Genomic DNA, 69,754 nt, shown 5'->3' with positions numbered 1-69,754 from the left:
CCACAGTTTCTTCGCATCAATCTGATGGGCCTTCAATGCCACCGCGATTGACAAGTATGATTTGTGCCACTCTTTGGCACCTAGACTAGCTTGGTGTTCGCTGAATTTTCCAAATATGAATGCTACTTCGTCGGTTTTGTGCAACTGTTGGTGACCTCTGAAGATTAATAGTTCTGCCCCCCAAGTCTACACATCATCTTCACAGAGTGTTTCTCTCAGGCATTTCAACAAACACCTGGTATGCATATCTCAAAATTTTCAAACTTTTGATGAGAGTTCAACAGAATAGCCTCCAGACAACCAATTTATCAGTAAAGATAGTACAATCAAGAACTTTTTGGGGATTGAGCTCGATTCCTCGTAGCAGCAGTGAGGGACAATTCAGGATTGGGTATGGAACCTTCTGCAATTCGATTTTGCCCCGACTCCGTTTTGGTGTCGAACTCCTTCCACGATGCTATACGTCGATGCCTGCCACTGTGGTTGGCAGAAGATTGTCCATTAAGGTCCAGTTGCTGGCCTTTAGATCGACTTCGTCTCAGTTGAATCTTGTTGGCGAGGCGACGAGTGGGTGAAGTGTATACTCAGCAAATTGGAAGACCTTGGCGAAGCGTGGTCATCTCTTGCCAGAAAAACGCTCGCGCAAAATGTTCCTCGCGAACATTCGCGGTCATGCGGCCTCGCTGACGCTAACTAATTTCTGGCATCCTTCGCGGCCTCTCGCTCGTGGCCCTTGCCTTCACGGCCGTTAGGAGCCTTGCGGGTGTATGGCCTCGCGGCTATTTTTATTTGTCCGCGCTTACTCTCTGCCTCATGAAGTCTTCAAACTGCTCGCGAGTCGCGACCCTTCGCGGTGATGAGAATGGGCTTCGGCTATGAACGCTCGCGAACTTCCTGCTATAATTAATTGTCCCTCCTGGACTCTTCGCGGTGCCCAAACTCTTCTTGCTTTAAATCGCTGCATATTGAGGGGCCACGTGCTCCTTGTTGCTTTATATAAATATATATATATATATATATATATACCATTAGCCTAATCAATAAAGCCTACCTTGGCCTTGTTGATAAGAAGTTAAGAACGTGCTCACACCATTAATATAAGCCACCATGTAGCTATATATTTAATATATATATATAGTGTCAGAACGTACCATTTCTTCATTGCTGCACATGCAAATTCATGCAATCTCCAATATAGGATGGTGACCATGTATCATGATCATTGATCAAGTATCAACTAGAGCCACCTGTTGGCTTAGCTATTAAAATAACTTCCAAAAGTATGTCGGCCATAAGTGCAAATCATAGTGCGACGCAAATGATTATTGTGGAGAAGCAATAAGAACTCTTCTTATTTTTTAACTCGCGAGCTCTTCAATAACTCTCATGTAGGTCACTGGACTTCGCGACCAAACAGAAGTCTCCAAAAAGAGCTTCTTCTTCTTTATTTTGCGGCCGCGAAACTCTAATAACTTCATGCGCATAAGCCTTCAGTATTCCTTCGCGAGTCGTTTCTTCTCAATGTCATGTGTAACTAAAGTCACTTCGTTGCGAACAATTCGCAACCCTCATTTTTCGCCACAATTGTTGGCAAAAATATTGATTTGACTTGTTCCATTGCTGATACCATATTAGGCATATTAAATGCCTCTTGTATATGTGCCCAGGCCAAAACCAATGGCCTCTAAGTATATCAGGAAGTTCAAACCACTGTTAGGCAAGAACACAATTTTTTGCATCCTCCGCGATGCACAAATTTGAAACTCTTTTTTTTTCTTTTTTTTTTTTTTTTACTAACTAAAAGAAACATGCAAACTGAAAATTAAAAGCAAAGAAAGAAGCTAGCAGCAGTGCGTTTGGCTAACCTCTAGAAGGCCACGGGGGAGGCCACCTATGCTTCACTCCAAGCTCCGATGCATCAAAATTTATAGCATGAAAACCTCTCTTGTGAGAGCTTGTAGGAAAATAACAAAGATACTTCGCATCGAAAACTTGGAAGAAATTTGGCTCGTAGAAGGAGTAATATTGCCCCCCAAGCATCTTTGTTGGTTGACGAAGCGTGATCTTCAATTGCAAGTTTGGAGATAATAATGTCCTAAGATCGGCTTTGTCGCCAACTACCATATCATAGAACATGGTGTCTTCAGAATTAGCCACTGCAGGTTGGCTTTTGTATTTGATCACTTGTTGGTCTAAATTCTCCATATCAAGAGCTTCAAAAAACTTGAACTCCTGCATATGGTTTTTTGAACCGATAATTAAATTATAATTATCATCGTATTCATCATATATTGGCTCCGCATCGAGATCATATTTAGAATCACCGAAATTTGATGAATTGATTTCCTCTGCAAAAATAGGCATATCAGACATTTGTTTGCCTCTGTTTTCTGTCCAGGCATCATATTGAGACGCCTCTATGGACTGTTTAGTATCATCATAGGCAAATTCTTTTTGCAAGAAATTTGAATAACTGTAAACAAGAGTTAACTTGTATTGGTGATACTCGAATTTACAGTCACAAAGAACAAATTGGCCACTAGAATAATTATTCTGGCCATTCTTGCAAGGTGGGATGTAGATGTGTCCTCCACATATATCAAGGCCACCGCTTGGCATTGAAGCACTGATGAAGAAATTGAAGTAGAATTGATTAATTAAGCCACAGATTGGCTTTTCAAGACCACAACTTAATTGATAATTAAGTTGGCCATGATTATGATCACTCTTACCATGACGTCCAGTAGCATGGCCAAGGCTTAATTGGTGATAGCAAGGTGGGCCATGCTTCAATTGATCCCCTACATGGTCATAATTGAGTGGGTCATGTTCTTGATTACCACCTTGGTTATGATGACGTCCAGTAGCATAACCATAATTAAATTGATTATGCAACTATTTCTGGCTATCAAGGGGGTGAACCTGGGCTTCATCTTGCCCCCCATGCATCTGATCAATAGCCACGTATTTGGCTTGATCAGTGGAAAAATCATATATTTGTTCTGAGACAATTATATTGTCAGAGGAACAATCTTGTTGACCATCTTCTCCATGCAAAGCCTCTATGTAAGGCCGTGACTCATCAATAAGGCATTTAGGTTTATTGCCACCTGTAGGCAATTCAACCTCAGAAACAACCTCTTCGCGCGAAGATTTTTGGCTTTCCAATTCGCCTTGCTGTGAACCGACTTGAGTAGTCAAGCTGGGACCTTCCTTGCGCAAGGTCGCGAACTCCGATGAGGTATGCTTGTTTTGGTTCGCGATGGCCTCCATGACTTGCTTTTGTCGCTTGGTATCCTCAGTCCGTTGGGCGATACGCTCATTCAGTTCGCGTGTGAGCCGATTCGCCTTCGCGGTTTCCCTGGCAAAATCAGCGTCCATCTTCTTGCGATGGTTTTCGACATTCTCCATGATGATCGCGAGTTTTTCCTCGACGGTTGCTCCCTCTGGAATAGGCTTCTCAATGAAAGCCTCTCTTGTCGTAGTGTCGTCATTGGTGGCAACATTGGCCATCTTTTCACTTTAAGAATCTCCTTCGGTAAAGATTTTCCCCTGGCATCCCAATGATGGTGAACACAAAAGACTCTAGCTTGGTCCCACTGGGCGTGCCAAAATGTTTGGCTCCAAAACCAGTTGGTGTGCAAACTGTCTCTTTTGAGCGAGTGATTGCGCAGGCGTGCCAGCACCGAGAGGTGCAGTCGTTGGGGTAGTCCCTTGACCTGACTTCTTCTTCAAGCGCTGTGGACGAGGAGAGCACCAACCTCGTCACAGAGTTCTTCTCTAGCCTTTCGGAAAAGGACTTCTGCCTTACGGATAAGGACTTCGGTTGTGATCTCTTTGGTCACCAAAATCGATACTCAACGTTGAAGGTTGAGCAGAGCAATCACTGGGAAGTTGGAGAAAGCACGGGTTTTGCTAAAGCGTGACTTTAGCTTCGCTGGGTTGCGAGGGCGTTACCCTTGCTTCGCTGGTTGTGTCGGTGGCAGTAGTACTGGCAGTCGGCTCGCGAGGAGACTAGGACTGGAAGCACGGTCGCCGGGTTGTTCTGGTGATGCTGACAGTCGGCTCGCGAGGAGACTAGGACTGGCGGGCGGTCACCGGGTTTCAACGAGGTTGAAGGTTTGCTCCGAGGAGACTTTGTAATCGCTGGGATCGATTGATTGGAGAGCTCCCTTGATTTCGCCACTTAGCCCTGTATTTATACCCTAGGGTTTCGACTGTTCCTTGCCTCAGAAGGACTCTTAATTGAAGTTTCTTGTCTAGTCTCTACTACTCGATTTCAATAAGGTTTCGTCTCCTTATGAAACACGGAATGGGCGAAGCTATAACCCAAACCCGAGTGGTTTTATTTTTGGGCCGCAGGTATCGGCCCGCTAGTTCGAATCCACTAAAGGATTTTGCCTAAAATTGCTTTTGGGCTCAAACACCATCTACTGGAGAGAAACTAGTGGGAATTACTAAAACAATCTAGTCATCAGTGGATGAGACCTAACCAAAGCCATGTTTTCCAGTGATCATTTCACACTTTATTATTGCTGAAAAATCTGGAGCAGGTAGTTTGCGGAAGAATCCAGTTGATGGGTTCCAAATAGACAAGTCATAATGATCAGTACCTAGAAGCACCAGCCCATTGCATGATGCCATTAAATTGGTTATATTCATCTGGGATGGGATGGTCAGATTTCTAACCAAAGAATTTTCTCCAAATGAATTTGCTGAGGACTGTATAGCCATTACATTCGTTATATTCTCCTCGGATGGCATGGTCAGACATCTGACCAAAGAATTACCTCTAAATGAGTTTTCTGAGGACTGTAGCCTCGGACTTTGTTTGGGGGTGTTAATTGCATAAAGTGTAGAGCGTTTGAGCAGGAGTCTCCTAGTGATGGTTCTCAGCTCAGATGCTACTTTGAGGTGAGCTTTTCCAAATTGTGGGTCAAAAAATATTATAGTATGCCAGCGTTTCGAGACACAACTGAATCGAATCAAAGACTTGACTGGCAACCTACACAGAATCTTCAGAATAACATCTTCAGGTAGGTCAAAGCTCAGCTCCTCCTTCATCATTGGAAACATCTCCCTAAACAAGATCAACGCAAGGATCTATCATATGGAAAGGCTTATAATGCTGACACTCATCATTACTTGGCCTTCTCCCTATGTTTCAACTTTGATTGCAGGGAACTATAAACCAAATATGGTTCTCCAGAAGATGAAACAACAAAATATATGCAGCACTAAAAACAGATGACAAAAGTTGAGACAAAAGAACTTACCATGATCGGAGTTTAGAGCTTTGGTGTGGCGATGGTAACGAGGCCGGTGGCCAACAACAAGTAGAAGGAGAGCTGAAACGTACTGAGCGCGGGAGAAGAAATTGAGGGGAGCTGAATCACCACTCACATTTCACAAGGTAATGTTTTAGGACATTACGATCCAGTGTGGTATTGTAGTCTTTCGAACCTAGAACATATCGACACGCGGGTATAAGAAACATGGGCTGCTCTGCTTTGCTTTCAGCTTGCGGTGGTGGGCAACCCCTATTTTGGCGCCCAGACTTCCAAGTACACCCATCAATCGCAACACTCGAAAAGGATATGAGGCTCAAGGCTTTTTTCTGTTTTCTTTTTTCTTTTTTTAAACAGGAGCCAACTTCTTTGACTCATTTTGTCATCCTCTTTTATAGTTCATTTGGAAATGGACATTTGGAAAGTTCAACATGCAACCTGAAACCCGTCATCACATTCCCTCCCATAAAAACCGAGAACATTTCTGTAATTTCCAAACTCAATTTTATATAAATTGCATTCAAAGTTTCTAAATTATGTGGGAATCCAAGTGTATGGACATCCATAGTCAAATTGTCTAATAAGTAATTGGTAAATGCAATACCATATTTGGTAGAGTTAAATGTTGGAACTACAAAATCACATACTGAAAGATAAATATGATAATCACGATATCCACTTCCAAAAATTGCTTATCAATATATCAAAGTACATTAGCCCATAGTCAAATACAGTATGCAAAAAGATAAAAAGGATAGCCACCCTGGAACCTAGCGTAAACACTACGAAAAATAGGAACTCTGTATACAATAGTTACAAAGATGCAAATCTCCGCAAAGTTAAAAGTTCCACCAAAAGCAGCAACAATGACCGATTGATACAAGATCAAAGGAAGGATGTTATTTTGCAGGGCATTGTGTTTCAACGGGTAAAACTATTCAGCACCCTTTTTAACGCAGGTAATTAAGGTAAGAAATATAACTAAAGTTTCAAAAACAAAAAACAGCTGAATTATATATATATATATATATATATATGTCAGAGAAAGACTTTTGCTCTCAAGTCAACTAATGCCCCAACACTCATGCAAATTAAACTTGGGACAGTTAATATGATAGCAACCTAAAAAGCCTGAGACAGAAAGTAAAACTACAAACAAAATCCACATCAATTCCCTGATACTTCTGAAACTAAAACTAAAAGAAATTATATACCATAATTTCAGACCAGCCTACTCCTACGTGTTTTCCAAAACCTGGGTAGTGATCACTGATGTAAACACCACATGCCCTATTAAACAGATAATAAAAACATTTGAGAAACTATCTTAGATCACACTAAGTAGATTGCAATCAACACCATAATACGATACTATAGTCTACAAGATACTAAGTTCAAATAAAACTACAAGATGTCCATAGCAGACACCATGTCCTTCAATCTACAAAGTTGTTCTAAACCATAAAAATAGAGAATGTGTCTATTAAAACTCTTGTGACCACCAAAAGCTCCCCATCGCAATCACAGAAAATCTCTAGTAGCTGCAAGAAAGTGCCTAACCGAGTGCGAGACAGAAATCTAACGCAACCTGTGTCAAACTTCTATGGCAAGGCTTAAGCAACAGCATTGAAAGGCCTTCTTACTATCTTGGATAGGGATGATACTGACTACCTCCCTCTATTTCTATCTTGAATATGGATGGTACCGACTACTGCTACTATAGCCCCCCCTTCCATACGCTCCACCTGCTCCACCATAAGTACCACCGGTGCCAGATTCATATCCACCACCATAATTTGAACTTCCATAACTTCCACTTCCATAGCCTTCACCACCACCTCGACCATAGCCACCTAAACCACTTGCACCATAACCACCACCAAAACCACCACCATAGGGGCCCAGGCGACTAGTGTAACCAAGGGAAGATTCACCCCTATAGCCACCTAAGCTACTGCTGCCAAAACTTCCATACCCAGTGCCAAATTCACCACTATCGCTACCATAACCATATCCATAACCACCGCCATATCTACCGCCACCAAGACCACCTGGTGTCCTATAGGGGCCAGGGCCAAATCCTCCATCAAAACCACCATAAGAACTGCCATATGGACCATAGCCATCATTGAAAGAACGAGCCCTAGAATTGCTACCATATGCAGAAGCAGGTGGGGGATTTGAGGATTTCTTTGGTTCAGCTTTCTTGATCTCCACCTACAACAAAGCAACTTAGTTAACCTAGGTTATTTCAAAATGGAGCTACTGCGATCACCCTTTCCTCAGAAGATCTATACCTGTAACAACCTCCACCTAGAATTAGTGACAAATCACTAAAGTGAATTATGTGAAAACTAAGTGATAAAGAAAAAAAAAACAACCATTTAATGCATCTATCTAACAAAACTGGGGAATGCAAGAATCCATGTTCCATGACAAACAGGAATTTGTATACATGCTGGTAACCCGGAGACCATTTAAATAAGCTCACCTGGGTACCCTCCATATCTATCATGTTTCCTTTAGATAACAATTCATCTACAACTTCCTCACTGTCAAAAATTACAAATCCAAAGCCTCGAGAACGGTTGGTTTCATGATCCCGTATGATCTGGTGTTCCACAACCTCTCCATACTTCGAGAAGAAAATTTTCAACTCTTCTGCACAATTCAGCAAGTCAAGGAAAACTCATAAACTTTCAGTCCAAAACAAACAAAAAATCAAAAACCTTCCGAGTTGTTAAAACAGAAAAAAGAGGAAGATATAAAACCATACCCTCGGGAACTGCAGATGGAATTCCACCAACAAATATCTTCTTAGTCCTAAAGTCCTTTGATTGCCCTTGGCCTTTAGGAATGGTCCTCTTGATCTCAACCTGCCCAAATTTCACTGCGTTAATGACACTGCTCAAGAAATCCAACATTCAATTTGATACAACAACATCATTAATCCCCCGAGAACTCCCAAGGATTTACAATTACGTAAGTTAACTCATAAAAAAACCACCAAAACAAACACAACTTTACCTGCTTTCCATTGATCACATGAGTGTCCTCGATAACTTTGTCAACAACGGAAGGATCAGCATAGGTAATAAACCCAAAGCCCCTTGGAGTTCCGGTGAACCGATCTTTCATTATCACAGAGTCCACTATTTCTCCATATTTCCCAAAATGCTTTGTAAATGTAGCTATCCAGCAAGAAACAATACAACATATCATCAACCAAAACCAAAACCACACAACCAAAATCCAATAAATCCCAAAAAAAGCTACACAATTCAATAGTAGAACTTCAATTTAGACTTCATGTCATTCAGATGTGAATTAGATGATTACATTTATATAAAGAACAAAAAAAAAGCAGTGATTTTTTTTTTTTTTGAACAAAAAGAAGCACTTACCATATGTGGTGTCTTTTGCCAATCCACCAATGAAGATCTTTCTGCATAATCACAAACAATTGTTCAGAAATCTAGAAAAGATCCAATCTTCACTTTGATTCTCTCCTGTAGATCCAATTTTCGCGGGAATCAGAACAAAAAAGAACAAAAAGATAGAGATAAAGGGGGAAGGTGACGAACCCAGGGCTAGCGCCGTCGCCGGAGTGAGGATGACCGCTGTGCGATTTCGAACCCATCGCGGCGATTTGAGGTCGGAATTTGGGTCAGAGATAATTCGAGGAAGAAAAAAAAGCTATGAGCTTGAGAGCTGAGAGAGAGAGAGAGAATCCAGATTAGGGTTTTTGGGTGGTGAATATTATACCATTTTATCATATTAAAGGGCTGCGTATTTATGAAATGTCGGATTTACCACTCCCCCACAGCGACGTGCCCACGTTTCTGTCAACTATCTTACCCTTTTGTTTGATTTTTTATTTTTTCCAAATATCGAATCTGTGCGCTATATATTTGGGTTATTATCCGGTCGATTCGAATCAATTATAAGTATAACTTTCGGTTTTAAAACTGAGTTATCGATTACTAACTAAAATTTTCAGTTTTTAATCATATCTACTCAATTCGGGTATTTCGATTTTCAGTATTATCAGCTTTAGAACAACTAATTCTTTGTAATATAAATTAGAATAACAATACTATGTTTTTTGATTTTATAGTCATAAACTTTGTATTTGTCTACTTATTATACCTTCGTGACATCAAGTTTTTGCCATTTTCAATAAAACTAAGTTATTTAACCATCTTTAACCAGATTACTTAAAATATATGTATTATTAATGTAGTATATGTAGTAATGTTCATGCTATTATGAAAATTCTTATGTTTATTTATTAATATACATGTATGTGTATTGAAAATTATAGTATGTAAAGTTAATATTTAGATGTAGATTCGGTATTTACTAAAACCAAACTAATTTTTTAAGTAATTTTTAATTTCTGTTTTATTGGTCTCGATTACCAAAAGTTTGGTTTACCAAACCTAAAATATCGGTTGGTATTCGATCAATTTGGTAATTACCAAAACAAGTGGCAGCCCTAGCATATATAGATTACTAGATGAGTGTAATTTGAACACCAGAAAAGAAAAAAAGTAGGTTATGAATTCTCCTCCTCCTCGAGTAAGATGCAGCCATTTTCAATTTGGTAAATAAAGAAAATGACTCTCTTTAATGTGAAATTTTCAGTTGCGTGCTTGTTAGGTTATGTACGTAGAAAGTTAAATGTCGTCTTTTGATGTATAGACAAAAGCCTGAGTTGCACATTTCGCAAAACTGACAAATAAGTGAGAAATTATGGCAATAAAAGTATGTGAAATTTTCATATTAAGGTTTCCAACATTCAACTCCATGCATATATGTGTCAATCCAAACATGTGTCTATATCTTTATTTCCAAATTTACGTGAAAAGCTGAATGTTGTCTTTTGAAGTTTTGATACATGGACAGAAGTTAGCGTTATACGTTTCGCAAAACTGACAAATTATGACGATAAAAGCTTTTGGAATATTTCCATCAAGGTTTCCGACATTCAATTTTATACAAATATGTGTCACTTGTCATTTTGAATCTGTTAACGTTTGGATCCGTTGGGGATCTCTAGTTAGCTTAAGAGAGAGAGAGAGAGAAATTGACACAAAATGTATAGTGGTTCATCTCCCGCCTTAGCGAGAGACTACGTCCACTTGAAAGCTTATACTAGTGTGTCGAGCCTTGCGGCCCAACAAGATTACAAGAGATGTAATGGAGTTATGTTGAATCGTGTTTAAGTGGGAGGAGGCATTCCTTTTATAGGTGAAGGAATGCTTCTCCTTTATATTGTTTTCGATGTGGGACAAGCAAAGATAAATATTCTAGTGTAGAAAGCCTATTTGTGAGGGCATGTTGACAAGGCCGGAAAGGTGGCTTCCCGGCGACGGATTTGTGACTTCCGGATACCGTAGCGTAGCTTGAACATAGGGCTACACGATGGATGTCGCGGTTGGGCCTCACCATGGCTTGTGGGTGTCCCAAAGAGGGTGTTACTTATGCTTGGTGAGATAGCAAATACTCCATATTGTTGGAGGTATGTACAAGTCCCCGAAGTCCCCAAGTAAGAGGAGCTTCTTGGTTGGGGAGTTATACACATGATGTCACCAAGGATAAGTAACCGGGCGGTACGGAGCCCCTACAAGTCCCCGAACTCCGTAAGCAAGAAGGGACTCGTTAACCTGCACAACAAAGACAAAAAACAGGCATGTGTAGAATGCTCGTTGCATTGGGCAACAAATGTGAGTTGCATTGATATGCGTTGGCATATACGAATGTATGAGGTGCGTGATACATGGTCGTGTGAGCATATGGATTGCATATGATAAATGTGTTACGCGCGCAAGGAGACGAACGAGGTTGAGTTTGACGGGGTTACGCTTGTGAGATGTAAGTTGCATGAGTGCCGCGAATGTATGCATTTGTAACTCATGAACGATGACCGTGCGTACGGTTGTGTCTGTTTGGTTTTCGGTCGTATTAATGGAACGCGAAAAGAATTTGATTTGTCACGGTCGGTAAACGACAAATGGTAGAAATTTCAATGTTCCATTAACGTGTGGTGTGTCGAGTAGACATGAGCGTAAAGCTCGAGGATTGTCGGGAAGGCATGAGCGTAAAGCTCGAGGATTGCCGGGAAGGCATGTGCGGAAAGCTCGTGGGTTGCCGGGAAGGCACGAGCGGAAGCTCAGGGGTTGCCGGGAAGGCACGAGCGGGGAGCTCAGGGGTTGCCGGGAAGGCAGGAGCGGGGAGCTCAGGGGTTGCCGGGAAGGCATGAGCGGGGAGCTCAGGGGTTGCCGGGAAGGCATGAGCGGAAGCTCGGGGTGCCTGGAAGGCATGAGCGGGAAGCTCGTGGGTTGCCGGGAAGGCGTGAGCGGTGAGCTCGTGAGCGGAAGCTCAAGGGTGCCGTGAAGGCATGAGCGGGGGCTCGTGGGTGCCGCGAAGGCATGAGCGGTAAGCTCGTGGGTTGCCGGGAAGGCGTGAGCGGTGAGCTCGTGAGCAGAAGCTCAAGGGTGCCGTGAAGGCGTGAGCGGGGGCTCGTGGGTGCCGCGAAGGCATGAGCGGTAAGCTCGTGGTGCTGGGAATGCACGAGGGTGAAAGTAGGCGGTGCCGCTGAGGAACGAGCGCGAAAAGTTCGGCGGTGCCGTTGAGGCATGAGCGCGAAAAGGTCGACGGGGCCGCTGAGGCACAAGCGCGAAAGCTCGGCGGTGCGGAAGCTCGTCGGTTGCCGCTGAGGCGAGAGCGTGAAAGCGCGGCAGTGCCGCTGAGGCACGAGCGCGAAAAGTTCGGCGGTGCATTAACGGGTAGCTCGAGGTGATGCCCTGAGGCATGAGCGTGACCGTTGCTAATTATGCTGGGCTGTATGTACAAGTCCCCGAAGTCCCCAGTCAAGGAGGGTGTTCTTGCGGGTTGACACCAAAGCGTAGCTTTGTGCCGTATATCAAGCATAATTAGTGCGAGTGCGTCGTCCATCTAGAATTGGTTGGAGCGAACGCTTTTGCCCTTTCGGGTGGGCCCCTGCTAGGCCCTGCGAGGAGTCCCCCACTCCTGGCTATAGACCTCCGGATGGTCGGAAAATTGTTTGATGAGGGGAGCTGCGCGGAGCAGAGGGTGTTGGGTAGCGAGCCCAATCTTAGATACCCAAGCGTCGGGGTTAACTGCCGGATCAATGGCTGCCGTGGGCTGTGTTAACTAGTCCCTAGCTGTTTTCTCGAAGGAGAAACTTGACTGCAATGCCGCGTAGCAGTCATTGTCATTATGAGGCATTGCCTTACCGCTTGGCGGTTGAATGAAAAAAAGATGATAAACACATAGAGCAAGTAATAAAATTTTGTTTGAGTGTCCCATACTTATTTAATTTTGCAATTAAAATAGAAGCATGGCATATGTGTATAGCATGTACTTGTAATGTGGATGGTAATATCATTTTTGCATTTTTGTAGACATGCTAATGGATCATTGAGATCGGTATGTGAAGCATGGCATATCTAGTACGTGAGATCTAGAAAGTGTTGCCAAATCTACGAAATGTTGTTGGCATGCTTAAAAGTTATGGAAGCATGTAAAGATATATCAAGTGTGATATTCTATAAGCATGCTTAGAAGTAGTAAAAGCATGGTATTGGCATGACGGTAGCTCAAATTGAAAGAGCGTAAAAAATAAGATATAATGACTTATCTTGTGTCGATTTGGAGGCTAGCAGAATTATCCGAGAGTGACACTCCATTGTTCCGACAAAGTACCTTAGTCGAAAGGTGATGACTTCGCTAATTGGAAATATGATCGGTGATTATATCTCCTTGAAACAAAATAGGTGATTAGTACATGAGTACGTAAAATCAACACAAATAATTTGCATATGTACTTTGATAAGATATTAAGCAAAGTAAGCGAGCAATGTAGTAGTTGACGACTAATCCACTAATTATACACATCTATTTTTTCTTTCAAAGTGCCCGGGGGACAATACCAAATTTTATTATCATGGATAATAGAAATTGACACGTGCATGGCGGCTATGCCATGGGTATAGACAATAAGATGCATCCACTGTATGATATGGCATATTTGAGTGTAGACAAGAGCATGGGTATATAGCACATACTTATTAAATGTGTGATTGTCTAACTGCTAGCTTATAAATCAAGAAGCCGCGCATGTGCATAGGCTTAATTTCAATGCTTTGAACAAGCAAATAAATGAGGTGCATGCTGACAAGCTGGTTTCTGTGTGATAAAGTGCATTAACAAGCATGCGGTGAATTAGTAATGCTTGGGCAGAAAAGCTACATGTGAGTGGTCATAGGGAAAAATTAAGCCCAAGTCCAATTTGAACGTGCCCAATAATATATATAGTAAATATGGTACCCTGTGGCCAGTGAAGAAGTCCCAAAAGTGAGATATAATCATGCATAACAAAGTTACAAAGCTAGCATGCATAAAGCAGTAAATGAGCTTAACGTGGTAGTTAAGAGACTTTGTTTGTACGTGTATGTATGTACATATAAACAAAGTACAACATGCTGTCATGCTGTGGCGGTGGACAACGAGTTTATACATGGATAGACTATTATTGTTGACTTGTGCGAAGCCATGGGTATGTGGTATCCATATAAAGCTCAATAAATAGATAACGAAAGAAGGAAGAGAAACTCAGCTTTGTTGGTTGCTCTGTCACCGTAGAAACCCAACAACTTAATTCATAGTTGCAGGTAGGTGCCTGGGTCTATTATTTGAGCAGTGCTTCGACAAGGATCGGTGAGAATGGTTTGGGAGACTTCACCTGGTGATGACTGGTTGTGATCAGATCTCCAAATCACCAGAATGATCGAGCAGATGGGTGGCCGAGGGTGGTGGCCACGGCGAACAGATGATCTCCATGGGTGCTCAGATCAGGTGGAGGCTGCTCAGCGGTGAAGCCCAGCCTGGGGACTTGGGAGGCTTTTCATCGATGAAGTCCAGTGGTGAATCTTTCCGGTGGTGAAATTCGGCGGAGCGGGTTTAGCAGTTGGTGCTCATGAGCGAAGCTTTGGCAAGCGATATTCTTAGTCAGCGGCAATTTGAGTCGGCGGTGGTGGCCAGCGGTGCTTGGGCCAGCGGAGCCGCTCAATGGAGCTTGGCGAGCGGTGATGCTTGGCGGTGACCTAGAGCTCAGCGGAGATTGGGCAGATGAGATCTTGCCGGCGGAGCTATGCTAGCGGGGTGTGGCTAGCAGTCAGATAGCCGCTGACAGTTGGCGGAGGAGGCCGGTTGGTTGCAGCTAGCGGTGATGTTGGTTGTCCTTGTTGGCGGGTGCTGGCCGCTGGGCTGGCGGATGCGGGGTGTCGAGGACGTGCATCAACTCGTAGTGGAGGTGGAATGATTGAAGGAATTGATTTTCCGTGCATGCAGTAGGTATACCGCCCAGAGAATGCAGCGGAGGAGGTGCATCTTGTAGCTTTGACTGTGGTTCTGCAATGTTGACCATGCACCCAAGCATTGACTTGGAGTGGATTGTTGACTTGGGAGCTTAGTTCGTAGCGTCGGTGCCCAGCGGCGTTTCCCATGGGAGGACCGAAGCTAGGAGGGCGGAGCTGCAGTTGGAGGGTTCCCAGCGGTGCAGCCAAGCGAGCAGCAGTCTAGCAGTGGCGGAGCGGAGCTGTGCAGTGGAACTGCAGCAGAGCCATGCAGATTGTGCAGCGGAGGAGGAGTTGGGCGGAGGATAGCCGGCGGAGATGGAGCTTTGCCGCTGGTGGTGCTTAGCGGAGGACGGCTGACACGAGCGGTGTCGCGGTCCGAAAGTTTGCAGAGCGGAGTGGAGAAAACCAGTGGAGGATGCCGGCGGGGGTCCCCTGGCGGACGACTTTCCGGCGGAGGACCTGGAGCTGCAACCTGGCGGAGGAGTAGGCCAGCGGAGCACGAAGCTAGTTGAAGCTGGTGGAGTCGGCGGAGCACCAGTTCGGCGGGGAACCGGTTCGGCGGAGAACCAGTTCGGCGGAGCGGAGGTTGTCCGGCTAGTGGTGGAGGTTTTGGTCAGCGGTGATTCAGCGGAGTCGTATAGTTAAGCGGTGCCGCTGACCAAGTTCGGCGGAAGTGATGTCCGGAGCGGATGAATGCAGAGGGAGCGAAGATGGCTAGCGGAGGGGGCTGCATTCGGGTCCGGCGGAGCTGCAAAACAGAGCGGAGGTTCCGAGCTCGGGTTCAGCGGAGCGGAGTCCGAGATTGAGTCCGGCGGAGATGGAAGTTGGGCGGTGCAGCACTGGGCGGAGCAAGGCGCTGGGGATGCTGAGAAGGAGGGTTGGGCAGTCTGTCCGCTGATAAAGTACAGCGGAACAAGTCCGGCGGAGCTTTGCGGAGCGGAGGCTCGAGCTCGCTAGTGGAGACCGGATGCATGGACGCTGACCCAGCAGGTGGATGAAGCAACTTGGCCATGGCTGCTGGCATATCGAAGAAGGAGGAGCTCAGCGGAGTTTGGAGGCTCAGCGGGGGATCTGCAGCGGTGAAGGCTGCAGAGGAGAAGTGCAGCGAAGATGGTTCCCAGTGGCTGGGTGCCCGGAGCAAATCTCTGGGTGTCCAGAGTAGTGAGCGGCAAAATTTTTTTTTTTTTTTTTTTTGAAGTTCAGCGTTGACTAACCATGGTCAGCGTTGACCAAGCTAGCCCGGCGTTGACCGACTCCGTCGGGCGTTGACCAGCCATGTTGGGCGTTGACTTGCCCCTCCGGGCGTTGACCAGCCCCAATTTGATGTTGAATGAGCGTCGACTCGACATTTTCGGGTCAAAGTTCGTGGTAGGTGACGAAGCCTTTGTGTTGGCTTCCCACAGACGGCGCCAATGTTAACGTTTGGATCCGTTGGGGATCTCTAGTTAGCTTAAGAGAAAGAGAGAGAGAAATTGACACAAAATGTATAGTGGTTCATCTCCCGCCTTAGCGAGAGACTACGTCCACTTGAAAGCTTATACTAGTGTGTCGAGCCTTGCGGCCCAACAAGATTACAAGAGATGTAATGGAGTTATGTTGAATCGTGTTTAAGTGGGAGGAGGCATTCCTTTTATAGGTGAAGGAATGCTTCTCCTTTACATTGTTTTCGATGTGGGACAAGCAAAGATAACTATTCTAGTGTAGAAAGCCTATTTGTGAGGGCATGTTGACAAGGCCGGAAAGGTGGCTTCCCGGCGACGGATTTGTGACTTCCGGATACCGTAGCGTAGCTTGAACATAGGGCTACACGATGGATGTCGCGGTTGGGCCTCACCATGGCTTGTGGGTGTCCCAAAGAGGGTGTTACTTATGCTTGGTGAGATAGCAAATACTCCATATTGTTGGAGGTATGTACAGAATCCAAACATGCGTCTCTCTCTTTAATTTCAAAATTTTCTAGCACCAAGTGAGATCTCCCCAAAATGAATAATGACTGCTTCTACCAAATAAGTCATAAGAGCAACTTCAGCAACTTCCCTAAATTTTACTTTTTCTATACTTTAGGGAGAAATGAGCATATTTTGCTTTAACAGATTTCCTATAACTATCCCCATTTTAGGGATAGTGAGGAAAGAGAAACCAAATTGCTTAAATTTACAGCAATCTTTGAAAAATTTAAGAAAGAATTATGGAAATTTTAGAGATTGTTGTAAAATAGGGAATCTGTTAGAGTTGGAGAAGAAAAAAATGCTAAAATTTTGACTTTTGCTTTATTATAATACAAAAATTATAGAGAAACTATTAGAGTTGTATGATGGTGCTCCCTTGAATAGCCATAGGCTTGTTCGCCGTACAATTTACTTCTCTCAGACAAGAATGTCATTCTCCATCTTCCTTCTCAAATGCATCAAATGGACAACAATCTTCGTATGATACTTTGATACGTGTGCTGCTTATTTTTGCCATCAAATATTGTATTTATGGTGCGGTTTTTAATAATTAATTTGGTTACTGACTTTCTAGGGTCAATCAATGACTACTTGGATCTCATCAAGGTGCTCTAGCACCTTGTTGTTCATAAATTGCTCGGAATATTTCAAGTAACTTCATGTGTAAATTTAGGGGCGGAACTAGGATCGAAAGTTTGGGGGGTTCAAAATGTAATTTTTCTTAAACGCAAGTACTAAATATTCAAAATAATCAAAAAAGCTAATTAGCCAAGAAGTAATTAATAGTTTTATACCATAATTTATGTTTGAACAAAAATTTTAGTAAGAAAGAAGCTTAAATATTTTATAAGGGTTTAATAGCTTCCAAAAGAAAACACAAGTTAAATCTAAAGTCATACCAAGTATTAATTATTCTGGGTTGTGATCGGTTAATATATTAATTTGGTGAGATAAGTATGGTATATATTAATATTCTATGAATAAAATATCTAAATAAGGAAGATACCCGTGTGTAATTGCTTCGGAGATTGCAAGATGGCTTTTGTGTTTGGCAAACTAATGTCCTTAAGAGTTAATTTGTCCGTATATACCAAACAGCAACTTATCTTAATCACTAATCAACCTACATTGTTGAAACTTTCCTCATAATTTCATATAATTAAATCAAATTTCGTGCATGAACCTTTAAGGTCAATAAGAACTTTACGTTATCAAAATGTGTTTAATAATCCTTAACCCAAGCCGCCACACCATTAGGGCCAATAAGCTAGTTCAACATTGTATTAATTTTAGTTATTCCTTTAATGGTGCCAGGAGGTGTGGTGTTGTGTTGTGATTGGAACTTGGAAATCACAGTAGCTAAGCATAGAGGAAAAAAAGGAACGTTACAGTGTTCTATTTTGTTGAAAGATTAGGTAACATACTAATAGAAGAAACAGTAATGTTCACCTGGTTAGTTGTTGACCAAATAATTTATGCTCAATAACTCTTAGATTTACATCCAATGGTGGAAAACAAAACACCTCAACTTAGAATTATTATTCTCTGCCATTGGATTTACAATGTAAGGTTGAGCATTATTTTCTTGGTCAATAACTGACCAGGTGAACATTTTCGATAGAAGAAATAGTTTCTTTTATTGGGGTGGAAAAATATTATTACTCTTTATGGTATTCTTGAAATAGGTCATAAGAGGTTAACGTGACTCATCTAATAACTCCCGTCGGACAAATTTACTATTCAACAATTGTGGTTTTCGAGGGTTGTTTTCCCTCTTTGAAAAAAGTGGTCAAGTTTTCACTAAAGAAATGCTCAATGGTGAAGTCTAGGGTTATTGCTTGGTGTATTTTGGTGCTGACTTTTCCTTTAGCACAAATTCATTTGGGCTTTGACTTATTTGTATTGAGCTCAGTGGTCTTGTGTAGAGCATTCACATGCTTGCAGCATTTTTGACACAGAAGTTTACTCTCAACAAAGAAAAGAACTCTAAGCTTTCATGAGAAATATACTTGGAAAAGTAGTTTGAGTACTGTGCTGGTAAAAAAGCAAGCCAACACATGCTATCACATATTGATTCTCTTTTGAGCCTACACATACTTCTGCACAACTTAAAAGACTTTGATGATTCATATACATACTTCTACACAACTTAAAGGACTTTGATGATTCAGTAAAAAAAAGGACTTTGATGATTGATGATTGATGATTGATTGGAGCTTAAAAATCAACAGATTTATTTTTTGATTTTGTTTATCCTTGGAACACAGACAGTAAAAATATAAAGAGAAACATATGAAAAAAATTGTTACACATATTTATCTTTAAATATATTCGTACCTATTCACAAATATATCATAATTTTGAAATTAAAACACTTGTAAATGAAATAATTTTATTAAGTTATTATTTTTTAATTAAAAATTAAATTAATCTAATCGTTACACAATCTCAACAATGAGTTGCATCTACAACCATTCATTGTAAAAATCGTATCAATCTACGGTCAAGAATCACAATGCACGTCCGTTGCGTGTGAACATAGTTAGTCAAACAAAATCCATATCTATTAATTATCGGTTAATATCACTCATGGAAATTCAAAAAAATGCACAAAAATCTAATTTAAAAGTAGATTTTGTTAAGATTTCTATCTCAAAAAACAAAAGAAAAAAAAAGAGTATTTTCTTTCAACATTCCATATGTAAAACGTCACCCAAGTTTGAAAGCAAGCCAAACATGCTATCACATATTTATTCTCTTTTGAGCCTACACATACTTCTACACAACTTAAAAGACTTTGATGATTCAGTCAAAAAAAAGACTTTGATGATTGATGATTGATTGGAGCTTAAAAATCAATAAATAAGGAAATAATGGTCTTGATTTTGTTTATCCTTGGAACACAGACGGTAAAAATATAAAGAGAAACATATGAAAGAAAATTCTTACACATATTTGTCCTTAATTATATTTGTACCTATTCACGATTATATCATAATTTTGAAATTAGAACACTTGTAAATGAAATCATTATTCATTAAATAAAAAATTAAATTAATATAATCGTTACACAATCTCAACAATGAGTTGCATCTACAACCATTCATTGTAAAAATCGTATCAATCTACAGTCAAGAATCACAACACACGTCCGTGGCGTGTGAACATAGTTAGTCAAACAAAATCCATACCTATTAATTATCGGTTAATATTACATATGGAAATCACATAAAAATCAAATTTAAGAGTAGATTTTGTTAAGATTTCTATCTTAAAAAGAGTATTTCCTTTCAACGTTCACACGTAAAACGTGACCCAAGTTTGAATCCAATATTAAAACTTTATCCAACCGATTAAATGCCAGAATTAATCTGTTACATGATAAGTCTACCACGTATCCCTCGTATAAGATGATTTCCTAAATTCTGTTAATTCATCCGAACAACATCACGACGAACCAGAGTGAAATTTTGGTTGTAAAACTCGAAAAACCCAAAAGAAAAATCTCATTTCTAGTTCAAATCTCTAGTCATCCACCACCCCTATTTGGTTGCACAACATCCAAGTCATCCACCTCCCCATTTCTCAAACAAAAAGATAAAACCCATCCCTCTCAACGCCGTCACTGTTTCACCTTTTTCCTCTTACCCTTTTTGCCCCTCTGTCCCAACAGCCAAATCAAAATCATGATCCTCAAGGTTTTCCATGTAGGCAGCCCTTGAATTTCACCCCAAGAAAAATATGGATTAATATAAATAGAGAGGGTCCATTTATTATTCTCAGCTGCCTCTTTAAAGTCTCTCTCTCTCTAAAACAACACATAAAAAACACTGCCTCTCTCTCTCTCTCTCCCTTCTTCTCTTCTCTCTCTTTCTTTGTGTCTGTAAACATAACATGAGCGGCGGTGGGGAGACTAGGGTTTCAATCCCAGACAATGTACACAGCACGATCCAAAACATCAGAGAGATCACTAAGAAGCTTCACAGCGACGATGAAATCTATGCTGTGCTCAAGGAGTGCTCTATGGATCCCAACGAGACCGCCCAGAAGCTCTTGTATTTAGGTACTCTCTTGCAGTCTCTAATCTTGGGTTTTGTATCTGTTTTGGATTAGGGGTAGGGTTGATGTGTGTTTGTGGGTTTGTGTTTTTGGGTGATGGGTTTTGTTGGGTTTGCTTCATTGTGGCTCTGTGATCGGTGGGTTTTTTTTTCTGGGTTTTGGTTTTTCTTTGATGGGTTTTGGAGACGTGAAGTGAAAGATGAAAGCTTTATTGATGAATTTGTGTAAAGGAGGAAGCTTTGGTTGTTTTTGTTTGTTTGGTGAGGAAGTGTGTGGTATAGGGTTTAGAGTTTGGGTTTTTTTTTATGCTAGTTTGGATACTGAGAGTTTAACCTAAGATGTATAGGTGATAAAGTTTAATTCTTTACTCTATCAATGGGGCAAAGTAGTTTGTTATTCTCTCCTCATTATCAAATGAGGAAGCTTTATGGTTTGTAAGACTTCAAAGCTTACCTGGCTTAAGCTAAATTGTTGTTCTTATTGCAAGAAGCTTTTCTTTTTGTTTGAGGCATTTGAAAGGTTACCTAGCCTAAGCCTTAGATGTTGATTCTGTGATAAAAAATTGGTTAAGTGGTCATAGATATCTTTATTTTCGGGTTCTCTGTTACCATCAATGCTCTGTGAGTTAATTTTCTCCTCACTGACAAACCACAGTATAATCAGGATTTCTTATGCCATTTGTCTTCTTGTGGAGCTGTGAATATCTTTGGCTGCATATAAGCTTGAAGGAATTTGATCTACGTGTCTGAGTTATATTGCTCCTTGAGTTGTCTAATGATTATGGATCTTGTTATATATATTTTTTTGTCTCGCTAGTTTCCTTCCGCATGGCATATTATTTATGCTGCATTTAAGAAATGCACATCATATGACGAATACCTGAGAAAATGAGTATCACATGGGTTCACATTATGTCTGCTTTTAAAGGAGTCATATTTCTCATCTAGTTGTTCACCGAATAGGGATTTGTTATCTTGTCCATCTCTTCTTTGTGTCCTTCCTCATCTTTGTTTTGTATTATTCATGCATCTTCTCCATGCTACAGTTAGTAACTACATATCATATCATGTAATTACTGGAAATAATGAGCACATCCTTTGACTTGGCAGATACATTTCATGAGGTCAAAAAGAGACGTGATCGGAGAAAGGAGGTAATACTTTGCACTCTTATATAAATTGCACAAGGATTTGACGTCTTTATGGTGCAAGTGATGTTACATAATTGAATATACTTATGCTGGGTTAAAAATGTTGAACTTGGTATTATAAGCTTGGTGGAGCTGAGTATATATCATTATTTCTTCTCCATGCCAAGTGCTTTATGCTATGAAATACTTCTCAATTGAGGGTATGGGAATATTCTGGCCAGTGAATTGCCAGGGTATTATATGGAGATAGACTGCACTCTTAATTATGAAATAACCTAAGCAGCAATTTGATTTCATTCTTCATAATGCAGAAACTATTTGGAAAACACTGTTGTATATCATAAAAAAGCTATAACTTGGGTTAACCTAGTCTATCAATTTAAAATTACTAAAATAAATTCATAATAGTACACAGTTTTTAATTTGATCAAATGATATCAGGAGTCCTGTTTGATGATTATTTTGGTGTTTAACTTCTTTTTATTTGTTTGTCTGTCTTAAGTGAAACTTGCTTAGTTAGTGTATAATTCAATGCTGTTACTTTTGCAGAACCTGAAAGGCAGGGCATCTGAAGATTTGAGGACAGCACCAGGTGCGCACAGGCGAATGGTCAGGGGTGGTGGCCAAGGGAATTATTCTTCTGGTACTGTTCTTTTCAACTATCTTTGTCTTTCTACATATGCGTGTATATTTATATAGGGTTTTCTTCTATGCTCTTTGCATATGTGTTTTGGTTAAATATTAATTAGCCTCTGATTTTACATATGAACTTTCTAGATGCTGGTGGTGGGAGGAATTCTTCTGCTCGGAGGGAAAATGGAGCCAGTCATGTTGCAGATGGAGGTTCTCTGTCCACTTTTATGCCAGGTCAGCAGAAAACTAAGAACAATGCTGCGGCTCCAATCGCAAAGTAAGCCAAATTTTATTCATGGGTTTGAATCTATGAAAAAACACTTTATGTTTCACTCTTTTAATTTGTAATTTATATTCCTGCATTCAGAGCTTCAATTGGCATTCCAAATGGGATTAAAAACCTGTCAAATGGGACTTCTAGTCATGTTTCTGCTCCAAAATCCTCTGCCGGTGTAGATGCAAACAAGTTGGGAGCTACAGCACCTCGTTATGCTGTCGTTGTGGCATCTACACCTGTTGTTGGCTTAAAGGATCAACGCAAGGCCCCAACAACTACATCTGATCATCTTCCAAATTCTGCCACTTCTGCATCTGATTCTGGTGTTTACTCATCTGCTTCAGATCCTTCCTTATCAACTCATATACCAGAAAACAAAGATGTTTCTGGTGAATCTGTACTCATAGAGTTGTCAAAGAGTGAAAATGTTGCCTCCAAATCTGATAATCACGTGATCAAAGAAAAGACTCAAAGTGACAATGCTAAGGCAATTGGAAAGAATCGGCATACTAAGTTGTCAGAACCCCTTCCTCAACTCATGATGGTTCTCAGGCCATTCTGCCTTCTAATTCTGATGGAGAATCACAGATAGAGTCGACTGATGCTTTGAAAGGTATTGTAACATGTATCAGTCTAAGTGTTGCTTTCAACCCTTATGCTAAAATATGAAGTGTATGCATTGATGTGTTAATCTGCCATATATGTTGAGGACCCCAAAACGTTCTTCATTGTGTCTTTGATCCATGCAACTGTAAGCCAAGATTGTTTGTCCTGATTAGGTCTAATTTTGGGACTTTTGTGTTCTTTTCTTATGAATTATGTTGGCGAATAACAATTTTGTCCTTGTGCCAGTGTCTGATTTACTTTGATTTTGTGGCATTTAGTATAACGTGTCATTGTCTATTACTGTTTGTGCCTGGAATCTTTCACCAGTTTTATTAGTACATGTTTTCATTTTGCTGATGTTTCTGAAACAGTGGCCAAACTGGAGGTTGAAACCGTTGCTGTTAAACCTTCTTCTCAGTTGCCACCTGACTTGAGTCTCTCAGATACCAAACTCGTTACTTTTCCAAATCATATCAAGGTCCCTGAATCTTTAAGAAATGTTTTGACTTTTGGAAGTATTAATTCTACTTTTGGAACGAGTGTTGACTGCGTTAACGGTACTGGTGGTAATGGTTCTACGGGCGGTGTAGAATCTTCTCAGGATACTGATGAAACTGCTAAAGAGCCTTCTCCTAGGTTGGTGATTTTTTTTTTTTTTTTTTTTTTTTGTGGTTATCTGGTTTGGTATATGAATTCTGTCCTTCTGTGAGTTGCCTGCTGAACAAAGAAAGCATGAGTGAGAATAAGATATTCATCTTAGCTGTCTATTATCAATAGCATACTTTATAATTTTGCTCATTTATCATGTTATTTGTTTTTCTCTTTTGGGTGCAGCAATAACAGTGTAGCCTCATCTGTTCAAGGAGATTTTTCAGAGAATCCACTGCCTTCACCAGATGTTCTTGAAAAGTTACAAACACCTGAGGGTAATGTCTCTTCAGAGAGTAATGTCCCTTCAGCCCCAGACTCAGACTCCAAACGTGAACTGTTGAAGCAGGATTTGCAGTTGCCTCCTGAAGTTCCACATAACCTCGCTGCTCTAAATGGCCCCAGCTATAGTCTTGGTTTTTTGCCACCGATGCTAGGAGGCCAGGTTTTACAAGTGGAAGGACATGATAATCAGGCACCTGAAGCACCTCGGGTTTCGAACTTTGTAAGCTTGCTAACTAAGTCTTTAAAGTTATTTTTCTTGTACTGCTATCACTTTGTTTTATTTGGAGTATCAATCCTCCAATCAGTTCTTGATTTTATGTGAGTTTGATCTTATTGCTGGCTTTCTCCGTGGTGAAAGCTTCTAATCTCTTCTATTATAGTATTGGTATATTCAGCTTTTGTATAATGCACCATGTTTGCACCGTATTGTTAAAAAAGTGCATTGACTTTTCTATTTCATTTCTCGTCTACTGATATTTTATGGAGTTTCTACCAAAAAAGAAATAAAAAAAAATTCTTGTGCTATGAGTGGAAGGTATAATTATCGAACAATATCCAATACTGATAATGTACTCTGTCTGAAATTTTAGTTCAGGCTGAAATTAAATTTGTAGATGCCATGCAATTTCTTTTAGCATTTTAAATTAGTTGTTTTGTAATATTCTTGAGCTTGAGGAGAATGCTCCTGTTGATGTTGCATGCTTATGATCTCTACATTTCATATTGTAGGGTGGAAATTCTGTTGGTGTTCCCAGCCCAAATACAACCCCACCCCTGCCAAGCTCCATAGCTGCTTCTCCACAGATTCCTGTTTTCAGGCATGCATATCCCGCTAATTATTTCCCATATGGCTATCTCCCGCCGTATTATCTGCCACCAATGCACCAGTTTTTAAGCCCCAATGGCTTTCCTCCACAGCCTTCAGCATATCTACCACCAACAGCACCAGCTGCTGCTGGGATTAAATATCCTCCTCCGCAGTTCAAGGCAGGGAGCAATGCTGGAAATCCACCCCAGTATAACATTCAATCCGGTGGTTCATTCATAACCACCCCTGCTGGTTATGCTCCTGGTTCAGCAGTTACATCTGGAAGCTCAGTTGGTAACACTGAAGATCTTGGAGCATCTCAATCGAAAGAAAGTCATATCTACACTACAGGACAGCTGGTAGGTCTTGATTCGTTATCTATAATCTAATTTTTAATTACCTTGATCTTTTAAGGGAGTTGCTGTATATCAAATTGGAATATGCTTCATCACATCTGCTGTTCTCCTGCATCCTACCACGTTTCTGTTGTGCTATAGTGGCGACACTTATAAATAGTTACTTTCTGCTTATGTTTTTGCAGACTGAGGGTTCAACTGTTTGGATTCATACTCCTGGACAAGATATCAGTTCTCTGTACAACCTTCCTCAGGGGCAACGCTTCGCGTTCTCGCCTGTCCATGCTGGTCATGGTGCCATGACTGGACTTTATCCACCAGGGCAAACGATGGCTTCTCCAACATATCTGCAACAGTCCCAGGCTGCGGCTGGAGCTGCTGAGACCATAGGACCCCCACCTGCTGCTTATCAGCAGCCTCAACATGCACAGATGAATTGGAACAGTAGTTTTTGATTTACAAAAACTTACCTATGAGGAATGAACGCAAAATCACATCTTTTGGAGGCTCAAGATAAACTGGAAATCTGATATCTGGCTTGTTCTGAGTGTAAATATGAAATGCTGGCCAGAAATTTTTGGAATGTCATCCTTTTGTGGTAGGGAATTGGCAGTGCTGACCATCTGAAGTTGGAAGAAGATAGGTTTGGGTTTTCCATTATTGTCTAGTGTTTTTCCTCATTTGTGTTTTGAGAAATTAAGTCTTGGTGGGAAATGAGTTTTTAGCTTTTGAAACTAGTGATTTCTTAAGATGTCATAGGAAAACTAAGAGAGGATCATAGAGTAGGTGGGATTTTACCAATTTTTCCTTTCTGATATCTCACCTGTATATTATGATATTATCATAGCAAACATGATGGATCATACGGTTGTAATTGGTATAATATGAGAATTGACATTTTGTGTCGTTTTCATTTCCTTAGCTGATCTGTTTCATTTTCAAGCTTTATGTATGTATTCATGATGAAATAGGTATAAACCAACTCATGAGTAGTGTTATAAAAAAGGTCTGGTTGCACCGATCTGCCATCTAACAGAATTCAATAGAGTTATCCCTATGTGCTGCATTGCATTCATGTTACATGTATTGAGACTTGGCTGCCACTGGATTAGTTCACTGTGTAGAGCACACTGCATGCTCCAGAGGACAATAGTACTTTTGATATTCAACTCATTTATAATCACCATTCGGCAATCAGGCTTTTACCGAAGAAAGTCGCATGCTGTATGTAAACCTTTGCAACTGAGATGAAATGCCAGTGTGCTTTAGCAACCAAGTAAAGTAATGTATAAAAGACGTGTTTTAGCAACTAGGTGTACACAAAATTTGTAGGCTTACAAATTCTGTTGCTTGGTTCAAACAACAGTTGGGTTATCCTTGGCTTCTGACTCTACTACATTTTCTTGGTCAATGGTTTTGGGTTTTAATGTCGGTAAGGTTTGCTTGGTCGCATTGTCTTGTGGCTTTTTCAGGTTTAGTGATGTGTAAACAGACATTCCACAGAGGGCTGCAACAGCCCCACAAAGGCTCACGAACCCTGGATCTGATTTGAAAAGGAAATAGCCCCCTAGTAATATCACACAAGTTTTGAACTGTCCAAGAACAACATGGCTAGTTGCTGAGGTTGCCCTGCATAGAAGAGAACAGGATGTCAATACTACTGCAACTAGAAATAAGTTTTACGTGCTGACATTGTGTTTGTACTAGGCGACGCCATTTTGAGGCTTTGAAATTTTGTATTTGATCTTGATAATGGAGAGACAATTACTGAGAACTTTGTTTTAGACACTAGTATCATAACAGCACAGCTCCGAACTCCTCTAAAGCATGACAACATATAAACTCACCCAAGTGCCAATGCTCCGGACCATTGGAGGAGAAAACCAAGGATTGCTGATACAAGAATGGCGCTTGAGTTATTGATATCCCACTGGAATAGTAGAACTCCTGGTGGATCCAACCATGGCATCAGAGCTAATAAGAAGAATATAGTGACTGGGGTAGTCTTCCACATCAGCCTACACTCAGAAATTAAATGTCATTTCATAGCTTATATTTGACAGATTAATGCTTAACCCTTAACCATCTTCAAGGAGCTAGGAGGAAAATAGAGAATCAAGTCTTACGCAAGGGCGGTCCAATTGCCTTGCTGTTGCAGATTAGACCATAGGATTTTGTTTACAGCACTTGGGACTATCCACGCGATTGCAATCATAGCGCCAAACAAATTGAACTCTAGATCTGTTACTGTTGCTACTGCCACACCTGCTGAGACCACAGCTAGAGCTAAAACCTGCACAAGCAAGACTACTTACAATAATTCACATGAAGGAGAAACAAAAGAAATGGGAAAAAATCATTTGAGCTCGCCTTGTTACAAGAAATGGTTTTTCTGAAGAGAATGAACTCCGCGAGAACAATGGTAGGAGTGACAGCAATTTTAGCCATCTGGTAGAAACCAACACTGCAATTAATGAGCAGAATGGTGAGGAAAGTAGGCAACAACATATTGAGTTTGTAACAATTTTGTACATCATATATAAAAGACAAGAGACCTAAGTAGAACCTGTTGTGTTTTAGGCTTGTATTGGCAAGACCAGAAGCAAAAGCCATGACAGCACCTAAAGAGAAGAGAGAAGTAAAAGGAGTAGTTCTAGCCGGAGGAGAAACCGGAAGAATTGAGAGTGTCTTAAAAATGGCTAGAAGCAACCATGCTGTCACATAATGAATCAATGTGAGAAAGATTGGAAACTTAAATCCAACTCTCCCCATTACCTGGATTAAGCAGAAACGCAATTAGGCATAAGATTACTAAACAAAATGATTATGAAAATCTATAGAGCTGAGCCTGCAAAATGCTAAAGCATTTTCTAACTACAGAAAGGCAAGAAGGGAAGGACAAGGCATGTACAAGTTTATTTGCCAGAATGATCCCCACAGACACCATGAAATTGAAGGTCATCGCCACCACCGGGCCACAAAATCGTTGCTGTTGGCGCTTGGCGCCTTCTGAAGTTCTAAGCTCATTGTAGAGAGAACCTCTGAGTTCTTCAAGTGCTTTACCTGATAATTTGGAGAATAAGGATTACAAGTAGAAAGATGTAAATATTATTTTGTGAGTAAAAAAGCTGCTATGATTTCTCTGAAGGTTGGACACCGAGAATTTGTCTTACTTTTATCCTTTTTAACTAATTTGCTTAAAGGAATTGACCAAAGAACATCAAGTAAATCACATATTGGTTGTTGACGAAAATGAGAGTAATGCAGATTATTACATAATTCACATTGTAAAGCAAAGCTCTTGAAACTATCACAAATAGGTACTCCACAAATAGAATGAAATAAGTTGAGTACGTATGGACATCTACACCATGAAAATATTCCAGCAGTAATGAAAGTATATATTAAAAAGGAAAAGAATTGTTCAGGCATACAATAATATAAACCCAGATACCCATATCAAAATTATCACTCACACAAAAAGAAAGAACAATTAAATAGAAACAATCATAGGATCATAATGGTGATGTCACCCAGAAATGCATTATGTTCAAACCTGCTTCTCCTGCATCACTGTCTTTCCTTTTCACAAATCTCTTGGCTTCATTCCCCAACAATGAATCAAGCAAAGCCATTCCAATCTGACAATGGCAGAGGCATATATATGGGATCATGTAGCCATCAGAAACAGCTTTTTCATCACAATGATGAAAAGGTTTCTGTATGAATGTGAAGGATGGGAAAATTTAGCTGCACTAGAGTCCTTTAATCATATAAAGTCTGTTCTATGTTTCTTCTCCTTGAATAAATGAATTGAAAAGTGTAAAACTAAAGGAACAATGAAATGAATAAAGAAAAAGGAGAGTTTCTTATGCTTTAGGATACAATTTTTGTTAGGATCCCAAAGTGACAGGTGGGTGACAATAACAGTCATTGATTGATGTAAAACTCTCCAAATAATGAAGGTTTCCGGGGAAGTTAAGGAAACATTGGCATTTCTAATTTTCTATAACCAAGAAACAGTCAAGATGCAAACACATGTGCTAAAGTGACCGCCAAGTGCTCATTACTCATTGATGATAATCTCCTATATTGTTCTTCAAGATTTGGTGACACATCACCATAATTATCAAACTATTACCATCTTTCATATAAAAAGGTGTAATCCTTCCTAATCATGTTGGAATTAACTATTAAAAGTTGCTTATGCCCATGAATTAATTATAAGGGGTCTTGACGATGAAAAGAACCTCCATAGCTTTTGAATAGATATTTACTTGACTCAATTTGGTGGAAAATGGAAAATTATTAAACTGAGGGACGGTGCATGTAAAAGTAAGAATAAATTTGACGCAGGAGGATTGATAACTAGATTTACCAGCAATAAATCTAACAAAAGGGTTCTGGAGTCCACAAGAGATAAAAGAGAAAATTCTCTATTTTGTTGATTAAAAGTTGAAAGATAGGTTCTGCAGTTAAATAAGAGAAAAGTAACCCTAGGGCGACTAACAATGAAACCCTAAAGCCCATGGGTAAAAACGAAAACGTACAACCCAAAAAAAATTAGGAAAACCAAAACTTCAAAAAATAGAAAAATGCAGTTTTGAGGCCTTAAACGACCCTGAAAGCCCGAAAAAGACCACAGTATGCCATGAGTCTTGTTTCCGGCGCGATTCGCTTTCCGGAAAGGTAAGGCACGTCCCAATCAGACAGACACCGAGCTGTTTCGTGTCTACTAGTACCTTTTCGTTTTCCTCCTTTAGCACGATCTAACTATTCTTCGAATTTGGGCTGCCATCTGTTCTGCATCAAAATTTTACATCAATCAACAGTTATCAGTAACGTATAAGTCATATGAGTAAGTAATTGATGCTAGCAAAATAAGGAGAACATGTGATAATTATATGATGCTAACAAATTGATCACAATTTCTACAAGTTACATTTGGTGAATAACTACGGGACATTATCTAATATGATAACTGCGTGACATCCCACAAGTTCATATATTACATGGTTGGAGCCAAACGAGAAGAAGAATGAAAGAGAGATATTGTCCTCCTAAAAATTGAAATCCCAACAGAAGAGTACGTTTGTATGTCCCTGCTTCTTCAGCTTATCCAACCACCCGAGCTTACGGGGTTATGAAACATACGCATCACCATCTCTCAGATTTGACACTACACCCGACTTGTAAGTTATTTGATACCATGAAAAACTTATTGCGCTTCCCAAAAATTGAGATGCATGGAGCTGAATTTCTATTTTCACCTATGATTATTTGAAATTTAATCGAGTCCGGAACTCCGGATTAATTGTGGGGTTCTATCATATCACGGCTTCAATGACGTATCTCAAACTTGAATCGAACGTATTTTTTGATAAAACAAATTTTAAATTTCATCGAGTGAATCATAGCAGAATCGAGACAAGTTGAAAAGAAAAACATGAGCCTTTCACTAAAATAAAATTTAAATTTTATTAATTGGGTGTACTGTGGAGATTGATGGGTGTATTTAGAAGTCTGGGTAGCAATTTGGGCCAGCCTGCTAGCCCAACAAAGCAAAACGCCCCAAGCAGCGTATGTTTTATGATCTACGTGTGCCACACGCAACCATAATCTCCTACTCATTCACGTTTGAACAAACCCTAACTCCGTTAGCATCAGCCGCACCAAAGCTCTAGCTCCGACAGTAAGTTCTTTTTTCTTGGTAGGTTTTTAGTACTTTGATTCAGATTCTACATACGTTTTGTTGTAGTTGTCATTTCATCTTAATTAGTTGAAGAACCATAGTTTTACCGTATATGTGATGTAAAATGACTTGCGAAAGAGTTCGAGGAGCAGTTTGAGAAACGCGTCGAGAAGCAATGTCGTAAGCAAGCATAAGTTTCCTATAGTTCCTAGGTTTATTTTCCTAATAGTAATAGGCTTAGTTCCTATAATAGTAATAGGCTTAGAATAAGTTTCTTCACTTTATTGTTTCAATAAGGACTTCTAGTTCCAATTTATATTCATGGGTTAAAGCCTATATAAAGCTGTATTAGGCATTCAACAATTCAATAACAATTCAGAAACCTGAGAGATTAATCTCACATATTATTCTTATATTCTGTTCAACACTTGTCTACTGTTACTGCATTAATATGATGGAGAAGGAGGAGCTGAACTTGACTCAATTTGGAGGAAAATGGAAAATTACTAAATTGAGGCATGGTCATAAAAGTAAGATACATTTAACATCAATCAACAGTTATTAGTAATTTACATACGTAATATGAGTAGATAATCGATGCTAGCAAAATAAGGAGAGCATGTGATAATTATGTGATGCTAACAAATTGAAGACAATTTTTACAAGTTACATTTGGGTGTATTCAATTGATCACAAATTTTACAAATTACATTTGGGTGAATTCATTGGCTGTGGTTCATTATCTAATATGATAAGTACGTTACATCCCAAGAGTTCATATATTACATGGTTGGAGCCAAACGAGAAGAAGAATGAAAGAGAGATATTGCCCTCCTAAATGTTGAAATCCCAACAGAAGAGTACGTTTGTATGTCCAATATTCTTCAGCTTATCCAACCACCAGAGCTTACGGAGTTATGAAACATATGCATCACCATCTCTCAGATTTGACACTACGCCCGACTTGTGAGTTATTTGGTACCATGCAAATTGTGCTTCCCAAAAATTGAGATGCATGACAACTTGAAAGCTGAATTTCTATTTTCATTTATGACTATATGAAATTTAATCGAGTCCGGATTGTGGGGTTTGATCGTATCACACCCTCAGAACGAATGTATTTTTTTAATAAAATAAAATTTAAATTTCATTGAGTGATAAGTTTTTTTTTTTTTTTGATCAAATGTTACAATTACTTTTTCGTGAGTCAAACTCACAACCTCTCACTTACAAAGCAGAGACTATGCCACTAGACCAAATGATATTGAGCAAAATTGATATAAGTTGAAAAGAGAACATGAGCCATTCTCTAAAATAAAATTTCAATTTCATTAATTGGGTGTACTGTGGAGATTGATGGGTGTATTTAGAAGTTTGGGTAGCAATTTGGGCTAGCCTGCTAGCCCAACAAAGCAAAATGCCCAAGCATCTCATGTTTTATGATCTACGTGTGCCGCACGCAACCATAATCTCCTAAATAAGCAAGCCCTAGTCATTCATGTTTAAACAGACCCTAACTCCGTTAGCATCCGCCGCACCAAAGCGCTAGCACTGATGGTAAGTTCTTTTTTCTTAGTAAATTTTTATTACTTTGATTCAGATTCTACATACGTTTTGTTGTAGATGTTACTGCATCTTAATTAGTTGAAGAACCATAGGTTCACTTGCAGAAGAGTTCGAGGAGCAGCTTGAGAAACGCGTTGAGAAGCAATGTTGTAAGCAAGCATAAGTTTCCTATAGTTCTTAGGTTTATTTCCCTAATAATTAGAATAAGTTTCTTCACTTTCTTGTTTCAATAAGGACTTCTAGTTCCAATTTATATTCATGGGTTAGAGCCTACATAAAGCACCCACTAAATTGTATTAGGCATTCAACAATTCAATAACAATTGAGAAACCCGAGAGATTAATCTCACATATTTTTCTTATATTTCTTATATTCAGTTCGACGCTTGTCTACCGTTTTCACCTAATTTCCACATAGCTTTCACTGCAATAATATGATGGAGAAGGAGGAGCTGAATTTTGACCTCCCTGAACATATAATTCTGCAGATTCTGTGTAGGGTGCCAGTCAAGTCTTTGATTCGATTCAGTTGTGTATCGAAACGGTGGCGTAGTATCATAATTTCTGACCCACAATTTGGAAAAGCGCACCTCAAACTAGCATCTGAGCAGCGAAGCATCACTAAGAGACTCATTCTCTCCGTATTCCTTTCTGCTAGTTTTAGAGATCATCAATTTCAAACCAGAGTTGATCTTCGAAGTCAATCCTTAGAAAGTTTATTTGGAGATAATTCTTCGGTCACAAATCTCACCTTCCCATCTGAGGATATTCGCAGAACTAATATACTGGGTTCGTGCAATGGGTTGGTAGTTCTACTTGATTATTACAAAGAGTGGTCTATTTGGAACCCATCAACAAGGTTCTTCCGCAAAATTCCTGCTCCAGACTTTTCATCAGTAACGAAAAAATCTACAATTACTCAACCAGATAGATACGGTTTTGGTTATGTCTCATCCACTGATGACTACAAACTTGTTTTAGTAGTCCACATTGGTTCTGATGACTTTCGTCCTGATGACTTTGGTTTTGCACCGGATGTTAAGATCTTCATATTCTCAGTGAGAGCTAACTCTTGGAAAATTAGTGAAGTTTCTCGCTGGCCATTCCTCAGGTACACACCGACTAGCGACTGTGGAACTCTCTCAAATGAAGCGATCCATTGGGTTAACCAATACTATGACTATCTAGAAGGCTACACTGAAGCAATCTGTGCTTTTGATTTGGAAAGTGAGGAGTTACGTAAAGTGCCTGCTCCTTGTTTTAACCAAGATGATTATGATGATCGAGTTTTAAATAGAAGAATGCAGACTGTTGTTGATTCAGGAGGATGTCTTTGCGTTTCGTTTCAGTTTTTTCATGCTAACTATAAGGATATTGAATTGTGGATGATGAGAGATTACGGGGTGTCCAATTCATGGATGAAACTTCTCAAATTTAGCAACTATGATTTACCGGTTCAGCTTACAACAAATTATGGTTGGGATATAAGTTTGGTTATCGAAAGTGGTTCAATTGTGATCAAGTTATATGACAACACGGAGTGGCTCAGGATTAAATGTCGTAAAGAAGAGAAACCGGTCTGTGTCGGCCGATATAGGCTTAAGGAAATGTTCTGGGGTTACTTTTTAAACCCGACTGTTGTATATGATGAAACTCTAATATCGGTACCAGAATGATTACAGTGAATCATAGTAGTAATCTTTTGTTGGACGCAGCTTTGTATGACGAAACTCCATCTGTTTGTCTGTGCTGAATGATTATGATGAGTCATGGGGTCTGAGGATTCCAGGCCTAAATACTTGAGAAAGCAGAAATATGAATGTACATGTTATATGTGCACTTGAATGCTGGCTGGCATTTGTCTTTTAATTTTACAATTTGGATTCTCCAGCTTTGATGTTTGATTTGAGTACAATTGCCTTTGAAATGCTGATTGGCTTTATGTAATAGACTTATATAGCTATTGCATTTTGGATTTTCTATCCTGCTTTGTTTACCCTTTCATACCCGGCCGTCTTCTATAAGAGAATTCTAGGGTACGGGCTGCCATGTACGGCGGCTCTCTCAAAATGAAGTGGGTCCCTCCAATTGTGAGTAGCTGGCCTATACCGCTATACGTCGTACCCAACTTAAGATTTTCTCTTGAAAAAAAAGGTCCTAAACTAATGTGGCTGCAAAAATGATACTCCCACCGAAACCCTGAAATCAAAGCTCAATACTATGATTCGGACAAAGCTCATTAGTCACTACGATTCGGGCAAGGTGCTCGGCACCTTTTACAGTACAAAGGGCACTGTTGAGAGAACCTCAACTTTCAGAACATTCATAGCATGTGTGAGATGTTTAGTCTATTTTTTACGAGCTACTTGTGGCAAGTTATATGACACTAGCAAATTGATCCCAATAGTGGGTGGATTTACAGGCTGTGGTTCTTCTTCCAATTAATACGAAAATTGCGTGACATCCTAAAAGTGCATGTACTACATGCTTTGGAGCTTAATATAAATTCAAGAAGAATGAATATTAGCCACCCTAAATATTGAAATCCAACAACTGTAGGTAGTTAGGTAACATATGCAGCGCCACTTCTCTTATTTGATACTACACTACACCCTTCTTGTGGCAATATTTGGTTCCATGCAAAAATTATTGCGCTTCCAAAAATTGAGTGATGCCTCACAACTTGAAGATTGTAATTCTAATCGAGCCGGATTGTGGATCGATCGTATCTCAGCCATTATAGCATGTCAAAGTAGACATGAACCTCTTCTCTATTTTTAATTTTATAGAGATAAATTTCAAATTTCATGAAGTGAAATGTGCCCTCCAAAACAATGCAAGCAGTCACATGCAGATGATAGTTGCACTACTTAAACTTGTAACAAACTATTGTGCAACCGAGTTGTGCATGCTTTTGCGTGCTTTGTTTTGAGAAATCGCTCTCACAACATAGCAATTATATATAGCGAGGTCGTAATTTGTAAATGAAACAGAAAACATATGAACATAATGGATTTTACTTCTGACAAACAACTTCCCAGGATTCGATATCATGTGATGCAACAGTTGCTTCTCTCAATACAGGTCATGTACGTGATAGGACAAGTTTCCTCGAGATATTCTGGTTCCTTTGCTTGTGTTATTAAACTAATATATAGTGAATGATAGGAACTTCTTATGCATTTTACTGTTGTTTTATACGTTATGTTCCTTAATTAGTTTCTTCTTCAATGAAATCATAAACTAGTCGTTGCTAGCCGTTTACAACTGTTATATATATTCATCTTAAAAAAAGAGCAAGGCTCTTTGTTCGATTGTTTCGGATTCTAGTGTTGTTATAACTTACCTCTCTCGACCTTTTAAATATTATAGTGTGGATCTTGAGCTCTGTTTCAATGTCGAACAAGGAGGAGCACCTTGAACTGCACCTCCTGAAGATATACTGGTCTAGATTTTGTGCAGGTTGCCGGTAAAATCCTTGGTCCGGTTCACTTGTGTATCAAAACGGCGGCGCTCCATTATCCTTCATGACCCCAAATTTCCCAAAGCCCAGCTCCAACTATCATCCCAACACAGAACCCTCCGTGTCCTTGTCTACTACCCAATATTTCAAACTCCTCCCCAAAGATCTGACTCCATTGCCTATGATATTTCTAGGTTTCCCCCTCGATTTCACTCTTTAGAAGATAACTTTTCAGTCCAAAAACTCAACTCCCAAGGAAGGAAAATATCCATAGGGGACTCTTTCAAATGGAGCACTTCACTGGATCAGCTACCACAAGGATGAGATTCCGAGCTCTATCTATGCTTTTGATTTGGATGAGGAGGAGTTCCGGCAAGTGCCGCTAGGATTCTGGTTCTTTTAAATGGATATCTTTGCCTATGATAATTATGTGATGCTAACAAATTGATCATAATTTTTACAAGTTAATTACATTTGGGTTTATTCAATTGATCACAATTTTTACAAATAACATATGGGTGAATTCATTGGCTGTGGTTCATTATTTTAATATAGTAATTACTTGACATCCCAAAAGTTCATATATTTCATGGTTGGAGCCAAACCAATTAAAAAGAATCAAAGAGAGATGTCGCCCCCCTAAAATTGAAATCCCAACAGTCCCTACTTCTTCAGCTTATCCACCACCAGAGCTTACGTAGTTATCAAACAAATGCATCACCTGTTTGGCTCCAAAACCAGTTGGCTTGTAAACTGTCTCTTTTGAGCGTGTGCGCAGGCGTGCCAGCACCGTGGGGTGCAGTCGTCGGGGGAGTCCCTTGACCTGACTTCTTCTTCAAGCGCTGTGGACGAGGAGAGCACCAACCTCGTCACAGGGTTCTTCTCTAGCCTTCCGAGAAATGACTTCTTGCCTTACGGATAAGGACTTTAGATGTGATCTATTCGCGTCACCGAATCGATACTTAGTGTTGTAGATTAAGCAGAGCAATCACTGGGAAATTTGGAGAAAGCACGGGTTTTGCTAAAGCGTGACTTTAGCTTCGCTGGGTTGCGAGGGCGTTACCCTTGCTTCGCTGGTTGTATCGGTGGCAGTAGTACTAGCAGTCGGCTCGCGAGGAGACTAGGACTGGAAGCACGGTCGCCGAGTTGATCTGGTGATGCTGACAGTCGGCTCGCGAGGAGACTAGGACTGGCGCGAGGTCACCGGGTTTCAACGAGGTTGAAGGTTTGCTCCGGAGAGGCTTTGTGATCGCTGGGATTGATTGATTCGAGAGTCGTCCCTCCTGTATCGTCTTTAGCCTCTATATATAGGCTACTGCAGATTTACCTTCCTAAGAGGAATGAAATACTATATTTTAGGCCACAGTTATTGGCCTTGAATCAAATCAAAACTCTTAATAGCTTTGATATCTATCGTATATAATTAATAATTATCCTCCTTTGTCGCCGCTAGAATGTAGGCAAGGTTAGTTGCCTCTTAGAGTCCTGGACGTAATCTTCCTCTTGGATGCGGTAGGATATGCATTAACGGCCTGTATATATTCTCGCGGGACTCTGTGATCATGCATAATTATATCACCCTTATTTATTGCAATCCCCTTGAAGTGTTTCACGTCCACCTTAATTGCTTGACTGCATGGAAAATCTTGGTTCCTTGCATCTTATTGGCTGCAAATAGTTGATGGCCCACCATGCATGCATGTATATATGTGAATATGTTAGCCACGTATTGGCCTCTTCTTGTTGAATACAATTAAAGGATAATTCATCCTTCATCAATCTGCTTCATCTGCTCTTGATTGTAATATATGTGGGGGCCTTGATTCCTTGCTTGATTGGTCCACCATACCTTAATTGAATGGGAAGTATATATATATATATATATATATATATGGCCAACTTGACCTTCGCGAGCCACCCAACTCATCCGTGCTCGCGCCCTTGATTATATCTTCGCGACTCGCGAGCACTCTTTAATTACAATATATATCTTCAGCTGCAAGTCCACGCCATTTATTCCTTAATCAATAAGAGCCCCTGCTTTTACGTTCACAACCTTCCCTCCTGCTCAATCTTGGTAAGCAAACCAACTATCCTTAATTATCAAATATTTGATAATTAATAGTAGATCAACAAATATTCAGATTTCCTTCGATATTGCTTGATCTCCAAGTAGACCTTATTTAGCCTCTAAACAATATATTCCGAACTTATCGAAAATATATCGCTTGGGCCACGGATATTGGCCCGGATTTCTTCGAGTCCCCCTTATCGGGAAAAAATGTTATTTTGGGTTTAGTCTCCCTTATCGAGAAAAAATGTTATTTTGGGTTCAAACATCACCATTTCTCAGATTTGACACAACACCTGATTTGTGAGTTATCAGGTGAGTTGTTTGATACCATGCAAAACTTATTGTGCTTTCCCAAAAATTGAGATGCATGGCAACTTGAAAGCTGAATTTCTATTTTCATTTATTACTATTTGAAGTTTGATCGAATCCGGATTGTGGGATTCGATTGTATCACGGCCTCAATGATATCTCAAACTCAGCACGGACGTATTTTTTAAATAAAATAATTTTTTTTAATTTTATTGAGTGATTTTCATGGCGGAATCGTTATAAGTTGAAAAAACAACATGAGCCATTATTTAAATTTCATTAACTGGGTGTACTGTGGAGACTAATGGGTGTCTGGGTATCAATTTGGGCCAGCCTGCTAGCCCAACAAAGCAAAACGCGCCTAACAACCCACGTCTTTTGATCAACGTGTGCCGCACGCAACCATAATCTCGTAAATAAGCAAGCCCTAGTCATTCACTTCCTGACTCCGTTAGCATCCGCCGCACGAAAGCTCTAGCTCCGACGGTAAGTTCTTTTTTCTTGGTAAAATTTTATTATTTTGTTTCAGATTCTACGTACGTTTTATTGTAGTTGTTATTGCATCTTAATTAGTTGAAGAACCATAGGTTCCCTGCATATGATGGTGAAGGAGGAGCTGAACTTTGACCTCCCTGAAGATATAATTCTGCAGATTTTGTGTAGGTTGCCAGTCAAGTCTTTGATTCAGTTCAGTTGTGTATCGAAACGGTGGCATAGCATAATAATTTCTGACCCACAATTTGGAAAAGCCCACCTCAAACTAGCATCTGAGCAGAGAAGCATCACTACGAGACTCATTCTCTCCATATCCCCTTATGTTCAACTACAAACCAGAGTTAATCTACCCCTTCCAATTCAATCCTTGGAAGGTTTATTTGGAGTTAATTCTTCGGTCACAAATCTCACCTTACCATCCGAGGAGCATTGCAGAATTAAAATACTGGCTTCGTGCAACGGCTTGGTAGTTCTAGGTAATTTTTACAAAGAGTACTTGTCTATTTGGAACCCATCAATTGGGTTCTTCCGCAAAATTCCTGCTCCAGACTTGTCATCAGTAACGATAAAATCTAGAACAATTCAAGTAGATAAATATGGTTTTGGCTATGTCTCATCCACTGATGACTACAAACTTGTTTTAGTAGTCGACATTGGTTCTGATGACCCTGTTCCTGCACCGGATGTTAAGATCTTCATATTCTCAGTGAGAGCTAACTCTTGGAAAATTAATGAAGTTTCTCGCTGGCCATTCCTCGAGTACAGACCGACTAGTGACTGTGGAACTCTTTCGAATGAAGCGATCCATTGGGTTAACCGATACTATGACTATGACTATCTAGAAGACTCCATTGAAGCAGTGTTTGATGTCTGTGCTTTTGATTTGGAAAATGAGGAGTTCCGTAAAGTGCCTGTTCCTTGTTTTAACCAAGATGATGATAGAGTTTTCGATAGAAGAATGCGGACTGTTGTTCATTCAGGAGGATGCCTTTGCGTTTTGGTTCAGACTATGCATAACAGGGGTGGGGACCGTGGGGATATTGAATTGTGGATGATGAGAGATTACGGGGTTTCCAATTCATGGGTGAAACTCTACAAATTAAGCAAGTATGATTTACCGGTTCCGCATACAAAATCTTACGGTTGGCAATCTTGGGATCTAAGTTTGGTTACCGAAAGTGGTTCAATTGTGATCAAGTTTGACAACGAGTTGCTCAGGATTGAATGCCGTAAAGAAGAGAAGCCGGTTTGTGTCGGCCGATATAGGCCTGAGGAGGTGTCTGGGTGTTACTTTTTTAACGCGACTGGGTATGATGAAACTCTAATTTCGGTACCAGAATGATTACGGTGAATCAAAGAATGATTACGCGACTGGATAAGTGGATATAGGCTTGAGGAGGTGTCTCAGCTGTTAGATTCTTTTTTCTTATATATAGAATCATAAAAGTCAAATATTGGCGCTATATAACTTACGATTTTTTTTACCGGTAAAAATAATTTTTATTACTGGAGATGCTCTTAGACTTGCACAAATTGAAAAATCCATAACTGAGAAACCGAAATTGAGAGTTTCTTATAAAATACACTTGACTAGAAATTTCCTACAAAAACCCTAGATCGAAGGTCATTGAGACTTTTTGTCCCATAGATTAGTATGGAGAAAGCCTTTGATAGTTCATCAAACTACTATCACCGCATCCATAACCCATATAGTATTTTTGCTTATCCAAACGATAATTGAGCATTTGATTGCAAGACACTGGTACCAATGGTAGACATCTGGGGCGGGGCGGGGCGGTTGGAAACACCCTCTGGGCTGCAAGCTCTAAGCCCGGAAAAGCCCCTAAGCCCTTCTCTACGATATATAGGCTTCTCCAAAGTCCAAACCCTCAAATAGTCAAAACAGTCGCCTTCACTCAAAAGCTGGGAGTGATGGCCATCTTCACCAACCGATAATTTGCTTTCCCCGTAAGTTTTCTCTGTTCCATTCAAGTTTTGTTGTTACCACTCGAACTCTAAATATTCCAGTCCGGAATATCTCCTCTCCTTATTCTGTTTAGATATGTCGAGGAAGAAGGAGCACGTTGAGCTCCCCCACCTCCCTGAACATATTGTAGCCGGTATTCGCTGCCGGTTGCCCGTCAAATCCTTGATCCGGTTCACTTGTGTCTCAAAACGGTGGCGTGCCATTATACTTCACTACCCTAAATTTTCCAAATCTCAGCTACAACTAACATCTCAACACAAAACCCTCCGTCAAAGATTCCTCATTTTAGTCGCCTTTGGAGGTCTTGTGAAAGTCCATGTCTTTTCACTGAGGGCCGACGTTTGGAGAGTTGAAGGTCTTTACTTGTCATGGCCTGGCTTGATTGGCGGACGGGGGACTCTTACAAATTACAAATGGAGCACTTCACTGGATCATCCACAGCAGAAATGAGGTTTCGAGCTTTATCTATTCTTTTTTATTTGGCTGAGGAGGAGTTCCGGCAAGTGGCACTACCTGTTTCTATCCAAAATGAAGATGGCGCGAATAAAAAAGTGTTGAGGACTCTAGTTCTTTCAAATGGATGCCTTTGCGTATGGTTTGGAGAGCGTGATGGGCATAGTGAATTTTGGGCATTGACAGAGTATGCAGTGACCAAATTGTTTGGCTCCAAAACCAGTTGGCGTGCAAACTGTCTCTTTTGAGCGTGTGTGCGCAGGCGTGCCAGCACCGTGGGGTGCAGTCGTCGGGGGAGTCCCTTGACCTGACGTCTTCTTCAAGCGCTGTAGACGAGGAGAGCACCAACCTCGTCACAGGGTTCTTCTCTAGCCTTCCGAGAAAGGACTTCTTGCCTTACGGATAAGGACTTTGGTTGTGATCTCTTCGCGTTCACCGTATCGATACTTAGTGTTGTAGACTAAGCAGAGCAATCACTGGAAAGTTGTGAGAAAGCACGGGTTTTGCTAAAGCGTGACTTTAGCTTCGCTGGGTTGCTAGGGCGTTACCCTTGCTTCGCTGGTTGTGTCGGTGGCAGTAGCACTAGCAGTCGGCTCGCGGGGAGACTAGGACTGGAAGCACGGTCGCCGGGTTGATCTGGTGATGCTGACAATCGGCTCTTGGAGAGACTAGGACTGGCGCGCGGTCACCGGGATTCAACAAGGTTGAAGGTTTGCTCCGGGGAGGCTTTGTAATCGCTGGGATTGATTGATTTCAGAGAGAGATCCATCTTCTGTCCTTGAACCCTAATATTTATACCTAGGGCTTTGACTGTTCCTTGCTATAGAAGGATTATTGATTGAAGTTTCCTATTCAATCTCTGCTACTTGACTCCCATAAGGTTTCGTTTTCCTTATGGATTACGGAATGGGCGAAGCTATAACCCAAACCCAAGCAGGCTTATCTTTGGGTCGCAGGTATCGGCCCGCTGCGCTAAACCCACTAAAGGATCTTGCCAAAATTACTTTTGGGCTCAAACACAAATCTTGGGTTAAGCTCTTTCAATTTAGTGTACACGATTTACCCGATGTTGTTGCTTTATGTAGTACTTGGGATCCTATTTTCGTTACAGAAGGTGGGACGGTTGTGATCAAAGGTGTTTTAAAACACGCGCGCCAGGCGCGCCTCAATGCATAGAAGGCGTGAAGCGCGGCTTAAAACGCCTCTGTTTTGCAGACGAGGCGCAGAGGCGCCAAAGGCGGAGGAAGCGCGCGGCCTGGAAATTTTTTAACACAGACCAAAACAACACGTCGTTTTGGTGTGTTTAGTGTTTAGACTCATTTAGGTCTCGTTCTAGCCATTACTCTCAGCAAGCCCCAAATCACTCTCAGGCACTCAGCAGCCTCCTCCCCAACTTTTCACTCTCAAGGCTCAAGAGCAACCAATCCCACTCTTTTTTGCGAGCACGATGGCTAACTACCTCTACCACTAGCTCTCAGTTTTTTCGATCACGGGGAAATAGTCTACCCGAGAGGTAATCAAATTCTTGTTCTTTCTCAGTGTTCTGTTTTGGAAGAGTTTGCTAAATATTCCATACACATATAGACCATGCTAGCTAATGCCTATGTTCACAGTTAGAGAACCTTGAGAGATTGGTTATGTTTTCCTGCAAGTGCCTGTAATAAGGTTGTTTTTCGGATATAGCTGATTGTAATAAGAATGGAAATTGATCCCTATTCCATAATTAGACAGGAACTGATTGAAAATCTCTCTTATATGGATCAGTGGCCATGTGCTCGGTGATTACCTCTACATTCTGATTATGTTTACCTACAAAACATGCAGTAGTAAAGAAACCAATGCAGAACATGCAGTAATCTCCTAAAACAGAACAAGACTCGACTCTGTTTCTGTTTCTGGATCAACTTTCGTAGGATTTTCCTCTGATTTTTTTGATTGAGACCTTACTGTCATTGTCCTGCTCCCACTTTAAATTAATAATTTGATATAAGTTTTGAAATTTTGTAGGCACAATGAGTTATAGTACTAGTTTGGGTGATGATAGTTTGGATGGTGATCTTCTAATTGATGAAGATGATGATTTTCAAGGATAAAGTTGATTTCAATAATTGTTCACGTTGTTTGGTCTTTTCAACTATAAATCTTTGGATTTATTTTATGTTTGCTGATTTTGTTGAATCATGTGGTTTTAGTACTTGATTATCATGAATGGATGACAATTTATAATAGTCAAAATATGAAATGGAAAGGAAGAGATATTTGTGAGTGATGAATTTTTTTCATGTTGATTCAATGGTGTAAATGGGGTTATATATACAAGCCCTACACTACTACATTACACATCTTGATCTCCAAGTAAACTTACTCTCCAAATGTACTTGTTCTCCAAGTTTCCTTCTTCTACAAGATTATATCCAAGCAAATTTGTTCTACACAACATGACTCACAAGTCAACACTCCCCCTCAAGTTGAGGCATAAATGTCACGAAGACCCAACTTGCCTAGTAGTCATGGAACAACTTGCTAGATACAGCTTTGGTAAGTATATCCGCTAATTGCTCCTCAGTTGGAACAAAAGGAAAGGAGATTAACTTTGCATCCAGCTTTTCCTTAATGAAGTGTCGATCAACTTCCACATGTTTCATTCGGTCATGTTGTACAGGATTATGTGATATGTCAATAGCTGCTTTGTTATCACAATACAATTGCATTGCTGACTTAGGCTTAAAACTGAAATCTCAAAGTAAATTTCGTAGCCACAGAAGTTCGCACACTCCATGTGCCACACCTCTATATTCATCTTCAGCACTTGACCTTGCAACAACCTTTTGCTTCTTACTTCTCCAGGTAACAAGGTTTCCACCCACAAAGGTGAAGTACCCAGATGTAGCCTTCCTGTCTGTGATAGAACCGGCCCAATCTGCATCTGTATATCCACTAACATCGAGGTGCTGACATTTAGAAAACATTAAACCTTTTCCTGGTGCTGACTTTAAGTACCTCAAGATTCTTACCACTGCCTCCATATGCCGTTCACTTGGATTATGCATAAACTGACTCACAATACTAACTGCATAAGCAACATCAGGTCTAGTGTGTGACAAATATATCAGGCGTCCCACTAACCTCTGGTATCTTGGTTTATCAGTTGGAACCTGATCAGGATATTCTGCTAGTTTGTGATTTTGCTCGATTGGAGTGTCAATTCGAGAACAATCCAACATACCTGTCTCTGCCAAGAGATCTAACACATACTTTTGCTGACATAAGAAGATGCCATCTCTCCCCCTGGCTACCTCAATCCCTAAGAATTACTTCAAATCTCCCAAATTCTTCATCTCAAACTCAGAAGCCAACTTCTTCTGAAGACTTTCAATTTCTACCAAGTCATCCCCTGTTATTATCATATCATCCACATATATAATAAGCACAGTTACCTTCCCCTTTTGGTGCTTTAAGAATAAGGTGTGGTCTGAATTGCTCTGCTTGTATCCAAAGCATCTCATGGACTGAGTGAATCTGCCAAACCATGCCCGGGGTGACTGTTTAAGTCCATAAAGGGATTTCTTCAATCTGCAAACAATATCATCATGTGTATCTAATGCATATCCAGGAGGAAGACCCATGTATACTTCTTCAGTTAACTCCCCATGAAGGAAAACATTTTTTACATCAAATTGATGAAGAGGCCAATTCAGATTAGCTGCAAGTGACAACAATACCCGAACAGTATTCATCTTGGCTACCGGAGCAAAAGTCTGATCATAGTCAATCCCATATGTTTGAGTGAAGCCCTTAGCCACCAACCTCGCCTTATACCTACTTACTGTGCCATCTGCATTATGTTTGACAGTGAAAATCCATCTACACCCAACAATCTTTTTACCACGAGGAAGTGGTACAAGTTCCCAGGTGTGATTCTTTTCTAATGCCTCCATTTCTTCCTCCATTGCCTTGGCCCACTTTAGGTCTCCCAAAGCCTCCTGCACTTTGTTAGGAACAGATACAGAGGATATTTGATTCACAAATGATGCATAAGGTTTAGATAACCTATGGTGTGACACAAAGTTAGCTACTGGATATTTGGCTTTAGCAGTTATGGAAGGTTCATACTTTTTGGCTGGTTGACCACGGGTAGTCCTACTAGGTAACACATATGTAGAAGATACAGACTCTACAGGGTTATCAGGTAAAGATACTGGACATACCTGAGATGGAGCTTCTTGACCAGAAAGTTCAGCATTAAAGGGTGAAGTATCAGATGAGGGGGAAGCTGGAATAGAGTCCTCTTCAGAAATCGACTGGTCGAGAATTTCCTTTGATTGGTCTAGTACACTTATGCCCATTTCGCCAGTTTCCTCGTTCGATTGGTCGACTCCCCCTATCGACTGGTCGATTTGGGAAATTTGACTAGTCAACTTCGGGATGTCAGTACTCTCTTCTTCTACGTCTTTATTCATCTTCAACTTTCCACCAACAAACATCTCTTAAAAAAACTCATTCTCCCCCTGAAGAGTGGTGTTGTTGGGGGAGAAATAACACATATCTTCATAAAATGACACGTCTATGGTGACACAGAACTTTCGTGTAGGTGGGTGATAGTATTTATAGCCTTTCTGATGAGAACCATAACCTACAAAGACGCATTTGAGAGCTCGGGCATCCAACTTTGACCTCTGATTTTTGGGTATATGGACAAAGGCAACACAACCAAAGACACGAGCAGGAAGATTATGGAAGGAAGGAATAGAGACATGGGTTGACAGGACTTCAAAGGGAATGCGCCCCTGAAGAACACTGGAAGGAAGAAGATTAATAAGATGTGAGGCAGTCTGAACCGCCTCACCCCAAAGATACTTGGGCATGTGAGCACCAAATAGCAATGCTCATGCTATGTCTAGAAGATGACGATTTTTACGCTCAGACACACCATTTTGTTCAGGTGTTTGAGGACAAGTGGTTTGATGGATTATACCTTTTTCTTGGAAATATTCCTGAAAATCACGATTAACAAACTCCCCCCATTATCAGAACGAAAAACTTTGATATGACCATTGAACTGTGTTTGAATCAATTTTTGAAAGGCTTGAAAAGCAGAAAACACAGCATCCTTAGATTTAAGCAATGCTACCCATGATAATCGAGTGCAATCATCAATAAACAAGACAAAATAACGCATTCCAGAAACAGTGGGTTCTCTGGAAGGTCCCCACACATCAGAGTGAATAATCTCAAAAGGCATAGAACTTTTATTAGAAAGACTCAATAGGTAGTTGACTCTATGGCTTTTCGCCAAAACACAAGTTTCACAATGTAAGGACGACTTGTCAATACCAACAAATAAAGAGGGCATAGCTTTACGCATTACACTAAATGAAGGATGCCCTAAGCGTCTATGCCATAACTAGACTTCATTAAGCTCTCTAGAAGTCAAAGTCAAAGCAACTGGGACATTCTTCCTTGGTCTCTCCCCGGCATAAGCTTGATCCAGATGAAACAGTCTCCCCCTCATATACCCCTTGCCAATGACTTCCTTGGTCAGAAGATCCTGAAACACCACATACATGGGAAAAAATGTCACAGAGCACAAGGATTAAGTATTCAATTGGGGAACTGAGATTAAGTGGTGAGACAAGTCTGGTACATACAATACATCATGCAATACTAAGGTAGGTGTGACTCTTATGGACCCAATACCTAACACAGGAAATGATTCACCATTGGCATTTGTAACATATGACACAGTAGGTGTGGATAAGGTAATGAAATACTTCTTATCATAAGTCATATGATCTGAAGCACTAGAATCAATAATCCAAGTATCTGAACCTACAAAGTTAGAAATTTTTAAAGCCATACCAATCTTACCAGTACCTCTAGCAACCAGTGAGACTGAGGGGCCATCACTGCCTGTGGTATGATCTTGCCCAGCGACTCTAAAGTACTCTAAACTCTGAACAAGATGAACAGCTGCCTTTCCTCTACCTCGAGGTTCAGTTGGTTTGGGTTTGCTGAAGTATCCAGCTGGGTACCCAACCAACTTATAACAAGTCTCCTTGGTGTGTCCAGTCAGTTTGCAATGTTGACATACAGACCTGCCTGGAGAAGAACCCTGAGTCATAGGATGTAATCCTGATTGTGGTGTACTGAAGCCAGGAGGTGGACCTTGAGCCCGAGGGGGCTTAGCTTGGATTGTTAGGATGGAGATTTCAGAATGAGCTGCCTTTGTGCTACCTTGCTGAGACTTATCCTTGCGGATGTAGGTAAAAGCCTCAGTGAGGGAAGGAGGCTCTTGCCGACGTAACAACTCTCCCTTGGCACTGTCATGTCTAGCATCTAATCCACTCAGAAACTGGTGCACACGCTCCAACTCCTTCTCCTTCTGGTACCAAGTAATATCCTCAGCATTCTTCAATTTGTTTGGTCGCCGTTGATCAATCTTGGCCCAAATGTTTTTCAGTTAGGTGTAGAACACTGAAACTGCTTGCCCATCTTGCTTCATCCTTGTTGCCTTGCACAACAATGCATAGATCTGGGAAAAATCAGATTCATTCAGATATAGATCATTGAGCGTCTTCCAAACTTCTGCAGCAGTATCACACCCAATGATCAATTGGATCACCTCATCAGTCATGGCCTTGTATAGAATTGACAGTAAAAGTCCATCAGTATCTTCCCACTTGACATACTCTTCACTTTCCTCATTCGCTGGTGCCTTAATGGTACCGGTGACATGACCCATCTTATGGATTCCACGAAGGTGAGCGGAAATCATCTTCTTCCATGTCCTATAATTCCCAGGTCCATTCAGTTTTGCTCCTCCAAATGAACCTGATGAAGAATCTGAGTTTTGAACTGAGACTTCAACTTTTTGAATACCGGAATTGTTGGTATTCTCTCCTTCTAGAAGTGGAGCATCAGGACCAGCCATTGGAATACTGATGAAAGAACAATATGCAGCAGAATTGAGACAGAAGGTATGTTCGACAAGTCGAGAGGGATTAATCGACTAGTCAAGAAGTAGCAGTACTTGTAGACCCCCGTATTCTTTTTATTTTATTTATTGTTTATTTTAATTTGTCGAATAACGTATGAAGCTACGTATTCGTATGGTACACAAGTATTCACGCTTAGGTTAAGACTTTGAGGCCATTTAAAGGATTAAGAAATTTAGAGAAAATCCAATTTGGGTCTAGAAAAGTATCTTTTAAAGTATCGAGGCTTAGGACAAACCCGGAAAATTTTTCCGAAAGGATTCGGTGAAGAATCGGAGAAATAAGGATGATTGAAGATGTAATTTCGGAGTGGGCTTAAGGAAAAATTAAAAGGAAAATGAAATAGGAGCAGCCCAAGCCCATTGGCCCAAAAGGAGGGGCAAATTCGACTTTTCACAATTAAATTAGGGAGAGGTATTTAAGCATCTCATTCTCCCCAAAACCCTAGCCTCTTCCTCATTTTCTCATTTTCCTCTCTCTCTCTACCCGAGACTCTCTCTCTCTAGCCCTTCACCGGAAATCGTCGCCGCCATACCGCCGTCGCCGGAATCCGGATTTCAACCAAAATTTCCAGATTTTCTTCTCTTCATCCCCTCTTTCCATTTCTCCAACCAAAATCATGAAATTTAGCCATTTAATCCCCCAAAAACCCTTGAACCCGAAGCTAAAATTGGGGCTTTTGTGATTTCTTCTTTCCAAGCTCAAATCAAGGTATTTTCCATCCTAATCTAGCCTCTATTCCTTCGATCTATACATCTTTCTTACCAAATTCGAGTTTTTGATTTCCATTTTTGATTTTTGGTGCATGAACCCGATTTCTCCTTAAACCATGAAGCTAGGCTCCGGGTTTGGCAAGGATTTTTGGTAAGGATCTATCCATGCAACCTTGTTTTCGAGTTTTTGGTTGAGATGTTGATGTTGGACGGATTTGTAGGTGAAGAAGGCCAAGGAGAAGGATTAGGACGTGATTTTTGAAGAGGAAAGGGTAAGGAATGGGTTTTGGACAAACCCTAGAATTTTTGGAATTTATTTGGTTGATTTGGTTTATGTTGAGCTATTGTTGTTGTTGGAAAAATTGTGAAATTAGAGATTTGAGGATGGTTAAATTAGTAGGATTTTATTAGCATAAATTTTCATAGTGTTGGAATTTTGTTGTGGAAGGTTTGGTGATTATTGTTGTGTAGTTTTGGCGAAAAGAAAAAGAAAAGGAAGAAGAAAAGAAATGTATTTGTTTTTGGAAGAAAAGGAAAATAAAGAAAATGGTAAAAATTGGATTAAAGGAGGTTTTACGGTGGTAAAGTGGTAAAAAAGTGAAGAAGGTGAAAGTAAAGGTAAATTCGGTAAAAAGGAGGTAAAAGTAAAAGTGAAAGTGTGGAGGTAAAAGTTATGGTAAAAGTGAAAAGGTGAAAAAGGAGAAGTAAATGGGTAAAAGTAAAACTTTATTTATAATTATTTATTTATTTGTTTTAATAAATAAGAATTATTTACTTATTTATTTTTAATAAATAATAAATAATGGTAAATAAAGGATTACTCGGTCAAAAGTCAGAAGTCAAAGTCAACTCCGAGAGTTGACCATGGTTGACCGACCTCGTAAAACTTGAGGATCGACTCAACTTTGGTCGCTCGGATTGGCGAAAGTTTAGCAGAGCGATAAGGACGTTTTCCTTTTTAAGAAAGAAGTTAGTTTCCCAAATTGGTAAAGGTTGAAAGAAATAATTAATGGCCTCATTGAAATAAAAAGGGTTTAGTGTACACGGTTACTTAAGGTTGATCATGATGTTTACCTGGATAATTACTTACAAATTAAGTAATGGTTCAGGAAACACGATCGTTAAGGAAGCTTAAGCGGAAAGCATCAGAGTGTGGAGTACGCCAGCATTTTCCAGGTAGGGTGAGCTGTCCCTTCCTTGTTAGAGGCTTTTCGATATATGTGGAATGCTCTAGTATAATATTATGTTGCCTGCAAGTATGTTTTTGGTTGTTCATTAGTCGATGCCTCGTGATACATGTGTTTTCAGAACTGATAATTGTTGATTGCGAAAACCGAGGCTAGACTTGCATGTTGAGATACTGTACCATTTTGTATGCTTGTGTTTGTGACCTGAAAGTGAATGGGACCTAGACGCGTAGATTCCTAGGGATCCCACGGTGTCGATAACCGTGAACCTCCGGAGGGGGCTGTGCTCCTATGTTTGTCAAGGAAAGGTAAATACAGACAGTGAACCAGTCATAGGAGACTCAGAGCCAGGAAATGGACACTTTCGCTACTTGTAGTCACAAGGACTACAGAGTAGTTGGCTGGTTCTCGAATTCAGGACGAACCAGGTCGGTCACCGATTTATTTTGGTTTAGTCGGCAGGTAAGTATCTCGGAGCTCCAAATTGTGTGAAGCATGCTGCATATGATTTCCTGAAACGAAACAACTGTGATTGTTTTTGTTTGCATTTGTTTTACTTGATTTTACAAATGCGCGCAACCTATATTCTAGTAGCTATGTTTTACCTATTAGATTTCAAACCTAACTAAGGTTGGGTCGGCCCCTATTGGGCTAGCAAGGACGAAATGCTCACCCCTACATTTCAAGTTACAACGAGGTCGTTCCGGACGATTTGGATTAGAAGTGGGTCGTTGGCCGAGTCCGTGTGTTGCTGTTCCTGTTGCTTGAAGTTCTTCCCATTTGGTATTCTATCGATTTACTAGCTTCTCTTCCTATGTTGAACTCGGTGAGGTCCGCCTACCTGGGAGCGCGCCTCACCCCTTGTTTTATTGTTATTGTTGAACTCCTTTCATTTCGGTTATGATGTAAGCCCTAAGGCATCACATTGCACTTGCCCACTTTATTTTGTTGCTTTTCTAGACTTGTTGATTTAAATGTTGGGTTGTTGACTTAAAGTCCTTTCTTAAAAGTTTTCTTAGTCTCCTATTTTCTAAAAATTGTGTTTTCAAAAGGCCTTGTAGTATTAAGTTGGTAGGTCTATGGTACGTCTACTACGTATCGAGCTCCTATTGGCTTAATATTACGGCGCTGTGGTATACCCATTCGGGTCGCCACTGTACTTCCTAAGTAAAGAGAAAAGAAATCTTATCCTTGGGTGTTGCCTATCGCGTAACCTTTCGATAACTCCTTTTAATGCGACCAGATAAGGAGGGTTAAGATTTTGGTGGAGCAATGCTCACTTTTCAACCCTTCGGTTATCTTTCTCTTATTCGATCCTTGGCCTAGACATCGCATTAATTGGATGGACCTAGTGGTGTTGGGCGAGTAAGCTCGACGTTACAAGAATAAAATTCACCTTCTAAAAGATAGAGAACAATCCTAACCTCCGAATTAGAGGAAGGAACAATCTTACCCCAGAGTATGAGGAAAGAAGAATGAAGGAAAAACAAAGAGATAAAGTCCTCTCGGATCTTCGCTTTGATACCAAGTCAAAATATGAAATGGAAAGCAAGAGATATTTGTGAGTGATGAATTTTTTTCATGTTGATTCAATGGTGTAAATGGGGTTATATATACAAGCCCTACACTACTACATTACACATCTTGATCTCCAAGTAAACTTGCTCTCCAAATGTACTTGTCCTCCAAGTTTCCTTCTTCTACAAGATTATATGCAAGCAAACTTGTTCTACACAACATGACTCACAAGTCAACAATAATGTTTTTTTTTTTTGTTACAATACATGTTCTATGTATAAGACTAGTTCTATACATAAATACAACTAATTTATATGTAAGGCTTACGCCTTATGCCTCAAGGCAAGCGCCTTGCTAAGGCTCTCTCGGCCACGCCTCAGCCTTTTAAAACATTCATCAAACTACTTGACAAGGAGGAGTTGGTCAAGATTGAGTGCCGGAAAGAAGAGAAACCATTCTGCAGCGGCGGATAAAGGCTCGAGGAGGTGCCTGGGTGTAAGCTTCATTTTGATGCGGCTGTATATGATGAAACTCTGGTTTCAGTACCTTTTTGATGAACTCTATATATGATGAATCACTAACCAAGAAGCAGAACAGAAATGAAGTCGGATTGCATTCAAATGCGGGTTGGTTTCTATGTTGTAGCTATTGTCATTTGAATTCTCTGCCTTTGATGTTAATCGGGTATTATTAGTACTTCTTCCTATTTTGTTTCTCTCATTGTATTTCTGTGTGTTTATTTGTAAATATGAGCCAAAACTATGAGAAATTGTTACTGTTGGTGCTGCTAAATGATGATAGTTTATGATTGCTACTTTGTTTGCTATTGAGTAAGCACAAACGATATATGAAGTCTTAAGCATTATGATTCTTCAAGGCCAATACACCTATTCTTTATGCAACCCGAAACTTGATATAGAAGATTGTGAAATTTTGGTGCTTTAAGATGAAACAGATGAAGGAAAAAAGTAGGCAAAAAGTTTCTGTTGTGTCAATGTGTTCTCTCTGTGTTCTCGCATTCTGTTTCTGTTGTTTCACCCAGGCTCAAATCATCAAAAGAAAAAGTGAAAAACCAAATGGTAAGTGTAGAGTAAGCACAAATCATCAAAGTTACTCAGGCTCTCCACCTTCCAATCCAAACTCCTTAAAATAAAACAACTATGCAAAGGGAAGAGTTCAGACACGTACAGATAGTAAATTTCCACTATATGGCAAATTCCTTCCTCATCTTACCAGATTCCTCCATGAGCCTATGTAATTGACATTTCGAATCCAATTTGAATTTCTGTCCAGCCAGTTTAAGATAATATGTAGCATAGCGGCATAGGTGAGCTAATTAGTTTAAGCTCGAGCAGAACTCGATTAGCCAAGTACCAAAACGACGGTTGTTGTAACCAGGTACGTACACAATTAGCAGCAGCATAGGAACATTAACTGCTCCTTATACTGGATTGCATGCATGCTTTGACCATGGAGCCCAATAAATCTGAAAAGATTATTACAAAAACAATCAAAAGTTAAGAAACTAAACGATCGATATACTCGAGAGGTTTGCACATGATGTCAAAATGCTTTTTCCCAAACAGACCCTAGAGGTTTGCACACGAGTCCATGCACCTTGCACAAGCCCAAATAGAAAGACCCAAGCCCAAACCCAAAATCCTTTTCTCCTATAAACCCCCAAGATTCAGTTTCACACTCCTATAAACCCAGAAGCTCCTCCCTTTCATTTCCACTCATCTTCATAAACCCAAAATCCATCCCCACATTCCTTGTTTTGATTTTGGGTTGTGATCACATAGGAGCTGTTTTCCGGCCACCACGTCGGGCCGGTCGCCGGTACGTTTTCTTGATTCAGAAAACTTGTTATTGAAATCTCTACAAATTTAAAGCTTTTGGTCTCCTTCAGAAATCCACACAAAGGAAAATATGTCTCTATTGCACTGTAACCAGATTACCCAGAGTGAAGTTAATCAGTAACTATTTTTCGTTTTGGGTCTTAGTCAAATTTTAGCTCATAGAATCTCAAAGCATCTGACTGGATTGTTGTTGTGATATCTGCAAGTTGATAGCTTTTGCTCAATTCTTAAAAAAGTTAAATACTTTCTTGGTTGCATTGGAAAACATGTCAATGTCGAAGATGAAAAATGAGAGCTTTGATCTACATGAAGATGTTATAGTGAAGATTCTGTGCCGGTTGCCGGTCAAGTCCTTGATCCGGTTCACTTGTGTGTCGAAACGGTGGCGTTCTATTATCATTTCTGATCCTCAATTTGGCAAGTCTCACCTTCAAGTAGCATCACAGCAGGGAACCCTCTGTCCAAAAGTCCTCATCTCCATCTACCCTACAATTAAACCCATACAAGGTCAAATTCCCTATCCTTTTAAAGATGACACGCCTTGGTTACCCTCTCGATTTCAATCCTTAGAAGGTTATTCTTCAGTCAATAATCTCACCTTCCCATTGGAGGAGAAGAGCCAACGAGTAATGGCCTCGTGCAATGGTTTGATACTTCTAGGTGAATACTATAAAAGTTACTTTAAGAACTTGTCTATCTGGAATCCATCAACTGGATTTTTTCGCAAAATACCTAGTCCAAGTTTTGGGTGTGAGGTGACAAAATCAACAGAAAAGAAAAAGCATGGAAGCTTTTTATATTATGGTTTTGGTAAAGTGTCAGCCACTGACGACTACAAGCTTGTTTTGATAAAACCCGCCCTTGGTGATTTTGTGGATGTTCATGTCTTCTCACTCAGAGTCAGCCTTTGGAAAGTTATTGAAGCTCCTTCCTCTTCATGCAGTGGCTGGATTGACGGACAGGGGAGTCTTTCAAATGGAGCGATTCATTGGATCAACTATCCCATATATGGGGTATCAGACCCAACTATGGTTGCTTTTGATTTGGCAGAGGAGGAGTTTAGGCAAGTGCCATTGCCTGTTTTCAACCAAAATGAAGATGGCGTGCATTTGAGACAGATAAGAATTCAGGTTCTTTTAGGAGGAGGTCTTTGTGTATGGTCTCAGGATCTTTATGAGCATAGTGAATTTTGGGTGATGAGAGAGTATGGTGTGCCTGAATCTTGGGTTAAGCTCATTCAATTTAGTCGAGATGATTTACCAGATGAGTTCACTTTATGGAGTAGCTGGGATCCTACTTTTGTTTCAGAAGGTGGTACAATGTTGATCAAACTGCTTGACAAGAAGGAGTTGGTCTGGATTGAATGCCTTCAAGAAGAGAATCCGGTGTGCAGTGCCCAATATAGAATTGAAGAGTTTCCTGGGGCGATATTTGACGCGACTCTATATGATGAAACTTTAGTTTCACTACCTGAAGGATTATGAAGCATGTGGCCTGAGAACTCGAGTCCTAAAAAACTAAGGAGCAGAATACAAGTGGAGAGGGATTGCTATTGTGTGCACTTAATGATGGCTGGTTTTTATGCTTTGACTGTGTAATTTGGATTCGCCATCTTTGATGTTTAATTATTTTTCTCTGTGTTTATTTGAAATTGAGTAGCCGAAATTATAAAGTATGAAGTATTATTATTACTGTTAGTGATTGTCTATGGCTGCTCTAGTAGCCGTAGGATTCTTCTTGCTATTTGAGCTTATTTAATCGAGTTTCAATCCTTTCATCTTGTTTTCCTCAATGTCTTTTCTGTGAGTTTATTTGCAATTGAGGAGCCAAAACTATCAAGTATGAAGCATTAAAACTGTATGTGCCTCTGCATTGAAGACATTGTTTTATGATTGTTAGATATTCTAGCTTATTGCCTCCAACTATATCCAGAATGTTGTATACAGATATGGATTGTTGTTGACAGTGTAACCTTGAATATTTTGGGTGCATTTTTTGCTCGTACCACCTGAGAAATTGGTTGAACTATTGTAATTTGGATTCACCACCTTTAATGTTTTATTGAGGATTATCCTTCAATGAAATGTGTTTTCTGTATGGAACATCATGTTTGCGGATGCCTTTGTGTATGGACCCTTGTTCTTTGTGTAATGAAATGAAGAGGGACTGCTATATGCATTCAACCATTTCTGGGTCTATTGTTTGTAAATTGTAATTAGTGGCCAGAACCGCGTCGTGTATAAAACTCTCTGAAGTCTAGCCGATGCAAGATGCATGCACATTTTCCCTTTAAATTGCTGTCGGTAAGAATGTTGTGTGTATTATGCTTGTTTTTGCATCCCAAACTTGGTTCTGACATTCTGAATTGATATCCTGCCCCATTCAACCTGGCTTGTTCGACTTGTTTTGATATTTGTTATTGAGTCCTATTGTTTTATACTGCATGCTATATTTGTATTCCTTATGTAATGAAATTGTTTTCATAACAAGCATGTCAGTGTTTCATTCTTAACTATGATCATTCGTTTTCTTACACCTTTACCATTTTACTCTTCCTCCTTACAGAAAGTGGTATGATTGTTATCAGTTTGAAGGACTCGAAGCAAATGATCAGGAGTGAATGTCGTGAAGCAAAGAAGCTGCTTGTCAGCGGCAGAGATATAGGCTTGAGAAGGTGCCGTGGTATGAGCTTTTCTTGACTCGACTCTGACAGGACCCGCCCCGAATTTCACCCTGAAATCCGAGGTGGCCCTGTGGGGCCCACCTTAGGGATAACTCTACCAAAAATTCGGTAGAGTCACCTCTAAAATGGACTACCCAAAAACCTGTAAAACACACGAAACACTTCAAGCAAACCAACCTTATACTCCTGGAGCCACCCTGCTCCCAATTACCAACAACTCCACTTTCACCAAACACAAAACTCAAAAATACTAATCACAAAGGTTATGCAGAGCAATACTACTATACACAGGGATATAACAGAGGAGTAAAGGATCAAGTGATCCTACACTGCGGATCATAAATCCTTAAGGCTTCCCCATGTCCCACGAATAAGGAAAACACGGGTACGATTCCCAACCGTACCAGGAAATACTCATAAAGCCGTATAAATTAACAGCGTGTCCCACACGCTAAAGAAATAAGTAGATTGTCAATGAGGCATTCCCAATGCAAAAAAAAAATCGAATAAATAAACAAGAATTTATTCCATCGAAATCCCATTTCGAAAATCTTTCAGAAATCTCAAATTGACGATTATAAAGATAATATAAACAGTATAAATCTCGAAAATCACATCGAAAATCAATTCGTCGAAAATCAACATCATTTATAAATTCGAATCCGAGCATAACATCTTCATAACCGAAACTCACAACCGGTATAAAACATAAATACTTCATGAGAATCATTATTTAAAAGTAAATCCATGAGATAATTCGCAATTATCTTTATATGCTCGGAAAATACGTTAATAAAATAGAACAAGCTTTAATAAATAAATGCATGCATCACTTATTTAAATCAAACGTCCACTCACAGTACTATTGGGCAACCACGCAGACGAGTTCCTTCATCTAGCCGTAGCTCGCGACATTGCCCTGTACACAATTATATTTCCATAAACGGTAATCCAATAAAATAATTACGAACTTAAACGAAATCCGAAAATCCCTATCTCCAATACTTCTCAAATTCAACCTAAATCTCTTCCATAATTCCAATTCCTCAATTTACATATTCCATAATGAAAACGAGGGAAATCCGGACCGGATTTCCCTTAATTCCACCACAAAACTCCAAACTTCGAAAATTCACAAACAATTCCAAACTCCTCCAAAATTCACCAAACTTCATATAAAAGCTCTATGATAATTATAGAATTTAACTAGCTAAAAATTGAAATTTATAAACTACCCTAGCCGCCGCTACCGCCGCCCACAGTGGCGGCGCCGTCGCCACCATCTCCGATGGCCACCAAAATTTGGCAGTAGCACCTTCTCAACACACTGATTCAACTTCTCAACTACAACATTCCCAAATAACAATTAAAAACGGCCGAAATCGATCAATGAACAAAAACCCAGAAATCCTCAAGAACCCTAGAATTTCAATTCGTCGATTCGGCATCTACACAACAAATCGTGATACAAGGCCATAGGGGAAATGATCAGTGATGAAAACCGAACCTTCGACGGAAAAATGGGGACCGGAGGTGGCCGGAATCGCCGGAAATCGGCAAAAGTTCCAAACTGCAGCCGGAGGGGTTTTGGCTTCGATCCGTGGTTTTCCGGCCAAATCGTGGAAAACCAAGGTTGCTAGGGTGCTCGGAGGGAGGAGGCGCTCCTCTGGTGACCGGTGGCACGCCGGTTGGTGGCCGGAATCGCCGGAAATCGGAGGGAGAAAGGAAAGGGTCGAACCGGAGAAGAGAGAGCTCGGGGGGGGGGGAGGAGAGAGAAAGGGGAAGGGTGGGTTTCCGGAAATGGAAACCTACCCTAGGTAACTTTCTATTTTAATCAAAAATTACCGTGAACAGTAACTTTACATTTTTGGCCATAACTCTCGCATACGAAGTCCGATTTTTACGTACCACATATGCACGCGCTCGGTTTAACCTCCCCTACAACTTTCATGAAGAACATTTTCTCAAATTTTGACCCGAACAAAAAGTCAACTTTTAGGGCCACTAAAAGTACTAAACCGAAAGTAAACGTGAAAGTAAAGGTCGTTTACCGTCCCAATGACTAGTAAACTGGTGAATTTAGGTTCGGGATGTTACAGACTCTATATGAGGTGACTCTGTTTTCGCTACCTGAATGTCATGGTGCAACAATGTCTACACTGGAGACTCAATATGAAAAAGGAAGAATTGCTGCTTTGTCCTCACAACCCAATAATGGGACATGAATTGCTGGGATACTATCATGACAAGCATTCTATTTTGTTTTGAGTATTTTGGTATCAAACCCTTGTATTTCGTTTATGATTGTTTACCATCTGTAAGCCAGTCTGGACTTGTTTCTAGCTAGTTCAAAACTTTAAATGTTGGTGTTATTATATATGATCCTTTTGTACCCTAGTAATTAGTACTTCTGGTTCTCCGGATCCGTTCATTCTCTACTAGATGCTCCAATTGTTGTTGATGACGAAATAATCACTTCGTAAGAGCCGTCCAAACCCAAAAGCCCTTTCTCCCGATACCCAAAAGCTCCTTCATTTCCTTTCCGATCTTCGTAAACCTAAAATTCATCGCTACATTTCTTGTCTGCTGGCCACCACATCCAGCTGGACCAGCCTCTTTGCCGGTAGGTTTTCTTAATTTAATTAAATTGTTATGTCTTTGTAAAACACTCTGATTAAAGAAAGCCACACAAAGGAAAATACTCATCAAAATACACCTCACAGTGGACCAGATTACGGAGAGTGAAGTTAATCAGTTCAATTTATTTTCGTGTTCGGTCCAAGTCATGTGAGTCAAAAGTCTCAAAATTCTATAAAACTTTAGCTCATATTCTCAACACATTTGATTGGATTCTTGTTGTGATCTCTGGCAGTTTATAGCTTTTGCGGAAGTCTTAATACTTTCTTGGTCGCATTGGTTGCAGCAGTTTTTTTCTTCTCTCTTTAATTGCGTCGACCGGGAATCATGTCAATGTCAAAGATACAAGAGGAGAGCTTTGATCTCCATGAAGATGTTATAGTGAAGATTCTTTGCCGGTTGCCAGTCAAGTCCTTGATCCGGTTCACTTGTGTGTCGAAACGGTGGCGTTCTATTATCATTTCTGATCCTCAGTTTGGCAAGTCTCACCTTCAAGTAGCATCACAGCAGGGAACTCTCTGTCGAAAAGTCCTCATCTCCATCTACCCTACAATTAAAACCATTCCGGGTCAAATTCCCTATCCTTTTGAAGATGACATGCCTTGGTTACCCTCTCGATTTCAATCCTTAGAAGGTTATTCTTCAGTCAATAATCTCACCTTCCCATCGGAGGAGAAGAGCCAGCGAGTAATGGCCTCGTGCAATGGCCTTGTACTTCTAGGTGAATCCTATAATAAAAGTTCTTTTAAGAACTTGTCTGTCTGGAATCCATCAACTGGATTTTTTCGCAAAATACCGAGTCCAAGTTTTGGGTGTGAGATGACAAAATCAACAGAGAAGAAAAAGGACCCAAGCTTTTTATATTTATATTATGGTTTTGGTCAAGTGTCAGCCACTGACGACTACAAGCTTGTTTTCGTAAAAACTGCCCTCGGTGATTTTGATGATGTTCATGTCTTCTCACTCAGAGCCAACGTTTGGAAAGTTGTTATATCTCCCTTGTCATTGGCCGGCTGGAATGACGGACGGGGGACTCTTTCAAATGGAGCGATTCATTGGGTCAACTATACAAGAGATGGGAAAATAGACCCAACTATGGTTGCTTTTGATTTAGCAGAGGAGAAGTTCCGGCAAGTGCCATTTCCAGTTTTCGACCAAAGTGAAGATGGCATGGATGTGAGATTTCTAAAAGGTCAGGTTCTTTTAGGAGGATGCCTTGGCATATGGTCTCGGGATATTTTAGACCGTAGTGAAATTTGGGTGATGAGAGAGTATGGTGTGCCTGAATCTTGGGTTAAACTCAGTCAATTTAGTCGAGATGATTTACCAGATGGGTTCACTTCATGCAGGTGGGAACCTAGTTTCGTTACAGAAGGCGGTACAGTTATGATCAAACGGCTTGACAAGAAGGAGTTGGTCTGGATTGAATGCCGTCAAGAAGAGAATCCTCTCTGCAGTGCCCAATATAGAATTGAGGAGTTTCAGGAGTTTCCTGGGGTGATATTTGACGCGATTGTATATGATGAAACTTTAGTTTCACTACCTGAATGATTATGAAGCATGTGGCCTGAGGACTCGAGGCCTGAAAAACTGAGGAGCAGAACACAAGTGCATGGAGAGGGATTGCTTTTATGTGCACTTACTGATGATTGCTTTTATGTGCACTTACTGATGTTGGGTTTTTATGCTTTAACTATGTAATTTGGATTCGCCATCTTTGTTGTTGAATTGTTTTTCTGTGTGTTTACTTGAAATTGAGTTGCCGAAATTATAAAGTATGAAGCATTATTATTACTGTTAGTGATTGTCTATGGCTGCTTTTGTAGCCATATGATTCTTCTTGCTTATAATATATGTGATTTCAGGTCTCTCTACCCTAAACCTCTTTGAACCTTTTGGAACTAAACAGTCTGAACTTCTCAACAAAAATAATCATTCATTCTTGCTGGTTGATTCATGAACTACTCATAAAAGTTCAGTAAATATTAGTGCCACCAGATAAATTTGGACACCCAAGTTTCTCTTCTTCTTTTCCTAGCAAAATTTGATGAATAATAAGGTGGCCTTGTTACAGCATGTTGTGTTATGCTATCTTGATTCATTGATATAACCAGTGGTGAACTCAGAGTCAGTAACTTCCTGTAGTGGCAGTTGGCCTTCACCAAACTTTGTTTCAGTTTTTTGGGAAAAGTTAAATTTAAAGATGCCTTGGTTTCATTTCAACAAACTGCCCAAGTTGACGGTATCTCAAAGCAAGAAATCATATGTTTGCACATTTTCGATTTTATTATCCAACAATGCCAAAGATGTAGGGTAGCTGAATTTATAGTTAGCTAGTACTAGGACCTTATGTGGAAGTCTTATGCTCAAGTCACTCGAACCATTGTTGATGATAATGATGGGATAGCTGGGGCTAGGACCCTTTTTTTAGTAGTACATTGGCTACGTCTTTGCTGGTTTGTTTAGCTCCATTGGCCATTTTACATCGGAAATTTTATATACATGGTGGTGCAAGTCCACATATACTAATTATGCAATCTCAGCCGTCCATATTTGAGCCCGTTATTTATCACTCAAAACCGTCTAATCTCAGCGGTTCGTGTATTTACGTGTACTGAAAATTCTCTCATTTTACATGAGAAAAAAAGAAAGAGTAAAACCTCGAAAATTGAGTGGATGGTAGAAGGCTGATTGGCCGTTAGGAATGTGTAACTTTGGGGTAAGAATTGATTTACACCTAGCACACAAGTATCAAAGAAGCGAGTAGCAAACTACTAAAGCAACCACCTTTTATTCTGGAATTGAGGATACAGATTCAAAGACTCGAGCTTTCTCAAAGGAAACACATACCCATTCGAAACTGCGAGATGCTGAAACTCACCCTCAAACCCCAAAGTTGAGGATGCCTTGAACATGTTCGATGAAATGATTCACTCGCGTCCTCTGCCTTCCGTTGTCCGTTTCACTTAGATATTGGGTCAACTTGTCAAATCGAAACACTATTCAGCAGTAATCTCTTTGAATAGACAAATGCTTCTCTGTGGAATTGTTCCTGATCACTATACTCTAACCATGATCATTAATTGCTTTTGCCGTTTGAATCAAATGGGGTTCAGCTGATCTGTCTTGGCACAATTCTTCAAATTGGGTCTTCGACCAGACGTCTTCACCTTCAACACTCTCATCCACGGCTTTGTTCTCGACAATCAAGTGCCTGAGGCTGCACGAATTTTCACCAAAATGCTGCAGGGAGGTCATTCTAAGCCCAATGTGGTTACTTTCAACACTCTAACAAAGGGCTTTTGCATGAGAGGAAACAACAGATTACTTAGGAAGATGGAAGAAAGAGGCTGCGAGCCGGACATAGTTTCCTATAGTACCATCATTGACAGTCTTTGCAAGGATACACTAGTTGTAGATGCAATGAAGCTCTTCTCAGAAATGATCACTAGGGGTATTGCTCCAACCGTTGTAACTTACAACTCTTTGATTCACGGAGTCTGCAATATAGGCCACTGGAAAGAAGCTACAAAGCTGTTGAATGAAATGGTGAGTAAAGGTATCTTTCCAAATGTCGTCACCTTCAATGTCTTGGTTGATACGTTCTGTAAGGAAGGGATGGTTGTGGAAGCCAAAAGTGTGGTTCTAATGATGATTCAAAGACATTGAACCTACTGTGGTTACATACAGTTCGCTTATGGCCGGTTACTGTTTGCGAGGAGAAATGGACGAGGCAAAACAAGTCTTTGATCTGATGGTTTCCTAGGGCTCCATCGTTGATGTTCATAGTTGTAGCATATTGATAAACGGATATTGTAAGCAAAAAAGGATTGATGAGGCCAATAAGGTTTTTCAGAAAATGACTTGTATGGAGCTTGTTCCAGACACCATTACCTATAGTACTCTTATTGACGGTTTTTGCAAAGTGGGGAGGATACAAGATGCCCAAAAAGTTGTTCTCTGAGATGCAAGGTTGTGGCCAACTTCCAGATGTTCAAACTTATGCTGTTATACTTGATGGCCTATGTAACAACCAACAATTTTGTACAGCACTGGAATTGCTTAGAGAGATGGAAGGCAAGAAATTCGGACTAGATATTGTAATTTACACTATTATCATTGAAGGTTTGTGCAGAGCTGGGAAAATGGATTCTGCAATAGATGTTTTCTCTGGTTTGTCATCAAAAGGAGTACAGCCTGATGTGAGAACATACACTATAATGATTCAGGGACTTTGTAAAGGAGGCTTATTAAGTGAAGCAGAAGATTTGCTTAGAGGAATGGAAGAGAAAGGCTGTTCTCCTAATGGCTGGACCTATAACACAATTATCCAGGGGTTTATCAATAATAATGAGGCATCAAGGGCTATGGGACTTATTCAAGAAATGGTCGAGAGAGGTCACTCTGCAGATGCATCAACAATGGAATTGATAATTGATTCGTTGTCTAAGGATAGTGTAGATCCTGCCTTTTTGCCATTGTTGAAAAATAAGTTGTAAAGTTAATCTGAATATTTGAAACAGAATTTTCCCAGTACAACAAGAAAACTTGAAGCTGCTGCTCCTTTAGCATCCTTGGAGGTATCATGTATTTTATTATAATTGTGTTAAGAATTATGAATGTTAATTGTTAGTGCATGGTTTAAAAACACAATGTTATTTCCTGTTTGTATCCAATTTTAGCATTTTAATTTTGTCATCTCCTCATGTATATAAATTCCAACTATCAAAGTTTCATCACTTGAAACAGTACTATAAATTTGCGTGAAATGAATAGTGCAAGCTGCCAATTATATGGTGCAATACTCTAGGGCTATTTAGATTTCAATATTTGTATCTGTATAATCTATGTTTGTATGGATGTGTCTTGTGTGTCTGTGCTTCCGCTTCCCCAGTATGGCTTAAATACTTCGCAAACTCATGCCATCTTTCTCATAGAATGTGTTACTCATGCTCTGTAATTTTCTATTTCTCTGTATCTTCTTTCTTACCTGATTTGGTTAATTTATAGGCACGATGAATTTTACCTTGGCTTGTCTAGTTACATTGCAGATGTGAAGAAGACATATGTTTAACTATAGGCAATCTGACGGTGTGAGTATTCCTATTTTCTTGTGAATTTATCTCTAATTTCTTATGCCTTTAAGGCAGTAGTTTCTTCAAATTAAAGTGTAATTCTTGTTTGATTGTAGTTATGTGTCAGCAACTCTGATGTTTAACATAAGTTAAAAAAAAAAGGAACATCCACAAAGTTCTTTATTCAATAAAGACCTGTATTCCAACTTGAGCATTTCTGCTAACCCCTGATAGATTGTTAATCTTCATGAGGAAAGATATTGATTACTCTTACCTATTGCATAGTTCAGGAATCCTGATGAGTGCTTAATCTAAAGAATATTCTGTCGTGTTATATTATCTAGAGCATGTAAACATGTTACTTGATCATTGCTTTGATTATGAAGATTCCTGAGGTTGGTTGTCATGGAATTCTGTGAGTATTGTGGATACCAAGTCCAAGGTTCAGCTCAGACCATGGGACGATGATAGTCCTTTTCCCTCTAGATTTCAATCATTAGAAGATAATTTTTCGGTCAATGATCTCAGCTTCCCATCGGAGGAGAATACAAGTAATTGGTTTGTGCAATGGTCTGGTACTTCTGGGGGAATCCTATTACAATTATTATGAAAACTTGTCTATCTGGAACCAATCGACTGGATTTTTTTGCAAAGCATAGAGTCCAAGTTTTGGGTTTTGGATGACAAACTTGACTGATGGAGAAAACTAAGAACTTGGCTCTGTCATTGATGGTTTTGGTTATGTGTTGGCCACAGATGACAAACTCGACTGATGGAGAAAACCAATAATTGGGATATAGTTTTCATTACATAAGGTGGTATGGTTGTGATTGAACTATTTGACAAGAAGGAATTGGTGTGTCTGCAGCGACCGATATAGACACGCCACTGTATATGATGAAACTTTACTTTCTCTAGCTGAGTGAGTATGGTGCATCATTGGCATAAAGACTGAAGGCCTGAAAAACTAAGAAGCATAAATGAAGAGAGATTGCTATATGCATTCCAATGCTGGTTGCTATTTGAGCTTATTTAACGAGTATCAATCCTTTCATCTTGTTTTCCTCAATGTCTTTTCTGTGAGTTCATTTGTAACTGAGGAGCCAAAACTATCGAGTATGAAGCATTAAAACTGTATGTGCTTCTGCATTGACGACATTGTTTTATGATTGTTAGACATTCTAGCTTATTGCCTCCAATTATATCCAGAACACTTTAAACGGCAAAGATATATAGCATATGGATTTTTGTGGACAGTGTAAGTGTGTAACCTTGAATATTTTGGGTGCATTTTTTGCTCATACCACCTGAGAAATTGGTTTAATTATTGTAATTTGGATTCACCACCTTTGATGTTTTATCCTTCTATGAAATGTGTGTTCTGTATCGAGCATTATGTTTGTGGATACCTTTGTGTATGGATCCTTGTTCTTTGGGTATAGTGCAAGCAGAAATGAAGAGGGACTGCTATTTGCGTTCAACCATTTCTTAAGGATGTTCTGTCTCATTGCTTTGATTTTGAAGATTCCTGACTTGGGTTATCATGGAATTCTGTTAGTATTGCGGATACCAGGTCCAAGGTTCAGTTGAGACCATGGGACTATGATAGTCCTTTACCCTCTGGATTTCAATCATTATAAGATATTTTTTCGGTCAATGATCTCAGCTTCCCATCGGAGGTGAATACCAGTAATTGAGTCTTGCAATGGACCTCTGGTACTTCTGGGGGAATCCTATTACATTTATTATGAAAATTTGTCTATCTGGAACTCATCGACTGGATTTTTTCGCAAAATACCAAGTTCAAGTTTTGGGTTTGGTATGACAAACTCGATTGATGAAGAAAACCAAGACCTTGGCTCTGTACATGATGGTTTTGGTTGTCTATTGGCCACTGATGACAAACTTGACTGATGGAGAAAACCAATAATTGGGACATAATTTTCATTACATAAGGTGGTAGCTAGGGTTGTGATCAAACTGCTTGACAAGAAGAAATTGGTCTGGATTGAATGCTGTAAGGAAGAGAATCTGGTCTGCAACGGCCGATATAGATTCGCCACTGTATATGATGAAAATTTACTTTCTCTAGCTTAATGAGTATGGTGAATCATTGGCATAAAGACTCGAGGCCTGAAAAAACTAAGAAGCAAAAATGAAGAGAGATTGCTATTTGCATTCCAATGCTGGTTGCTATTTGAGCTTATTTAATCGAGTTTCAATCCTTTCATCTTGTTTTCCTCAATGTCTTTTCTGTGAGTTTATTTCTAATTGAGGAGCCAAAACTATCAAGTATGAAGCATTAAAACTGTATGTGCTTCTGTGCATTGAAGACATTGTTTTATGATTGTTTTTTTTTTTGGAAATTAATGAAACTTCATTAATAAATACCATTGAGTAAGCTCAATGGAATGAGCCCAAAACAAAGCCCAAGTACAAATAAACCAAATAAGGAAAATTACAAACTCAACCATAATCCACATGGACAGGCAACAGAGTGTAACCCTAAAAAATTAAAATACATCAACTCCAAACACAAACACAGCCGCCGCCGCCTAAACGCTTCCGCACAGCAGCCATTGCAGTCGCCACAAGAAGCCAAGAGGATGCGAGAAGTGCTGAATCGAAGTGATGAGTACCGAATAGCCGTTGCCAGAACATACCCAAAAAGCAAATCCAGTCAAAACCAACATAAAGGGGGATGAGAGAAAGGAACCAATACCACACACTGACTCGCGCATCTCCACCAGAGAGACTCAAACCGGGAGGGGGAGAAAGCCACCGAGAAGAAAACCAGCGGATAATGGGGGGTGGAACACCCATGCGTGAGCACCCATAATCCAATCGGTAAGTGATTATCACTTTGGAGCAGTAGCCACGAAATCCTTCATGGAGAAGGTCATTGGTAGCAGCAGGGGAGTTGGTGTGAGGTGATGGGTGAGGGGAATCATGGAGGTTTTTGGATCTGAAAATTTTTTGGGTTGATCGGCAAAGAAGGGAGGAACAAAGTCCTCTAGTGCTGGACATAAGCCAGAAAAAGGAGGAACAAAGTCCTCAAGAGCTGGACATAAACCTGAAAATCACCACAAAATGGGTGTAGTTCACCACAGGGGAGAGAGAGAAGCAAGAGAAAATGATGAAAGAAAGAGGAACTGAGAAAAAGAGAAGCCAGAACACTAGAGGCCGCCCCCAACTGTCAAGCCAACAATCTAGATCCAAAGGGATCAAGATCAGGGTAAGAAAGAAGGGGGAGGGAGATGGGTTTTTCTCAGATCTGTTGCCTCAAACTATATCCAGAATGCTTTATACGGCAAAGATATATATCATATGGATTTTTGTTGACAGTGTAACCTTGAATATTTTGGGTGCATTTTTTGCTCATACCACCTGAGATATTGGTTTAACTATTATAATTTGGGTTCACCACTTTTGATGTTTTATTTTTCTATGAAATGTGTTTTCTATATGGAGCATTATGTTTGCGGATGCCTTTGTGTATGGACCATTGTTCTTTGTGCATGTGCAAGCAGAAATGAAGAGGGACTGGTATATGCATTCAACCATTTCTGTGTGTATTGTTTGTAAATTGTAATTGAGCGGCCGGAACCGTGTGGCGTATAAAACTCTCTGAAGTCTAGCCGATGCAAGATGCATGCACATTTTCCCTTTAAATTGCCGTTGGTAAGAGTGTTGTGTGTTGTAGGAGGATGGAATTGTGTGTTATCATTGATAATAGGAGCCCTTTAAATAGGGAGTTACAAGGTACCCAAAAAGGTAATAGAATCTGATTACAATTGAATACCTAGAACACATTCCTATTACAATTCTAAACCCTAGTTTGTAGAGGCACACATAATGTCGACATCCTTCAACACTCCCCCTTGTGCCGCTCAAACTTGGTGATGACGCTTTGATTGTTGCCTCGTTAAAAACCTTGCCAGGTAACAAAAACCCTGTGGGACAAAAATAACCCTGGTCGAAAGACAAAAAGAGCACAACACGTCCTTCACTCTTCGAGATCGAACATGTAGACATCATGCCTCCCCCTGATGTCAATATCTCCCCCTGATTGCTACAATCATGGGAGTTCGGATAACTTTCTCAATCCGATGCTCTTCACATGTTTCTCGAAGGTGGATTTGGTAACGACTTAGTAAATAAGTCTGCTACATTATCCTCTTATCGGATTTGGTTCACTTCAGTATTTAGAAGTGCTTGTTGTCATTTCGATGGAGGGGAGGAGGATCACGGAAGGTGGCATTTTGCCTTGTGGGATCCGATCCCACACTTCCGTCATCTCTTTTCTCTGTAGGGATAGAACAAGCCCATATCAATCGTACCTCTCAAATATCGAAAGATTGTCTTTATACCAATCTAATGGAGCTGCGTTGGTGCGGGGCTATATCTAGCTAACAAGTTCATAATAATTGAGGTGTCCGGTCTTGTATTGTGCTAAGTACAATAATGCGCTTATTGTACATAAGTAAGCACTTCTGCTATTAACACGTCTTCGTCATCATCCCTGGGACGAAACGGATCCCTTTTAGGGCCAAGACTACGGACGACCATTGTGCATATTTGACTTTATCAAAAATGCCTCTTGACACGGTATACAAGTTCTGAATTTAGACAAAACCGTGTTCTCCCAAGGTCATTCCTCTCAAACTCGGATTTCAGGTGTTCAGCGGTTTCCCTTAACTCTCAAGGGTTCCAATTATGTTTATCAACATAAACCGCGACAATTGCAAATCCGGAACTTGTCATGGAAACGCGTGGGCATAGTTCATCATATCCCTTCCCAATCAAGTAGTCATTTTAGTGAGCATTTCAACCTTGTTGCAAATACGCTCTGTGGTCTAGAGCCACTTGACTTAGGTAAATAAAGTCCACAAGAACCTTCATTATATTCCGTATAAAGATCCCCATAGAGATACGTAGTGACCACATTCGTAAGCTACATGTTCAGTTATTTGGAAACTACCAAACTGACAAGGTAGTGGAGTGCAATGACATCCATTACAAGAAAATATGTCTTCTCGTAGTCGATTCCAGGGCGTTGTGAGAAACCTTGCGCCATAAGGCGAGATTGCCATCTCTTTTTCTCATCACGCTATCTAACAAAGACCTATTAATGTCAATAGGTTTTATGTTAGGAGGTGTTGGCATCTCAGGCCCGAAATCCTTCCTCTTAATTAGTGAATCCAATTCAACCTGGATCGCATCTTTCCATTTAGGCCAAGTTTCTCTACGTTGGCATTCTTCAACAGAGTAAGGTTCGATGTCATTGGTCTCAATAATTCCACGTCCTCATGTACACTAGTGTAGTTCGTAGAGATCTCTATATTCTTAGGAATTGGTTCTAACATTGAGGCGTCCCCCAACGATGTCTCTTGGACATAACCACAATCCAAAATATTCTCATGAGACGGATTTTGAGTATCAATGATCAATGGATCAAGTTGTGCCAAACTCGCTCTCTTCTTAGGGCGAGAATCCATCGAACCTATGGGTCTCCTACTCTCTCTAGTGGAACCCATGGCCTATGACGCCATTATGCCACCTTTGTGGCGTCACCATACTACCATCCATGGTAGTGGTGTAGTA

At 40.2% G+C, this 69,754-nt stretch overlaps 9 protein-coding genes, 1 long non-coding RNA gene and 1 pseudogene across 13 annotated transcripts; 7 read left to right on the top strand and 4 right to left on the bottom strand.

The window, feature by feature from the left end:
* Positions 1–6,479: 6,479 nt before the first annotated feature.
* LOC112165212 (heterogeneous nuclear ribonucleoprotein 1) lies at positions 6,480–9,042 on the bottom strand. 2 transcript variants are annotated; one of them, XM_024301664.1, is made up of 6 exons: positions 8,873–9,042; positions 8,693–8,733; positions 8,316–8,479; positions 8,065–8,164; positions 7,780–7,949; positions 6,480–7,505 (listed from the first exon to the last, which is right to left on the bottom strand). In XM_024301664.1, exons 1-6 carry the CDS (start codon positions 8,926–8,928, stop codon positions 6,972–6,974), a joined length of 1,065 nt encoding a protein of 354 aa, XP_024157432.1. In that variant the 5' UTR covers positions 8,929–9,042; the 3' UTR covers positions 6,480–6,971. The 2 variants fall into 2 exon arrangements, with proteins under 2 accessions (XP_024157432.1, XP_040362471.1); XM_040506537.1 differs by having other exon boundaries at positions 8,693–8,797; positions 8,873–8,992.
* An 11,354-nt stretch (positions 9,043–20,396) lies between these two features.
* Positions 20,397–26,366, top strand: LOC112164242 (GBF-interacting protein 1-like). The gene is made up of 9 exons (XM_024300466.2): positions 20,397–20,686; positions 21,792–21,835; positions 22,382–22,475; positions 22,610–22,742; positions 22,833–23,329; positions 23,720–23,984; positions 24,183–24,501; positions 25,011–25,448; positions 25,631–26,366. Exons 1-9 carry the CDS (start codon positions 20,518–20,520, stop codon positions 25,898–25,900), a joined length of 2,229 nt encoding a protein of 742 aa, XP_024156234.1. The 5' UTR covers positions 20,397–20,517; the 3' UTR covers positions 25,901–26,366.
* Positions 26,367–26,696: 330 nt separating this feature from the next.
* LOC112164519 (nucleotide-sugar uncharacterized transporter 2) lies at positions 26,697–29,290 on the bottom strand. The gene is made up of 7 exons (XM_024300731.2): positions 29,002–29,290; positions 28,357–28,508; positions 28,012–28,220; positions 27,816–27,909; positions 27,572–27,738; positions 27,293–27,463; positions 26,697–27,074 (listed from the first exon to the last, which is right to left on the bottom strand). The coding sequence occupies exons 1-7, from the start codon at positions 29,117–29,119 to the stop codon at positions 26,801–26,803; spliced, it is 1,185 nt and encodes a 394-aa protein (XP_024156499.1). The 5' UTR covers positions 29,120–29,290; the 3' UTR covers positions 26,697–26,800.
* A 3,849-nt stretch (positions 29,291–33,139) lies between these two features.
* On the top strand, positions 33,140–34,457 carry LOC112164241 (F-box/kelch-repeat protein At3g23880). Its single transcript, XM_024300465.2, has one exon. The coding sequence runs from the start codon at positions 33,140–33,142 to the stop codon at positions 34,376–34,378; it is 1,239 nt and encodes a 412-aa protein (XP_024156233.1). The 3' UTR covers positions 34,379–34,457.
* Positions 34,458–39,149: 4,692 nt separating this feature from the next.
* Positions 39,150–40,385, top strand: LOC112164240 (F-box/kelch-repeat protein At3g23880-like). The gene has a single exon (XM_024300464.1). The coding sequence runs from the start codon at positions 39,150–39,152 to the stop codon at positions 40,383–40,385; it is 1,236 nt and encodes a 411-aa protein (XP_024156232.1).
* Positions 40,386–44,221: 3,836 nt separating this feature from the next.
* LOC112164239 (secreted RxLR effector protein 161-like) lies at positions 44,222–44,707 on the bottom strand. The gene has a single exon (XM_024300463.1). The coding sequence runs from the start codon at positions 44,705–44,707 to the stop codon at positions 44,222–44,224; it is 486 nt and encodes a 161-aa protein (XP_024156231.1).
* A 2,002-nt stretch (positions 44,708–46,709) lies between these two features.
* Positions 46,710–48,369, bottom strand: LOC112168062. Of its 3 annotated transcripts, none has more exons than XM_024305180.2 (2): positions 47,343–48,369; positions 46,710–47,031 (listed from the first exon to the last, which is right to left on the bottom strand). In XM_024305180.2, the coding sequence occupies exons 1-2, from the start codon at positions 47,602–47,604 to the stop codon at positions 46,907–46,909; spliced, it is 387 nt and encodes a 128-aa protein (XP_024160948.1). In that variant the 5' UTR covers positions 47,605–48,369; the 3' UTR covers positions 46,710–46,906. The 3 variants fall into 3 exon arrangements, with proteins under 3 accessions (XP_024160948.1, XP_024160949.1, XP_024160950.1); XM_024305181.2 differs by having other exon boundaries at positions 47,352–48,369; XM_024305182.2 differs by having other exon boundaries at positions 47,358–48,369.
* A 608-nt stretch (positions 48,370–48,977) lies between these two features.
* LOC112201535 lies at positions 48,978–50,467 on the top strand. The gene is made up of 4 exons (XR_005799115.1): positions 48,978–49,189; positions 49,314–49,342; positions 49,413–49,463; positions 50,301–50,467. It is a non-coding gene; the product is annotated as an uncharacterized LOC112201535 (long non-coding RNA).
* Positions 50,468–54,027: 3,560 nt separating this feature from the next.
* On the top strand, positions 54,028–55,239 carry LOC112164238 (F-box/kelch-repeat protein At3g06240). The gene has a single exon (XM_024300462.1). It carries the CDS (start codon positions 54,028–54,030, stop codon positions 55,237–55,239), a length of 1,212 nt encoding a protein of 403 aa, XP_024156230.1.
* Positions 55,240–59,402: 4,163 nt separating this feature from the next.
* Positions 59,403–60,626, top strand: LOC112168111 (F-box/kelch-repeat protein At3g06240). The gene has a single exon (XM_024305233.2). It carries the CDS (start codon positions 59,403–59,405, stop codon positions 60,624–60,626), a length of 1,224 nt encoding a protein of 407 aa, XP_024161001.1.
* A 1,689-nt stretch (positions 60,627–62,315) lies between these two features.
* Positions 62,316–63,574, top strand: LOC112164234 (annotated as a pseudogene).
* Positions 63,575–69,754: the final 6,180 nt, after the last annotated feature.

The sequence above is a fragment of the Rosa chinensis genome, chromosome 5, assembly GCF_002994745.2.
Source record: "Rosa chinensis cultivar Old Blush chromosome 5, RchiOBHm-V2, whole genome shotgun sequence".
Lineage (NCBI taxonomy): Eukaryota > Viridiplantae > Streptophyta > Magnoliopsida > Rosales > Rosaceae > Rosa > Rosa chinensis.
The sequence above is the reverse complement of the archived record's forward strand: the minus strand, read 5'-3'. Positions and strand labels throughout refer to the sequence as shown.

Coding starts and splice junctions, on each gene's coding strand:
- LOC112165212 (XM_024301664.1), bottom strand. CDS start 8,928: ATGGGTTCGAAATCGCACAGCGGTCATCCTCACTCCGGCGACGGCGCT. Junction 8,165..8,315: donor ATGTGATCAATGGAAAGCAG/GTAAAGTTGTGT, acceptor AAATTTGGGCAG/GTTGAGATCAAGAGGACCAT. Junction 7,950..8,064: donor TCCATCTGCAGTTCCCGAGG/GTATGGTTTTAT, acceptor TGAATTGTGCAG/AAGAGTTGAAAATTTTCTTC.
- LOC112164242 (XM_024300466.2), top strand. CDS start 20,518: ATGAGCGGCGGTGGGGAGACTAGGGTTTCAATCCCAGACAATGTACAC. Junction 22,476..22,609: donor CCAAGGGAATTATTCTTCTG/GTACTGTTCTTT, acceptor TGAACTTTCTAG/ATGCTGGTGGTGGGAGGAAT. Junction 22,743..22,832: donor GCTGCGGCTCCAATCGCAAA/GTAAGCCAAATT, acceptor TCCTGCATTCAG/AGCTTCAATTGGCATTCCAA.
- LOC112164519 (XM_024300731.2), bottom strand. CDS start 29,119: ATGATCCCATATATATGCCTCTGCCATTGTCAGATTGGAATGGCTTTG. Junction 28,509..29,001: donor CAGTGATGCAGGAGAAGCAG/GTTTGAACATAA, acceptor CCAAATTATCAG/GTAAAGCACTTGAAGAACTC. Junction 28,221..28,356: donor TCATTCTGGCAAATAAACTT/GTACATGCCTTG, acceptor TGCTTAATCCAG/GTAATGGGGAGAGTTGGATT.
- LOC112164241 (XM_024300465.2), top strand. CDS start 33,140: ATGGAGAAGGAGGAGCTGAATTTTGACCTCCCTGAACATATAATTCTG.
- LOC112164240 (XM_024300464.1), top strand. CDS start 39,150: ATGGTGAAGGAGGAGCTGAACTTTGACCTCCCTGAAGATATAATTCTG.
- LOC112164239 (XM_024300463.1), bottom strand. CDS start 44,707: ATGTTGGATTGTTCTCGAATTGACACTCCAATCGAGCAAAATCACAAA.
- LOC112168062 (XM_024305180.2), bottom strand. CDS start 47,604: ATGACTCAGGGTTCTTCTCCAGGCAGGTCTGTATGTCAACATTGCAAA. Junction 47,032..47,342: donor TAGAGGTACTGGTAAGATTG/GTATGGCTTTAA, acceptor GTGGTGTTTCAG/GATCTTCTGACCAAGGAAGT.
- LOC112164238 (XM_024300462.1), top strand. CDS start 54,028: ATGTCGAAGATGAAAAATGAGAGCTTTGATCTACATGAAGATGTTATA.
- LOC112168111 (XM_024305233.2), top strand. CDS start 59,403: ATGTCAATGTCAAAGATACAAGAGGAGAGCTTTGATCTCCATGAAGAT.